Source organism: Bufo gargarizans, unplaced genomic scaffold, assembly GCF_014858855.1.
Source record: "Bufo gargarizans isolate SCDJY-AF-19 unplaced genomic scaffold, ASM1485885v1 original_scaffold_1514_pilon, whole genome shotgun sequence".
NCBI lineage: Eukaryota > Metazoa > Chordata > Amphibia > Anura > Bufonidae > Bufo > Bufo gargarizans.
This window is the reverse complement of record NW_025334393.1, coordinates 49,792-121,880: the sequence shown is the minus strand read 5'-3', so window position 1 is coordinate 121,880 and position 72,089 is coordinate 49,792. Positions and strand designations below refer to the sequence as shown.

General features: G+C 45.7%; 1 protein-coding gene across 8 annotated transcripts; it reads left to right on the top strand.

Annotated features, from left to right (window-relative positions):
• Positions 1–36,587: 36,587 nt before the first annotated feature.
• VEGFA (vascular endothelial growth factor A) lies at positions 36,588–55,298 on the top strand. 8 transcript variants are annotated; one of them, XM_044274153.1, is made up of 9 exons: positions 36,588–37,175; positions 40,905–40,953; positions 44,167–44,363; positions 44,866–44,942; positions 45,036–45,068; positions 47,288–47,335; positions 49,500–49,637; positions 50,208–50,303; positions 51,046–55,298. In XM_044274153.1, exons 1-8 carry the CDS (start codon positions 37,116–37,118, stop codon positions 50,272–50,274), a joined length of 669 nt encoding a protein of 222 aa, XP_044130088.1. In that variant the 5' UTR covers positions 36,588–37,115; the 3' UTR covers positions 50,275–50,303; positions 51,046–55,298. The 8 variants fall into 8 exon arrangements, with proteins under 8 accessions (XP_044130088.1, XP_044130087.1, XP_044130091.1 ...); XM_044274152.1 differs by having other exon boundaries at positions 47,288–47,353; XM_044274158.1 differs by lacking the exon at positions 36,588–37,175 and adding an exon at positions 37,877–37,974 and having other exon boundaries at positions 47,288–47,353.
• Positions 55,299–72,089: the final 16,791 nt, after the last annotated feature.

Sequence of the window (72,089 nt, the reverse complement as noted above, 5' to 3'; positions counted from 1 at the left end):
AATTTGCCTCCTTTTATAAAACAATGAGTGCCCTTTAACCCCTTAACGTCTAACCAATTTTGAGCCCGAAACTGTTTGCAGTTTTCCTAATGGCACCATTTTGGGGTACACATTATTGTTGTTATGTTTTCTGGGGGGATGCAAGAAAACCCAGCGGTTCCAGAAGTTTAGGGGATTAGTTTTTTTTGTATTTTTACCTTATTTGTTGTGCAGTATAAATATTACTTTTATTCTGGGGGGCAGGGTGATCCTGGTGATTCCGCATTTATGTTTTACTACGCACATTTCTTTTAAGTCTCCGTATTCTGAGAGCTAAGACTGGACTTTGTGAGGGCCGTTTTTGAGACATGAGTTGACGTTTTCTACCATTCCAGAGTACATACGGCTTTTTGATCTGTTCACCATGTGGGTTAAATAACATGATAACTTTATAGTTCAAGTCAGTACACAGTGATACTAGTGTCTTTTCTTTTTTATGTTTTTTTTACATTTTTTCACTTTCTTTTCATTTTCTTATCAATTCCATTTGGGGACTAGGGGACTTGATCACTTCCATAATATGCTGTGATACTACTACTTATGTCAGTGGTATATTGCCAAACAGCCTATTAAAAATATAACATGGTAGACCTGAGGGCCCCCTGGTCGCCATAGAAACTATCGTCATCCTACCCTGCAATCGCTTTGTAGGGGGACGCCAAATGCGTGACATGGAGAGCCCTGCTCCTCTGACTGATCTCTCAGGTTCACTCACAGCATCACCGACCTACTTGGGGTTACCTTTAACCCTTTCAGGCCCAGAGGTGTTTTTTTTTTTTGCGTTTTAGTTTTGCGCTCCCTGCCTTCCCAGAGCTATAACTTTTTTTTATTTGTCTGTTCACATAGCCATATGAGGGCTTGTTTTTTGCGGGACAAGTACTTTCCAACTCCACCATTTAATATTGCATATGATATAGTGGGAAGCAGGAAAAAAATTCCAAATGGGGTGAAATTGAAAAAAAAAAAGAGCAATTCCACCACAGTTTTACGTTTTTGTTTTTTATTTATTTACGGCGTTCGATGTGAGATAAAACTGACCGGCTACTTTTTTTTTTCTACAGGTCAGTACGAATCCAGCAATATTTTTCTTGCGTTTTGATAGTGATAAAAAAATAATTTAAAGTGGGGAAAAAAACTTTTTTGTAATTATGTTTAAGGAGCTGTATGGGGGCTCATTTTTTGCGGGGCAAACTGAACTTTTTATTGATTCCATTCTGGGGTATGTGTGACTTTTTGATCACTTTTTATTAAATTTTGTGTAGAAAATGAAGCAACCAAAAACTGTGAATCGGTCATTTGGACTCTTTTTTTCCGTTATGCTGTTTTCCGTATGGGGAATATACTTTTATACTATGGGCGTTTTCACACATTGCGACACCCATGATGTGTATTTTTTTTAGTTCTTTTATTTTTATTTGGGGAAAAGGAGTGATTAGAATTGTGATGTTTATTTATTTGTATTTATTTTTTTACACTTTTTTTTATAGTTCCCATAGGGAACTATAACAATCAACCATCTGATTGCTATTATCATAGACTCCAATGCACTTGCATTGGAATCTATGATGATTTCACTACTTTTCTATGGAGCCCTATTACAGGCAAAGGCTCCTTAGGAAATAGTATGCAGAAGCCTCCTGTCATTCACAAAGACAGGGGCTGCTGCATATAGTCAGGGACTGCAGATTGTAGGCACTGCTGCTGGAAGAAAGGAGCCGCAGCGTTTATTAGAGGGCAGCATCCCTTTGACTCACAAATTAGACGTTTTACACCACAAATGTACGTGATAGGAAACCCCTTTATGTTCTGTAAAATACAACAATTTGGCCATTCCTTGAAAAGCTACTGCCTTGGGAGCGATGAGTTAGGACCAGAAATATTTGGATATTGACACAAGTTTTGGCATATTAGCCGTTAACCAAAATATACTCAAAGATCCACCTGTACAGCCAGTATGGGCTAAAAGTGCAGACTCTCAGCTTTAGGGCCCTTGCACACGACCGTATGCCCTCCGAGAGACACGATCCGTGAGCGGGCCACATATCTCAGAGCAGCATTGATCGTGTGCAAGGGAGCACACAGCATTATAGGTTACAATGATGCTGTGTGCTCCCGTACGCACAATCAAGGGTATCACATCCTAATTGGGAGGAAAGGTTTAGGAATTTCAGCTCTTTAATATATAGCTGGCTTTTTCAAGTGTCCAAAGGTAATTGGACAATTATCTCAAAAGCTATTTAATGGGCTGCATGGGCTATTCCCTCGTTAATCCACCATCAGCTAAGCAGGTAAAAGGTCTGGAGCTGATTCCAGTTGTGGCATTTGAATTTGGAAGCTGAGTCCACAACATGTGGTCAAGGGAGCTCTCAATGGAGGTGAAACAGACCATCATTAGGCTGAAAGAAGAAGAAATACATCAGAGAGATAGCGGCAATGTTAGGAGCGCCCAAATCAAAGGTATATTCTGGTAAAAAAGAGCGCCCTGGTGAGTTCGGAAACTTAAAAGGGCCGGGATGTCCACAGAAGACAACAGAGGTGGATGATGGCAGAATCCTTTCCATGGTGAAGAAAAACCCCTTCACAACATCCACCCAAGTGAAGAAGACTCTCCAGGAAGTAGGTGCATCAGCATCTAAGTCTACCATAAAGAGAAGACTTCATGAGGGCAAATCCAGGGGGGTCATCACAAGGTGCAATCCATTAGCCTTAAAAGTGAAAAGGCTAAAAAACATCTAAGAAGTCGGCCCCGTTCTGGAACAGATGAAACTGAGATCAACCTGTACCAGAATGATGGGAGGAAAAAACTATGGAGAAGGCTTGGAATGGCTCATGATTTAAAGCCCACCACAGCCTCTGTAGAACATGGAGGAGACAGTGTGATGGCATGGGCATGCATGGCTTCCATTGATGTGACTGAAAAAGCAGCCGGATGAATTCTGGAGTCTACAGGGATAGCCTTTTTGCTCAGATTCAACCGAATGCAGCAAGTTGGACGGCGCTTCATAGGACAGATGGACAATGACCCAAAACATAGTGCGAATCCAAAGAAGTGGAATATTCTGCCATGGCTGAGTCAATCACCAGATCCCAACCCCATTGAGCATGCATATCGCTTGCTCGAGACGGGGTTGTGTCACTTTCAGCAAGTACAGGAAGTTAATACAAGGCACTTACTAATGTATTGTGATGATAGGAAAAATCACCAGCCTCTCTGGTGGCTGGGACTGTGGGATTGCACATAGGCTGGTGCTTTTTTGTATAGGGTGCAAGCACTGCCACCGCTGCTGGATCGTAGGGTGGCCGTAACCATGAAAACCAACAGTGTCTAGTGTGATGGGAAAATGAATCCAGCCAGCAAAAGAAGCAATGTGAAGTATCGCAATACATCAGTAAGAGCCTGGTATTAAAGGGGTTATCCCACCTTCTGTTTTGTGTGCTGTGGCTGCTCTCTCCTCTTGAAAAAGCTGCTCAGTCAGGGGGTGTTGACCTTCCTATTGAATGACAGCCGAAGCCGCACTCTGCTGACATAATCCCCCTGCCGCCTGTATGTGCGCGCTCCCGTCTGAGCTGGGAGTGACAGGCGCACGATACAGAGAGACTGCGCATGTGCCGACTTTACAGCTGAAGAAATGATAGGATGAACGGGTTTTACCACACATGCGCAGTCATACGAGAAGAATAAAAATATGAAGGGACTGGGAGACAAGAGATTGACAGCGCATATCCGCACATGTGCAATCTCAAGACAGAGGAGGACACCGCGCAAGTGCGGCCACCGCGGCAGTAGTACACACCATATGTCACTGGTATCCAGATGATAAATGGGTTAACTGTGTCCAGATGATAAATGGTATTTACTGAAGTGACACAACCCCTTTAAGGCAAAAAGACCCACAAACAAGCCACTGAAGACGGCTGTAGTGAAGGCCGGGCAAAGCATCACAACGGGGACCCCACGGGCTCCAGACTTCAGGCAGTCATTGTCTGCAAACGATTCTCTACAAAGGATTACAAATCAACATTTTATTTCTAGTAATGTGAATTTGTCCAGTTACTTTTGAGCCTCTGAAATGAGGAGGCTTTATGCAAAAATGGCTGCAATGCCTGAACGTTTCGCAGGAGGTTTTTGTTCAACCCCTTGAATTAAATCTGAAAGTCTTCACTTCAATTGCATCTCAGTTGTTTCATTTAAAATCCAATATGGTGGCAGCAGAGCCTGAACCATGGAGATAGTGTCACTCACAGATTTCTGGACCTAAGGCTACTTTCACACTGCCGTTTCAGGGTCCGGCTGTGAGATCCGTTTCAAGGCTCTCACAAACGGCCCCAAACGGAGTTTAGCCCCAATGCATTCTAAATGGATGCGGATCCCTTCAGAATGCATCAGTTTGGCTCCGTTCTGCCTCCATTCCGCTCTGGAGGCGAACACCAAAACGCTGCTTGCAGCGTTTTGGTGTCCGCCTGGCGGTGCAGAGCCAAGCGTATCCGTCCTGACTTACAATGTAAGTCAACGGGGACGGATCCGTCTACATTGACACAATATTGGTGCAATTGTAAACTGATCCGTCCCCCATTGACTTTCAATCTAAAGTCAAGACGGATCCGTTAGACTTAGACTTTTTTTTGACTAAGTGTATGCAGACTGATCATTTGCATTTATAGGTGCGGATCCGTCTGTGCAGATACAAGACGGATCTGTACCTAGCGCAGGTGTGAAAGTAGCCTAACTGTGTCTATGTGTGTGTGTGTGTATACACTCCTGGCCCGGGAACATGAGCGCTCCTCTCTCCATATTACCATTTCATTCAATTACATATTGCTAAACATAGCTACAATGAACAGTAATTAATAGCACACACACAAAGCAGAGTATTAATTAGGCTACTTTCACACTTGCGTTCGGGGCTCCGCTTGTGAGTTCCGTTTGAAGGCTCTCACAAGCGGCCCCGAACGGATCCGTCCAGCCCTAATGCATTCTGAGTGGATGCGGATCCGCTCAGAATGCATCAGTCTGGCTCCGTCTGTCCTCTGCTCCGCTCAGGAGGCAGACACCTGAACGCTGCTTGCAGCGTTCGGGTGTCCGCCTGGCCGCGCGGAGGCAAATGGATCCGTCCAGACTTACAATGTAAGTCAATGGGGACGGATCTGTTTGAAGTTGACACAGTATGGCTCAATTTTCAAACGGATCTGTCCCCCATTGACTTTTAATGTAAAATTTTTTATTTATTTTTTGTTCATGGTAATGCAAACGGATCCGTTCTGAACGGATCTAAGCGTTTGCATTATAAGTGCGGATCCGTCTGTGCAGACACCAGACGGATCCGCTCCGAACGCAAGTGTGAAAGTAGCATGCAAGACCGGACAAACCGCAGGTGCATGGCAGGCGGTACACCTACAGTTTGTTGCTGGAGCCTAAAGGTGCCCATACATGATAGATTCAGTTCAGCCAATTGTACTGATTTTGGCAGGTCACAGTCTCCCCCAACATGTGGATGTGGGTGGAAAAATTGATAGGTCGTGTTGGATTTCAGCATACCGGACCTTCCACTCCATTTACTAATGACCATATAGAGGGGCTGCACAGTAAAACGTCAAGTAGTTGACACAAAAGAGGACAGTATACTGTATATATACTATGGAGGACAGTATACTGTATTATATATATATACTACAGAGGACAGTATTATGTATAAATATATTAGTGGTCAGTACAGAGATCACTCCCATCATCTATTTATCCCCGTGACTGTGATGATGGGACCTCCTCAACGTCTAGAGGAAGGAAGGTTTGTACACAAACAGGGAAGAGGATTCTTTACTGTAAGAGCAGTGAGACTATGGACTCTTTACTGTAAGAGCAGTGAGACTATGGACTCTATACTGTAAGAGCGGTGAGACTATGGACTCTATACTGTAAGAGCAGTGAGACTATGGACTCTTTACTGTAAGAGCAGTGAGACTATGGACTCTTTACTGTAAGAGCAGTGAGACTATGGATTCTATACTGTAAGAGCAGTGAGGACTATGGGCTCTGTACTGTAAGAGCGAGGAGACTATGGACTCTTTACTGTAAGAGCAGTGAGACTATGGACTCTATACTGTAAGAGCAGTGAGACTATGGACTCTATTACTGTAAGAGCAGTGAGACTATGGACTCTATACTGTAAGAGCACTGAGGACTATGGACTCTATACTGTAAGAGCAGTGAGACTATGGACCTCTATACTGTAAGAGCAGTGAGACTATGGACTCTATACTGTAAGAGCAGTGAGACTATGACTCTATACTGTAAAGCAGTGAGACTATGGACTCTATACTGTAAGAGCAGTGAGGACTATGGACTCTATACTGTAAGAGCAGTGAGACTAGGGACGCTATACTGTAAGAGCAGTGAGACTATGGACTCTATACTGTAAGAGCAGTGAGACTATGGACTCTATACTGTAAGAGCAGTGAGACTATGGACTCTATACTGTAAGAGCAGTGAGACTATGGACGCTATACTGTAAGAGCAGTGAGACTGTGGACTCTTTACTGTAAGAGCAGTGAGACTATGGACTCTTTACTGTAAGAGCAGTGAGACTATGGACTCTATACTGTAAGAGCAGTGAGACTATGGACTCTATACTGTAAGAGCGGTGAGACTATGGACTCTGTACTGTAAGAGCAGTGATACTATGGACTCTATACTGTAAGAGCAGTGAGACTATGGACTCTATACTGTAAGAGCAGTGAGACTATGGACTCTTACTGTAAGAGCAGTGAGACTATGGACTCTTTACTGTAAGAGCAGTGAGACTATGGACTCTACTGTAAGAGCAGTGAGACTATGGACTCTATACTGTAAGAGCACTGAGACTATGGACTCTATACTGTAAGAGTAGTGAGACTATGGACTCTATACTGTAAGAGCGGTGAGACTATGGACTCTATACTGTAAGAGCAGTGAGACTATGGATTCTTTACTGTAAGAGCAGTGAGACTATGGACTCTATACTGTAAGAGCGGTGAGACTATGGACTCTATACTGTAAGAGCAGTGAGACTATGGACTCTTTACTGTAAGAGCGGTGAGACTATGGACTCTATACTGTAAGAGCAGTGAGACTATGGACTCTTTACTGTAAGAGCAGTGAGACTATGGACTCTATACTGTAAGAGCAGTGAGACTGTGGACTCTATACTGTAAGAGCAGTGAGACTGTGGACTCTATACTGTAAGAGCAGTGAGACTATGGACTCTATACTGTAAGAGCAGTGAGACTGTGGACTCTATTCTGTAAGAGCGGTGAGACTATGGACTCTTTACTGTAAGAGCGGTGAGACCAGGGCTGTGGAGTCGGAGTCGAGGAGTCGGAGTCAATTTTGGGTACCTGGAGTCGGAGTCGGCAAAAAATGAACCGACTCCGACTCCTACTAAATTTAAATTGGAATAAAAAAATAAAAAAGCAAGTTTAAATGTCCGAATTCATAAACAGTTATAATTAATGACTTCTCTACTGTAAGAATAAAGGCCAATGCACGCAGTGCCTCACGTAACCGCAAAACAAACGCGTTCAGTGATGTGAAGAAGCTTTTCATATGCTTCACTATATGGCACGCAATGCACAATTAGGAGTGGCAATACATATACTTTCCATTGTGTTGTGTTCTGATGTTACAGGGAACACAATGCCCATGGTTATCCTCGCCTCTCACTGATAAGGGATTAAGTAAATATGTGTTTTGCAGGACTAGAGACACTTGTATAAGTGAAGGGAATGGAGGGTCAATAGTTCAAGACTGAAGCTGTAAACCATGGATGTCAAACTCATGGCCCTCCAGATGTTGCAAAACTACAACTTCCATCATTCCCTGATAGCTGTAGTATGCCCAGGCATGATGGGAGTTGTAGTTTTGCAACAGCTGGAGGGCCACGAGTTTGACATCCCTGCTGTAAACCATTGGAAAAACTGCTGTCATTCAGCTAAGGCTATAAAACGTGTAAACTCAGAATGTTATCTTAAACTTTAAACATGACTATGGGATTCTTCTAGGGAAATCATGTTTTAAAATAAATGTCCCTTCTTGGATCCTCCCACTGCCCTGTCTTCAGCAGAAGATCAGCACATAAAGGAGAAGGCAGCAGCTTCTGCCCAACTACCTCTCTGTGCTAGAAGAGCTTAGAAGAACTTCTTTCTTTCCTTCAAGGAATGTATAAAATACATTCGCATATTAAATACAGAGGAGTCGGAAGTACAAAAAACTGAGGAGTCGGAGTCGGAGCATTTATCTACCGACTCCACAGCCCTGAGTGAGACTATGGACTCTATACTGTAAGAGCAGTGAGACTATGGACTCTATACTGTAAGAGCAGTGAGACTATAGACTCTATACTGTAAGAGCAGTGAGACTATGGACTCTGTACTGTAAGAGCAGTGAGACTATGGACTCTGTACTGTAAGAGCAGTGAGACTATGGACTCTGTACTGTAAGAGCAGTGAGACTATGGACTCTGTACTGTAAGAGCAGTGAGACTATGGACTCTTTACTGTAAGAGCAGTGAGACTATGGACTCTATACTGTAAGAGCAGTGAGACTATGGACTCTATACTGTAAGAGCAGTGAGACTATGGGCTCTTTACTGTAAGAGCAGTGAGACTATGGACTCTATACTGTAAGAGCAGTGAGACTATGGACTCTATACTGTAAGAGCAGTGAGACTATGGACTCTATACTGTAAGAGCAGTGAGACTATGGACTCTATACCGTAAGAGCAGTGAGACTATGGACTCTATAATGTAAGAGCAGTGAGACTATGGACTCTCTACCGTAAGAGCAGTGAGACTATGGACTCTCTACCGTAAGAGCAGTGAGACTATGGACTCTATACTGTAAGAGCAGTGAGACTATGGACTCTCTACCGTAAGAGCAGTGAGACTATGGACTCTCTACCGTAAGAGCAGTGAGACTATGGACTCTCTACCGTAAGAGCAGTGAGACTATGGACTCTATACTGTAAGAGCAGTGAGACTATGGACTCTATACTGTAAGAGCAGTGAGACTATGGACTCTATACTGTAAGAGCAGTGAGACTATGGACTCTATACTGTAAGAGCAGTGAGACTATGGACTCTATACTGTAAGAGCAGTGAGACTATGGACTCTATACTGTAAGAGCAGTGACACTATGGACTCTATACTGTAAGAGCAGTGAGACTATGGACTCTATACTGTAAGAGCAGTGAGACTATGGACTCTATACTGTAAGAGCAGTGAGACTATGGACTCTTTACTGTAAGAGCAGTGAGACTGTGGTCTCTTTACTGTAAGAGCACTGAGACTATGGACTCTATACTGTAAGAGCAGTGAGACTATGGACTCTTTACTGTAAGAGCAGTGATACTATGGACTCTATACTGTAAGAGCAGTGAGACTATGGACTATTTACTGTAAGAGCAGTGATACTATGGACTCTTTACTGTAAGAGCACTGATACTATGGACTCTATACTGTAGGAGCAGTGAGACTATGGACTCTTTTCTGTAAGAGCAGTGATACTATGGACTCTTTACTGTAAGAGCAGTGATACTATGGACTCTTTACTGTACGAGCAGTGTGACTATGGACTCTATACTGTAAGAGCAGTGATACTATGGACTCTTTACTGTAAGAGCAGTGATACTATGGACTCTTTACTGTAAGAGCACTGAGACTGAGTGTCTTAAAGGGATCCTGTCACCAGGATTTTGCGTATAGAGCAGAGCACGTGGGTTGCTAGATGGCCGCTAGCACATCCGCAGTACACAGTCCCTATAGCTCTGTGTGCTTTTATTGTGTAAATAAACCAATTTGATACTTATGCAAATTAACCTGAGATGAGTCAGAGACAGGACTCTTCTCAGGTCAATTTGCATAAGTTTTAAATATTTTTTTTTTAAACAATAAAAGCACACAGAGCTATGAGGACTGGGTATTGCGGATGTGCTAGCGGCCATCTAGCAACCCATGTTCTCAGCTCTATACACAAAATCCCGGTGTCAGGTTCCATTTAACTTTTGGGACTGATTTTTGGTGATGAATGTAAAAGTTCTGTAATGTTCAAAAAAGTCCAGTGGCTCCAGGAGTGATGTCTCCAGTGTTGCTATAATCACAGCGGGTAAGTACACCATTATACAGTAGATAACAGCTGCAGATTCCGGTGACTGCGATCAGTGGGTGCTACTAGATACACTCGGGTCAGTCACCCTTCTGCTTTGGGCCTGTTCAAGTGCCTCTGCAGGCGGGATGTGGGAATTACAAGCTTCTTATGCTCTCTGGCAGTCTCCAGAAGTGCCAGTACATCTCAGACAGAAAACGGATGCCAAATGTGCAGTACTGCGCATAACGGAGACTTAAAATACAGGATCTGTTTTTTCTTTATTTTTCTGCTCTTCATATGGATCAGAAGAAAGTGATGTGAAGCCGACCTTGGCCTGTACTGACACATTGTAATGAACCAACAGCTCTGAGAAGATTGTGGTTCTCATCACTTTGATGTTTCATTAAGTGACCAATAAGCAGAGATCTTTATATTGGATAAAATCCAACCCCTGTAGATGAAATGGATGGGAGGAGATCGCCTCCAGTAGCACCGAGCGGCAGCAGGTGGGGCAGGGTCTGTGCTCCTTTAAGATGAGAGATTTGTTTTCCACTGGCTGGATGTGTTTACTGGTGTGAAGGTGCGTAGTCCAGGGATCCTGGAGCTGTGGACCTCCCCTGTAAGGTGTGAAAGGTGTGTCCGCCCGCTCTGCCCTGTGGTTGGCCACATTACTGCTTTGCAGTAAGACAAGGTCACATGCCTGATACTAGTTAAAAGAGCGGCTAAGGACATTTGCCTGAAGTCACTGGCAAGTACAATGCAGGGTCATTGTTTAACTCCTCTACGTCTTTTAACATATGAAGACTGCCGCCCTAACATCAGATGATTGCGTTGTGCAGCTGTCCTCTGACTTGCTACTAAAGGGCCCTTTACACGGGCAGAGAATCCGGCAGATAATCGCTAGCTAGCATTCATAGGAGCGCTCGTGAGTAGGGTTGCACTGGGTATTGAATTATCGTTACCCAGACAATAATTTTGTTCTGGTATCGGTCCAATACCGGGATTTGCCTTTTACCGATACTAGGCTGCTACTACTACTGCAGTGCACCCCCCCAACCCCCAGTATTAAAAACGTGCACCCCCCCATATCTCCTGTATTATAGTCATTGGTGGCAGTTGCCCCAGGGTCCCCCCCGAATTGGTGGCAGTTCTGATCGGAGCACCAGCAGTGTAATCCTGGGGCTCCGATCAGTTACCATGGTAGCCAGGACCCTACTGAAGCCCTGGCTGCTATAGTCGGCTCCCTGCTGCTGTGTGTACTATACCCAGGGCAGCAGGGAGAGTGTGAGGTCCTATTTGCCCTGATAGAGCGCTTATGGCGCATAACAGGTAGTATTTAGTGTTAGGGCCTTGACCTTCGGCAGACGGGCTCAGATGGTTTTGTACAAAATGCATTGGCCAAGCAAGAGATAAAACCTAATTTTGCATATAAAATAAATAAACATATTACATATCGCCACCTCTGAAAAGTCCAACCTTTTAAAATATGCAGTGAGCGTCGTAACAGAAAAAAAAAAAAAACGTGCAATTCGCCTTTTTTTTTTTTTTTTTTTAATCTTGTCCCCCCCAAAAAAGTAGGATAGGACTGTTCGATTATGGTCCGGACGTTGCTTAAATTAAAGAATGCACACTGCTTTTTTGGTGTTTTTTTTTTTTTTTTTTTTTTGGCGTGGTATCGCGTATCGGAATACTTTTTTATGGCATCGAAACCGAATCAAAATTTTGGTATCATGACAACCCTACTCGTGATTCTGCAAAGAAAAGGGGGGTTAGTCAGCACATGACAATGCAGCAGCGCCCTGCACACCAGATAAAGTACAATGATGCCAAAGTCACAAAAAATATTATAGTGCTAATGCTCCACTTATTTATAAAGTGAGATGCTTGGCAAATGCATTTTGTACAAAACCATCTGAGCCCGTCTGCCGTACGTCAAGGCGATCTCTGTAAGACGGGTCCTAACACTAAATACTACCTGTTATGGCCATAATGGCCGCCATAAAGTTCAGGGAGTTTTGGGTCCACTCTGCCTTTAACTTTTTTTCTCTATGTTTTTAGCCATGGCAGCATTCACCTGCGCATTGGGAGGTGCTGACTAACCCCCTTTTCTTTGCAGATTTAGGCCCCTTTTACACGGGCGAGTTTTCCGCTTGAGTTGAACACATTGCACCCGCACTGAATCAGGGCCCATTCACTTCTATGGGGCTGTTCACATGAGCGGTGATTTTAACGCATCACTTGTGCGTTAAGTGAAAATCGCATCATGCTCTATTTTGTGCGTTTTTCACGCAACCCAGGACCCATATAAGTGCGGATGCGGTGCGATTTTTTCATGCACGGTTGATAGGTGACGATAGGGATGGGGACCCGATCTTAATTATTTATATATCATTATATTAGTCATCACATAATCCATCACCGTGGTAAAAGATCATGTGATGACCGGTGTGACGTCACCACAGGTCCTTTTCCTGTACACAGCAAAGAAGAGAAGCCGGGCTGCGCGAGCAAGTGGATTAAGATGAGTTAAATTATTTTTTTTTAACCCTTCCAGCTCTATTGTACTATGCAGTCTGTATTCAGAATACTATTATTTTCCCTTATAACCATGTTATAAGGGAAAATAATACAATCTACAGAACACCGATCCCAAGCCCGAACTTCTGTGAAGAAGTTCGGGTTTGGGTACCAAACATGCCGATTTTTCTCACGCGCCTGCAAAACGCATTACAATGTTTTGCACTCGCACTGAAAAATCGTGCATGTTCCCACATCGCACCTGCACCTTTTCCCGGAACGCCCGTGTGAAAGAGACCTTACAGCGCTGGAGGTGTGGCACTCCAGCGAGTCGTGCACTCCTGATTGGCCTGTCTGCCCCATAGGCAGATTTTAATTAGTCTCAGTATAAAGCTGCGGCTGCTCTCACTACATTCATTGAAAGCGGACTGGCACAAGGAAAGATATGGAGTGGGCTCGGCATGCATGTTGGTACCTGCATCCCATTTAAGTAATGGAGGCCATTTTGGCACCAAAAATGGTAAAAGGCAGAGTGGACCCAGCATGCATGTGGATCCAACACTTCCTGAACTTTATGGCGACCATTATGGCGCATAACAGGTAGTATTTAATGTTAGGACCCGTCTTACAGAGATCGCCTTGACCTTCGGCAGACGGACTCAGATGGTTTTGTACAAAATACATTGGCCAAGCATCTCACTTTATAAATAAGCGCAGCATTAGCACTATAATATTTTTTGTGACTATGGTATTATTGTTCAACCCTACTCGTGAGCCATTACCTGGTGGTGTAAAAGTGCCGCCGATCAACCGCGCAGACACAAAAATCATCATTCGTCGGCAGCAGATCGTGCTGTGTAAACAGGGAAGAGCGATCAGTGATCACTGCTCCTTATACTGTGGAGGAGATCTCTGCATGTAAATGTGTCTCCTCCACTGAATTGCTGCAGTGGGCTCCAGTTAACTGATTAGGACCGCACCGTTCAGTCAGTCTGCATTGTGAGGCCTCGTCCACACTTCAGTGTTTGGTCAGTGATTTGTGAGCCAAAACCAAAAGTGATGCCTGCATAAAGATCAGGTATAAGGGAAAGATCTGCTCCTGTTCTGTGTTTAGAGCCGCACCTGGTTTTGGCTCACAAATCACTGATATAAATCACTGACCAAACACTGAAGTGTGAATGAGGCCTTAGAGGTTGTGTCATATTGTGGGTTCCAACTAAGGGGACTTTCGCACTAGCGTTAGAAGAATCCATATGCAAATGGAGATGATTTGTTTCCGGATCAGGATCCGGATCCGTCTGACAAATGCATTGAAATAACGGACCCGTCTCTCCGGTGTCATCCGGAAAAACGAATCCGGATCCGCAGACTGGGATACGGCAATCGGGCAAGTGTTCTGGAATTTTGGCCGTAGAAAATACCACAGCAAAAGGGACGGAAAGGAAGACATCCTGATGCATACTGAACGGATTTCATTCCATTCTGAATGCATTAGGACAAAACTGAAGCGCTTTTCTTTTCTGGTATTGAGCCCCTAGGACGGAACTCAATACCGGAAAACTTTAACGCTAATTGGAGCCCACTGCAGTTTGGACAATAATGCGGTGCTCGACTGCACTGCAGCCACGTCACAGCCGTGCCATGTGGTCCTTTCACACAGGGCAGTTTGCCTGCAACTTGCCTCCACTGTTGAAATATTCATACTTGCCTCCTCCCCGCCACTCTGGTCCTGCTCCCAGGTTCTTGCTGTGTCCACCTCCAGGACCGCAGCTCTTTTATGCCCAGCACGGGCATAGTTACCTGCTCTGCTGCAGCCAACCATTGACTTCAGTAGTGATGTGTCATTTGTGGACACGTTACCAGTCCCACTGAAGCCAGTCATTGCTTTAAAATACTTGAATATCCTGTACCCCAAAATGCCACCAGTCAAAATCTTGTCCCACAAACAACTAGCCCTCACTGCGGGAATGAAATGCATGAAAAAATGAAAAAAAATAGCTTGGTCCAAAACATGCTATTAAAGGGGTTGTCTCACCTCCTTATTTCAGTCCTCAGTGCACGGCTCCTGGGGCACTTCCTGAGCTGTGACTGATGGAGCAGGCATGAGGTCCTGGGATATAATCCCACCCCCTGACTACACGTGCACGCACGTAAGCCTGCTAGACTATCTCAAACACTAGCAGTCCCAGTGCAGCAGACCCTGTACAGATCGTGACACCCTATGGTAAGTGGTTGCTGCGATTTGTATCTTACAGGAGAGAATGACAGTGAGGTGTAAGGGAACGGGAGCTGGTGCGCATGCGTGCTCACTCCATCAATTGCCGGCCACCAGAAAGGCCGGCTTTTTTTTCTAGCTGTGCGCAATCGCTGCTGCACTGCAGCGGTGGCCGTAGCCCCTACAGTCTTCAGGCAGAAACTGTCAAAACCGCACTGGGAAAAAGCACGTATAAGTGAATAATATAAATAAAAAAACACATGTTTTTGCTGCGGTTTTTATGGTTTTATAGTTGGAAGTAGGGATCGACTGATATTGATTTTTTTAGAGCAGATACCGATAACCTGTGAACTTTCAGACTGATAACTTATACCGATATTCCCTATTCACCTTAATAGAGCTCTATTAGGCTGGGTTCACACCTGAGCGTTTTACAGCGCGTTCAAACGCGCTGTAAAACGCTCAACACATGAAAACCAATGCTTCCCTATGGCCCTGGCTCACACTTGAGCGTTTTACAGCGCGTTTGAACGCGCTGAAAAACGCCCTACGCTCAAAAAAGTTCTTGAGCTTCTTTGGGGCGTTTTGTCGCGCGTTCCCGTACATAGACTATCGGGAACGCGCGACAATGAGCGTTCGCTTGTCTCTGTATGCGCGATTGTAAACGCTGGTACAATCGCGCATACAGAGCGCTCCTTTCAGAACGCTCAGGTGTGAACCCAGCGTTAGGGTGAATAGTATCTTACACTATGTCAGCCAGGGGTTCAGTAGCGTCCTGGCTGCCATGGTAACCGATCGGAGCCCCCAGGATTACACTGCTGGGGCTCCGATCAGAACTGCCACTGCCAACGATGGAATTACTTAGGTTGGGGGGACCCTGTGGCCACTGCCACCAATGACTTTAAGTGTCACTTTAAGTGCTGATAACTTCAAAAGCTTTGACTTATCCAGGCCATTCTAAGATAGTTTTTTCATCACATATTGTACTTCATGACACTGGTAAAATGAAGTAAAAAAAAAATGCATTTTTATTTATAAAAAAAATGCATTTTTATTTATAAAAAAAATGCAAAATTTACCAAGTTTCTATTTCTCAACTTCTAGAATACATAGTAATAGAGTTGTTGCGATACCAATTTTTTGATTCGGTTTCGATACCATGAAAAAGTATTGCGATACTCGATACCATTCGATACCACGCGGAAAAAAATAAACAAAAAAAGCCACATGCATTCCTCATTTTTAAAAATGGCGAATCGCGCAGTTTTTATTTTATTTTTTCTGTTCCGGCATTCACCACCTAGATTTTTTTAATATATTTTAATAGTTTGGACTTTTCTGACGTGGCGATGTAATATGTTTATTATTTATATATTTTATATGTGAAATTGGGAAAAGGGGGTGATTTATACTTCATATTTTAGTGTTTTTTGTTTGTTTTTTTTACACTTTTTATTTAATAACTATTTCCCCCTTAGGGGCTAGAACCTGGGATCTTTCATCCCTTTTCCTATTCAGCCTGATAGATCTCTATCAGGGTGAATAGGACTCCACACTGTCCCTGCTGCTCTGTGCTTTGTGCACACAGCATCAGGGATGTTACCATGGCAACCAGGGCTTCTGTAGCGTCCTGGCTGCCATGGTAACCGATCGGAACCCCAGGCTTACACAGCTGGGGCTCCGATCAGAAGCTGCCACTGCACCACCAATGAGGGGGAGGGGAGAGGTCCCTGTGGCCACTGCCACCAATGATTTTAATACTGGGGGGTTGAGAGGGGCCGGCGCACTGTGCCACCAATGATTTTAATGGGATGGGGGGGTTGAGGGGGGGGGGCACACTGCACCACCAATGATAACTACCCCTTTATACAGGAGGCGGGTACTGGCAGATCAGCGGCAGTTAACTGCCACTGATCGCAGCTCCCTGTCAGGGGCAGGGTGCCGGCAATGCGATTCTGCTGCCGGCACCCGCCTCCTGTATGTGTTAAAGACTGACTACTGTATATGAGTCCAGACTTTCACTATCAGGCCACACAGAGCGGCGCCCAGCAATGTCTCAGGCGAACGTAGCGGCGCCCGCCCCTCCTCCGCCCCTCTCTTCTCATTGCCGCCCCTCCTCCGCCCCTCTCTTCTCATTGCCGCCCCTCGCTTCTCATTGGTGGCAGCGGTAGCAGCACAGGGGGAGGGAGGACAGCTTCCTTCTCCCCGTGCTGCTGAGAGAGAACATGAGCGCGCCGATAGCAGCGCGCTCATGTTCAGAGATACTAGACTGCGCAGAAGCGCAGCCCAGTATCGAAAAAACGGAAATCCCGGTATATCGATACCGGGACAAAAGTATCGATTGGGTATCGAAATTTCGATACCCGCAACAACCCTACATAGTAATACCTCCAAAAATAGTTATTACGTTACATTCCCCATATGTCCACTTCATGTTTGGATCATTTTGGGAATGACATTTTATTTTTTGGGGGATGTTACAAGGCTTAGAAGTTTAGAAGCAAATCTTGAAATTTTTCAGAAATTTTCAAAAACCCAATTTTTAGGGACCAGTTCAGGTGTGAAGTCACTTTGCGAGGCTTACATAATAGAAACCACCCAAAAAATGACTCCGTTCTATAAACTACACCCCTCAAGGTATTCAAAACTGATTTTTAAAAACTTTGTTAACCCTTTAGGTGTTCCACAAGAATTTATGGAAAATAGAGATACAATTTAAAAATTTCACCTTTTTGGCAGATTTTCCATTTTAATATTTTTTTCCCGGTTACAAAGCAAGGGTTAACAGCCAAACCAAACTCAATATTTATGGCCCTGATTCTGTTGTTTACAGAAACACCCCATATGTGGTCATAAACCGCTGTACGGGCACACGGCAGGGCGCAGAAGGAAAGGAATGCCATACGGTTTTTGGATGGCAGGTTTTGCTGGACTGTTTTGTTTTACACCATGTTCCATTTGAAGCCCCCCTGATGCGCCCCTAGAGTAGAAACTCCATAAAAGTGACCCCATCTAAGAAACTACACCCCTCAAGGTATTTAAATATTATTTTACAAATGTTGTTAACACTTTAGGTGTTTCACAAGAGTTATTGGCAAATGGAGATGAAATTTCAGAATTAAATTTTTTGGGGCAAATTTGCCATTTTAATCCATTTTTCCCAGTAACAAAGTAAGGGTTAACAGCCAAACAAAACTCAATATTTATGGCCCTGATTCTGTAGTTTACAGAAACACCCCATATGTGGTCGTAAACCGCTGTACGGGCACACGGCAGGGCGCAGAAGGAAAGGAATGCCATACGGTTTATGTAAGGCAGATTTTGCTGGACTGTTTTTTTTTTTTTTTTACACCATGTCCTATTTGAAGCCCCCCTGATGCACCCCTAGAGTAGAAACTCCAAAAAGTGGCCCCATTTTAGAAACTACAGGATAGGGTGGCAGTATTGTTGGTACTAGTTTAGGGTACATATGATTTTTGGTTGCTCTTTATTACTTTTTGTGAGGCAAGATAACAATAAATAGCTGTTTTGGCACCGTTTTTATTTTTTGTTATTTACAACATTCATCTGACAGGTTAGATCATGTGATATTTTTATAGACCAGTTTGTCATGGATGCGGCGATACCTAATATGTATACTTATTTTTTATTTAAGTTTTACACAATGATTTAATTTTTGAAGCAAGAAAAAAATAATTTTTGTGTTTCCATAGTCTGAGAGTCATAATTTGATGTATGATTTTTGCGGGATGAGATGACAGTTTTATTGGCACTATTTTGGGGTGCGTGTGACTTTTTGATCGCTTGCTATTACACTTTTTGTGATGTAAGGTGACAAATATTGGTTTATTTAGCACAGTTTTTATTTGAAATTTTTTACAGTGTTCATCTGAGGGGTTAGGTCATGTGATATTTTTATAGAGCCGGTCGATACAAACGCGGTGATACCAAATATGTATACTTTTGTTTTTTATTTATGTAAGTTTTACACAATAACAGCTTTTTTAAAAAAAAAAATAAAAAATGATGTTCTAGTGTCTCCATATTCTGAGCCATAGTTTTTTTTTTTTTTTCTTTTTGGGCGGTTGTCTCAGGTAGGGTCTCATTTTTTGCGGGATGAGGTGACGGTTAGATTGGTACTATTTTGGTGGGCAAACGCCTTTTTGATCGCTTGCTGTTGTACTTTTTGTGATGTAAGGTGACAAAAAAAATGGTTTATTTAGCAGTTTTTATTAGAATTTTTTTACGGTGTTCATCTGAGGGGTTAGGTCATGTGATATTTTTATAGAGCCGGTCGATACGGACGCGGTGATACCTAATATGTATACTTTTTATTTATGTAAGTTTTACACAATAATATAATTTTTTAACAAAAAAAATAATCATGTTTTAGTGTCTCCATATTCTGAGAGCCATAGTTTTTATCAGATTTTTGGCGATAGGTAGGGTCTCATTTTTTGCAGGATGAAATGCCGGTTTGATTGGCACTATTTTGGGGTGCATATGACTTTTTGATCGCTTGCTATTATACTTTATGTGATGTAAGGTGACAAAAAATGGTTTATTTAGCACAGTTTTTTATTTTTTACGGTGTTCATCTGAGGGGTTATGTCATGTGATATTTTTTATAGAGCCGGTAGATGCGAACGCGGCGATACCAAATATGTATACTTTTTTTTTTTTTTATGTAAGTTTTACACAAAAAAAATGGTTTTAGTATCTCCATATTCTGAGCCATAGATTTTTTATTTTTTGGGTGATTTTCTCAGGTAGGGGGCTAGGGGCTCATTTTTTGCGGGATGAGGTGACAGATTGGTACTATTTTGGTGGGCAAACGCCTTTTTGATCGCTTGCTGTTGTACTTTTTGTGATGTAAGGTGACAAAAAAAAAGGTTTATTTAGCACAGTTTTTATTTTTTATGGTGTTCATCTGAGGGGTTAGGTCATGTGATATGTTTATAGACCCAATCGATACGGTTTTTGTTTATTTTTACTTGAAACTTTTAATTTTTTGGGGGGAAACTTTATTTTTTTCAACTTTTTTTCACTTTATTTTTTTCAACTTTTTTTCACTTTATTTTTTTCAACTTTTTTTTCACTTTATTTTTTGTCCCACTTTGGGACTTGAACTTTTGGGGGTATATTCCTTTACAATGCATTCCAATACTTCTGTATTGGAATGCATTTGCTGTATGAGTAATTCTGGGGCTGGATCTCACAGGCTTTTCACCGGAAAAGCCCATGCCATCAGGTCCCCCCCACAGCCCCATGGGGACCCGATGGCACTGCTGCCGCCGCCACCCGCACCATGAAAAATGATTTAAAAATGTGTGTATTTGTTTTGTTTAACCAAACCTCAGCCACTGTGTGTGAATATAACCCCTGTTCTCTGGGACACGTGGGCTGATTCTGCACTTACTTCCTTACAGATTCTCATGGGATCCATTAAAAGAACCTCTGACCCTCCAGAACCTTAGATCTGTGCCAGCTAGGAGCTGGAGCTGTGACGTTCAGTACGTTTCTAGTGTAAATTATAGTGAATCCGGCGGGCCACCGAGGCTACACTCCCTCCTGTTAAACCTCAGCCCTTTTATTGACCCCTTTTGAAAAGTGGTCAGAGAAGCTCAAAAAGTCTCAATTATGTGGCATAACATAGACACACGTGGACAAAATTGCTGGTACTCTTCTGTTAAAGAAAGAAAAACCCACAATCGCTGAAATAACCAGAAGCTGACAAAAGTAATAAATAAAAATTTACTGAAAATCAGCGAATGAAGATCAGACGTCGCTTCTGAATTGCGGTTTAGTGGAGTCATTTATAAAACAGACTGATGGCGCCGGCCTGGACACAGACGATTAACTGAATATTTTATATTACAACCTTCTGAGGCGATTCCTGTGACTCTCAGTGAGACTTCTGCCCCCGTCTACAGGTATTTTGGCCGCTCCTCGTGAGCAGACTACTCCAGATGTCTCAGGTGTGAAGGTGTCTTCTCCAGACTGCAGGTCTCGGATCCTTCCACAGATGTACAATATAACAAAACAATAGCAAAGACAGGTGCAGTCTCACTAAACCCTCAAACTGATTTTAAAATTGAGAGATTAGTCAACATGTCCTACGGTGTAGAACATGTCTAAGCCCGGGCACCACGTCAAGGTTTCTCAAGTAGCCCGGGACCTAACACTCTCCTACCTGAGCCGTATGGGCAATACCAGGAGCCAGTGGGCAATTTACAGGAGCATGAGGCCGACTCACAAACAGCTCACCAGTTACCTCCAGCATGTAACCATGCTTGCAATGGGAGGAGGGAGGAGTCTGCGAGTCCCACTCAAGACTCACTGATATGGCCCAGGCCTCACAGGTGCACCTAAATGTGGCCTGTAGATGGAAAACAGGCACATTTAAATTGGACTTCATTTGAGTTTATACACCTACAGGAATCTATATATACAAACTAAAAAGACAGTTTTAGTTTGTATATACAGATGTTCAATAGTATTCAGATCCAGGCTCCTAGGGGCCACTTCACATTAATCCAGTGCTTTGTTCTCAGCTGTTCTTGGGTGTTTTTAGCTGTATTTTGGGTCATTGTCCTGCTGGACAACCCTTGACCTGCGGCTGAGACCAAGCCTTCTGACACTAGGCAGCACATTTGGCTCCAGAATCCCTTGATAGTCTTGAGATTTTATTGTACCCTTCACAGATTAAAGACACCTTGTACCAGATGCAGCCCCAAAACATCCCTGAGCCTCCTCCATGTTTCTCAGTAGGTATAAACTTATTTTCTTTCTATGCTTCACTTTTTACGCCTGTGAACCTAGTTCTGACATGACTTGCCAAAAGCCCCAGTTTTGTCTCATCCATCAAGAGGACATTCTCCCAGAAGATTTGTGTCTTGTCAATTTGTATTTTGTCAAATTTGCTTTTTTTATTTGCTTTAAGCAGTGGCTTCCTCCTCGGTCGTCTTCCATTAAGTCCACTTTGGCTAAGACAACGACGGATTGTGTAATCTGACATTGATGTACCTTCACCTTGGGCTCCACCTCTAATCTCTCTGGAAGTTGTTCTGGGCTCTTTGGTTACCATTCGTATTATCCGTTTCTTCAGTTTGTCATCAGTTTTCCTCTTGCAGCCATGTCTAGTCGAGTGGATAGTCCATATATCTTAGACATCTGAATAATATGTGTAGGAACATCCAGCTGTTTGGAGATTATCTTGTGGCCTTTATCTTTAACATGTTGTCCATAATGTTCTTTCTGATCTCCTGAGACAACGCTCTCCTCAGCTTTCTTTATGTTCAGTGTGTTGCCCACCATGACACCAAACAGCACAGGGACTATTTTTCACCCTTTGAATAGGCAGACGGACTGATTACAAGTCTGAGGAACCTATGATGTAACAGGACATGACTTAATGTCTCTATAGTCACATTATCTTAAGTCTTTTCTAGGGGAACCCTCATCAGTGTCCAGGCCGGTGGCATCAGTCTGTTTTATAAATGATCAGCTGAACCACAATTCAGAAGCGACATCTGATCCTCATGAGTGGACTTTCTGTCCATTTGTATTTATTACTTTTGTCAGTTTCCAGTTATTTCAATGACTATTGGGGGCTTTTCCTTCTTTAATGGAAGGGACCAGCGATTTTCTCCACGTATCTACAAAGTTGTGTTATAGCAATGGAGCTGCTCGTTACAATGCAGGGAATGCATTGCCACTGCAAAAATATATCTACATTCTCAGGAAGGATTTTAGCCTTGACAGCAAGCATAGTTTTTGAAAGGATGTGGAATTGAATCAACATACAGTACAGACCAAAAGTTTGGACGCACCTTCTCATTCAAAGAGTTTTCTTTATTTTCATGACTATGAAAATTGTAGATTCACACTGAAGGAAAGAAAAGAAAAGCGAGTGGCCATCATTACTTTAAGAAATGAAGGTCAGTCAGTCCGAAAAATTGGGAAAACTTTGAAAGTGTCCCCAAGTGCAGTCACAAAAACCATCAAGCGCTACAAAGAAACTGGCTCACATGCGGACCGCCCCAGGAAAGGAAGACCAAGAGTCACCTCTGCTGCGGAGGAGAAGTTCATCCGAGTCACCAGCCTCAGAAATCGCAGGGTAACAGCAGCTCAGATTAGAGACCAGGTCAATGCCACCCAGAGTTCTAGCAGCAGACACATCTCTAGAACAACTGTTAAGAGGAGACTGTGTGAATCAGGCCTTCATGGTAGAATATCTGCTAGGAAACCACTGCTAAGGACAGGTAACAAGCAGAAGAGACTTGTTTGGGTTAAAGAACACAAGGAATGGACATTAGACCAGTGGAAATTTGTGCTTTGGTCTGATGAGTCAAAATTTGAGATCTTTGGTTCCAACCACCGTGTCTTTGTGCGACGCAGAAAAGGTAAACGGATGGACTCTACATGCCTGGTTCACACCGTGAAGCATGGAGGAGGAGGTGTGATGGTGTGGGGGGGCTTTGCTGGTGACACTGTTGGGGATTTATTCAAAATTGAAGGCATACTGAACCAGCATGGCTACCACAGCATCTTGCAGCGGCATGCTATTCCATCCGGTTTGCGTTTAGTTGGACCATTTATTTTTCAACAGGACAATGACCCCAAACACACCTCCAGGCTGTGTAAGGGCTATTTGACCATGAAGGAGAGTGATGGGGTGCTGCGCCAGATGACCTGGCCTCCACAGTCACCGGACCTGAACCCAATCGAGATGGTTTGGGGTGAGCTGGACCGCAGAGTGAAGGCAAAAGGGCCAACAAGTGCTAAGCATCTCTTGGAACTCCTTCAAGACTGTTGGAAGACCATTTCAGGTGACTACCTCTTGAAGCTCATCAAGAGAATGCCAAGAGTGTGCAAAGCAGTAATCAAAGCAAAAGGCGGCTACTTTGAAGAACCTAGAATATGACAGATTTTCAGTTGTTTCACACTTTTTTGTTATGTATATAATTCCACATGTGTTCATTCATAGTTTTGATGCCTTCAGTGTGAATCTACAATTTTCATAGTCATGAAAATAAAGAAAACTCTTTGAATGAGAAGGTGTGTCCAAACTTTTGGTCTGGTACATATGGCGGCCATACTAGTGGTTTATTGGATATTAAAACCTTGTGCTTCACTTGTACTTGCCAAACACCGAATTGCAAAACTGTGGTTATTCAGAGTAAACTGTCTGTCATGTCTGCGGCACTGCACGGGCCCTGGACTCTGGCTAGGCAGGTTACCATGAGATCTCCAAATCATCACTTAGACCCTAACACATGTAAAGGCACTTTACAACTATATTTACTTTCAGTGTAAGACTAGTGATTGCCTTATCTTGACGTGTACAATTCTACTCCCATAAAACGTAACCTTTATTTTACTTTTTGCTATTACACCCTATACTGACCATTAACCACTTAAGGACCACAGGTTTATACCCCCCTAGTGACTAGGCCCTTTTTTGCAAATCGACACTTCACAACTTTAACGGTTTATTGCTCGGTCAAGCAACTTGGCAGCCAAATGAATTTTACCTCCTTTTCTTCTCACAAATACAGCTTTCTTTTGGTGGTATTTCATTGCTGCTGCGATTTTTCGTTTTTCTGATATTAATCAAAATAGACTGCAATTTTCAAAAAAAAAGTGTATTTTTAACATTTTCTGGTAAAATTGTTTAAATATAATTACATTTCTATACAAGTTTGTCAGAATTTATTGTGCTACATGTCTTGGATAAAAAAAAATCCAATAAGTGTATATTTATTGGTTTGCGCAAAAGTTATAGCGTTTACAAAAATGTGAATTTCCGCATTTTGAAGCAGCTCCGACTTTCTGAGCACCTGTCATGTTTCTTGAGGTGCTAGAATGCCAGGATAGTATAAATACCCCACAAATGACCCCATTTTAGAAAGAAGACACCCCAAAGTATTCGCGGAGGGGCATTGTGAGTTCATGTATGATTTAATTTTTTTTCACAAGTTAGCGGCAAATGACACTTTCTGAGGAAAAAAAATAATAATAATAAAGTTTCCATTTCTGCTAACTTCTGGCAAAAAAAAATAATCTCCCGCAGACTCACTATGCCCCCCAGTGAATACCTTGGGGTGTCTACTTTCCGAAATAGGGTCATTTGTGGGGTGTGTTTACTGTTCTGGCATTTTGGGCGGGGCTAAATTGTGAGCAACCCTGTAAAGCCTAAAGGTACTCGTTGGACTTTTGGCCCCTTTACACACCTAGGCTGCAAAAAAGTGTCACACATGTGGTTTCGCCGTTGGGCAATGTGTTTTGGGGTGTATTTTTACATATACCCATGCTGGGTAAGAGAAATATCTCTGTAAATTGCCAACTTTGTATAATTTTTTTTTTTTTAAGTTGTCATTTGCAGAAATATTTCTCACACACAGCATGGGTATATTTAAAAGACACCCCAAAACACATTGCCCTACGCGAAACCACATGTGTGACACTTTTTTGCAGCCTAGGTATGTAAAGGGGCCCAAATTCCAATGAGTATTTGGATTCCAAACTACATCTCAATCTTTAGGGCCCCTAAAATGCCAGGGCAGTATAAATACCCCACAAGTGACCCCACTTTGGAAAGAAGACACCCCAAGGTATTCCGTGAGGGGCATGGCGAGTTCATAGAAGATTTTATTTTATTTTTTTGCACAAGTTAGCAGAATCTTTTTTTTTATTATTATTTTTTCATTATTTTTTTTTCTTACAAAGTCTCATATTCCATTAACTTGTGACAAGAAATATAATTTTACATGAACTCACCATACCCCTCTCGGAATACCTTGGGGTGTCGTCTTTCTAAAATGGGGTCACTTGTGGGGTATTTATACTGCCCTGGCATTTTAGGGGCCCTAAAGCGCGAGAAGTAATTTGGAATCCAAATGCGTAAAAATGCCCTGTGAAATCCTGAAAGTACTCATTGGAATTTGGGCCCCTTTGCACACCTAGGCTGCAAAAAAGTGTCACACATGTTGTATCGCCGTACTCAGGAGAAGTAGGGCAATGTGTTTTGGGGTGTATTTTTACATATACCCATGCTGTGTGAGAGAAATATCTCTGTAAATTACAACTTTTTCAATTTTTTTATACAAAGTTGTCAATTTACAAAGATATTTCTCTCACCCAGCATGGGTATATGTAAAAATACACCCCAAAACACATTGCCCTACTTCTCTTGAGTACGGCGATACCACATGTGTGACACTTTTTTGCAGCCAAGATGTGCAAAGGGGCCGAAAGTCCAATGAGTACCTTTTAGGAGGGCATTTTTAGGCATTTGGATTCCAGACTTCTTCTCACGCTTTAGGGCCCCTAGAATGCCAGGGCAGTATAAATACCCCACATGTGACCCCATTTTGGAAAGAAGACACCCAAGGTATTCAGTGAGGGGCATGGCGAGTTCATAGAAGATTTTCTTTTTTTTTGGCACAAGTTAGCGGAAATAGATTTTTTATTTTTTATTTTTCTTACAAAGTCTCTTTTTCCGCTAACTTGTGACAAAAAGTTCAATCTTTCATGGACTCAATATGCCCCTCAGCGAATACCTTGGGGTGTCTTCTTTTCAAAATGGGGTCATTTGTGGGGTGTTTGTACTGCCCTGGCATTTAAGGGTCTCCGCAATCATTACATGTATGGCCAGCATTAGGAGTTTCTGCTATTCTCCTTAGGCCTCATGCACACGACCGTTGTTTGGGTCCGCACTTCCGTTCCGCAAAATATAGAGCATGTCCTATTCTTGTCCGCAATTGCGGACAAGAAAAGGCATTTTCTATATACAGGTCCTTCAAAAAAAAATTAGCATATTGTGATAAAGTTCGTTATTTTCTGTAATGTGCTGATAAACATTAGACTTTCATATATTTTAGATTCATTACACACAACTGAAGTAGTTCAAGCCTTTTATTGTTTTAATATTGATGATTTTGGCCACAGCTCATGAAAACCCCAAATTCCTATCTAAAAAAATTAGCTTATCATGAAAAGGTTCTCTAAACGAGCTATTAACCTAATCATCTGAATCAACTAATTACCTCTAAACACCTGCAAAAGATTCCTGAGGCTTTTAAAAACTCCCAGCCTGGTTCATTACTCCAAACGGCAATCATGGGTAAGACTGCCGACCTGACTGCTGTCCAGAAGGCCATCATTGACACCCTCAAGCAAGAGGGTAAGACACAGAAAGACATGTCTGAAGAAATAGGCTGTTCCCAGAGCGCTGTATCAAGGCCCCTCAGTGGGAAGTCTGTGGGAAGGAAAAAGTGTGGCAGAAAACGCTGCACAACGAGAAGAGGTGACCGGACCCTGAGGAAGATTGTGGAGAAGGACCGATTCCAGACCTTGGGGGACCTGCGGAAGCAGTGGACTGAGTCTGGAGTAGAAACATCCAGAGCCCCCGTGTACAGGCGTGTGAAGGAAATGGGCTACAGGTGCCGCATTCCCCAGAAACAGCGGCAGAAGCGCCTGACCTGGGCTACAGAGAAGCAGCACTGGACTGTTGCAGGTCATTCGGAAATCAAGGTGCCAGAGTCTGGAGGAAGACTGGGGAGAGGGAAATGCCAAAATGCCTGAAGTCCAGTGTCAAGTCCCCACAGTCAGTGATGGTCTGGGCGCCATGTCAGCTGCTGGTGTTGGTCCACTGTGTTTTATCAAGGGCAGGGTCAATGCAGCCGCTATCAGGAGATTGTGGAGCACTTCATGCTTCCATCTGCTGAAAAGCTTTATGGAGATGAAGATGTCATTTTTCAGCACGACCTGGCACCTGCTCACAGTGCCAACACCACTGGTAACTGGTTTACTGACCATGGTATTACTGGGCTCAATTGGCCTGCCAACTCTCCTGACCTGAACCCCATAGAGAATCTGTGGGATATTGGGAAGAGAACGTTGAGAGACGCAAGACCCAACACTCTGGATGAGCTTAAGGCCGCTATCGAAGCCTCCTGGGCCTCCATAACACCTCAGCAGTGCCACAGGCTGATGGCCTCCATGCCACGCCGCATTGAAGCCTCCATAACACCTCAGCAGTGCCACAGGCTGATTGCCTCCATGCCACGCCGCATTGAAGCATCCTGGGCCTCCATAACACCTCAGCAGTGCCACAGGCTGATTGCCTCCATGCCACGCCGCATCGAAGCCTCCTGGGCCTCCATAACACCTCAGCAGTGCCACAGGCTGATTGCCTCCATGCCACGCCGCATTGAAGCAGTCATTTCTGCAAAAGGATTCCCGACCAAGTATTGAGGGCAGAACTGAACATCATTATTTGAAGTTTGACTTTTTTTGTATTAAAAACACTTTTCTTTTATTGGTCGGGTGAAATATGCTAATTTTTTTAGATAGGAATTTGGGGTTTTCATGAGCTGTGGCCAAAATCATCAATATTAAAACAATAAAAGGCTTGAACTACTTCAGTTGGTGTGTAATGAATCTAAAATATATGAAAGTCTAATGTTTATCAGCACATTACAGAAAATAATCAACTTTATCACAATATGCTAATTTTTTTAGAAGGACCTGTATATAAAATTGCTCCCAAGTGCCCAGCTGGATGGGCTTTCCTTTTCAAAGTGCTCAAGCCCGCTGCCCTTCCTGCTGTCTGCTCCTCATTTAACCTCAGAAAGGCTTCTTCCCCCTCTCCCCTGATGTCACAAGGCTTCTCCCCCCTCTCCCCTGATGTCACAAGGCTTCTTCGCCCTCTCCCCTGATGTCACAAGGCTTCTCCCCCCTCTCCCCTGATGTCACAAGGCTTCTCCCCCCTCTCCCCTGATGTCACAAGGCTTCTTCCCCCTCTCCCCTGATGTCACAAGGCTTCTTCCCCTCTCCCCTTATGTCACAAGGCTTCTCCCCCCTCTCCCCTGATGTCACAAAGCTTCTCCCCCCTCTCCCCTGATGTCACAAGGCTTCTCCCCCCTCTCCCCTGATGTCACAAGGCTTCTCTCCCCTCTCCCCTGATGTCACAAGGCTTCTCTCCCCTCTCCCCTGATGTCACAAGGCTTCTTCGCCCTCTCCCCTGATGTCACAAGGCTTCTTCGCCCTCTCCCCTGATGTCACAAGGCTTCTTCGCCCTCTCCCCTGATGTCACAAGGCTTCTTCCCCCTCTCCCCTGATGTCACAAGGCTTCTTCCCCCTCTCCCCTGATGTCACAAGGCTTCTTCCCCCTCTCCCCTGATGTCACAAGGCTTCTTCGCCCTCTCCCCTGATGTCACAAGGCTTCTTCGCCCTCTCCCCTGATGTCACAAGGCTTCTTCGCCCTCTCCCCTGATGTCACAAGGCTTCTTCGCCCTCTCCCCTGATGTCACAAGGCTTCTTCGCCCTCTCCCCTGATGTCACAAGGCTTCTTCCCCCTCTCCCCTGATGTCACAAGGCTTCTTCCCCCTCTCCCCTGATGTCACAAGGCTTCTTCCCCCTCTCCCCTGATGTCACAAGGCTTCTTCCCCCCCCCTCTCCCCTGATGTCACAAGGCTTCTTCCCCTCTCCCCCTGATGTCACAAGGCTTCTTCCCCCTCTCCCCTGATGTCACAAGGCTTCTTCCCCCTCTCCCCTGATGTCACAAGGCTTCTTCCCCCCCCTCTCCCCTGATGTCACAAGGCTTCTTCGCCCTCTCCCCTGATGTCACAAGGCTTCTTCCCCCTCTCCCCTGATGTCACAAGGCTCTTCCCCCTCTCCCCTGATGTCACAAGGCTTCTTCCCCCTCTCCCCTGATGTCACAAGGCTTCTTCCCCCTCTCCCCTGATGTCACAAGGCTTCTTCCCCCCCCCCCTCTCCCCTGATGTCACAAGGCTTCTTCCCCCTCTCCCCTGATGTCACAAGGCTTCTCCCCCCTCTCCCCTGATGTCACAGCGATGTAGCGGAAGAAGCCTTGGGGGGGGGGGGGGGGGGGTCATGGGCAGGAGCAGACAGCAGGAAGGGTGGCGAGCTCGAGCACAGAAAAGGAAAGCCCGTCCAACAGGACACTTAGGAGCTTTTTCACAGGATTAAAGGGGCTTTTCCTAGACATGGAATGAACACTCGGATGAGAGTGCGGGTATAATTCCTTTACAGCGTTCTGATGGCCATTGCTGGTAGTTTTACGTGGCAGACTCCCTTTAATAGAACGGAGGCTCCCAGGAGGCACAGAGCTCCCAGTGCCTCAGCTTCTCATTGCTCTAATCACTGTGGCAGTGATAACCATCATGAGGCTGACACACAACAAGCTGACCGTCAGAAACTCCAAGTAGACTGAAAACTACAAGGCAAGATAAGGCAATAGGCCTGGCATGGGTCTTATTAGTATCAGGGCTGAGAAGATAACGCTTCCTAAAAATAACCAATCACAAATGTTGTCAGGCCTTTCTACACCTCACATTCGAGGCTCCGTACTGTAGAGGTGAGGAGCAGGTTACGCCACTCCAGGGCCCAGTCTGACTGTCCAGAGTACAGACCAGCACGCACAGATGGCAGCCATGTGCTGTCCCTTTTTATTGTGCATCCATTGACTTCAATGGGCTAGTCTTTCATGGACCACAGTAGTGCATGCTTGGATTTTCTCTGCATGTGAATAGGCCCATTGACTGTAAAAGTTTCTCTTCACTTGGGGTTTAGGGTGCATTCACATGGTGGATTTGTTGCAGATATTTCTACGGCCCGTACTGTATCTGAATGAAGTTAGTCAGAATCACATTCACTTGCTGCAAAATTAAGTATGAGACGTGTTATTTCGGCCGCACACATTAGGGCATATCACGAGTCACAGTCATGCTACAGACGTGTGCATCTGATGGTGGACCGATGGTTGCTGGACTTGTGATGACAGCAGGTGGCATTCTGGAACATATGGGCTATATGTGGACCTCTCCACCGCTCGTGCCCCCGTGTCTCTGTATAGGTGTCGCAACGCTGTACGCTGGATGATAAATATGGCGAATCTTGCTACCTATTAGACATTTCCCGTTCTTCACTCCGCCCCTTGTCTTACTTTACACCAAGACTTTGCACAAAAATAACATGGCATTAAGGCCTCTTTCACACGGGTGTTACGGATTGGGGCCGGATAGGATGCGGGTGCGTGGCGGGGAATTTCAGTCAGTTTTGACCTCGATTGTGTTGTTCAGTTTTTTTCCGCGCGAGTGCAATGCGTTTTGCACACGCGTGAGAAAAAAACTGAATGTGGTACCCAGACCCGAACTTACTTATTGAAGTTCAGGTTTGGGTTCAAGGTTGTGTAGATTTAATTATTTGCACTTATAACATGGTTATAAGGGAAAATAATAGCGTTCTGAATACAGACTGCATAGTACAATAGCGCTGGAAGCGTTAAAAAATCAAATACAAATTTAACTCTCCTTATTCCACTTGTTCGCGCAGCCCGGCTTCTCTTCTTTCTTCATGACCTGGGTAAAGGACCTTTTGATGACATCACTGCACTCCTCACATGGTCCAACACATGAAAAATTACCATGGTGATGGATCATGTGACAGACCATGTGATGAGTGCAGGGACATCACCACAGGTCCTTTTTCTCAAAGAAGATGAGCTGGGCTGCACGAACAAGTGGGTGGGATGAGTTAAATGTTTTATTTTTTTAACCCCTCCATCACTATTGTACTATGCAGTCTGTATTAAGAATGCTATTATTTTCCCTTATAACCATGTTATAAGGGAAATAATAATGATCGGGTTCCCATGGCGCATCTTACAAAGCCTGTTAGGCACGGCCCTTCTGCCCACTTTGGCGCAGTGACTAGAGCTTGCAGCATGTACTGCTAGTATTACACTTTTTGGCTTAATCTGTGCTTGAATTCCGCCACATTTTTCTTAGTAAATCTCCTCCGGCCTTTACTCGTGTAACGGGGATTGATTAATACACTTATAGCAGTTTTATGGCATAGAAAAGATTTTTGTGGAAAGCCTCATTTGTGACGTTTTGCTTGTTTACACCAGGCTCACCGGGTCTCTAATAAGTGGATGGAGACGGCCGGGTCTATGCCAGAAAACTAAGAGCCTGCATGGCTCCTGCCGCATGGACCTCCTGCGATATAAGTTATTAAGAGCTTTTGGGGCATCCTATGGCCGTACATATCAAATGTGCAGCACCAGAAAAATGCTGTGATTTTGCCTGTTTTGTCGTGGGTGTTTTGTCGGGGTGAATAGGACTTCACACTCTCCCTGCTGCTCTGTGCATAGTAAACACAGCAGCAGGGAGGTTACCATGGCAGCCAGGGCTTCAGTAGCGTCCTGGCTGCCATGGTAACCGATCTGAGCCCCAGGATTACACTGCCGGGGCTCCGATCAGAACTTCCACTGCCACCAATGAGAGGAGGTGAGGGGACCCTGTGGCCACTGCCACCAACAATTTTAATACTGTGGAGGGGGAGGGGGGGGGGGGGGGGCGACGACCTGCACCACCAATGATAATTAACGTTTAATATACAAATACAGACAGCGGTAGAAACACATTGCCAGCATCCGACCTCTGACAGGACGCTGCGATCAGCGGCAGTTAACCCCTCAGGGGTTTGTTCTCGTCCTAACTCTGGTTTAGGACATGTTGGCTTTTTATTTTTGTTTGGTTGTTGCTCCTACTGCTTTTTTGACCAACTGGTTAGCTCCAGCATGTGCAGCGGGTATAGCCAGGATGGGTGCCACTAGTGTCGGCCTCCTAGTGGCAGCTGGGCATATACCCATGGTGCTGTGTCCCCCAATGCATCCTACGAGAAAAGGATTTTATGGTGAGTTTAGTTTTTTGCACTATGCCTCTAGAGACCTGCTGTGCGCACATACAGCAGGCTACAAGCAGATATGGGGTGTTTCCTGAATGGGGAGAAAATGGGGAACACAACCTGGGTTGCATTTTCTCCTTTAACCCATTGTGGTGAAAAAATTGGGGTCTGCTAGTAATTTTTAACGGAGTCTGCTAGTAATTTTTACTGCCTGTGCGATCCAATAGCTACTGAGGGCAACAGCGATAAGATGGCGTCACTGGGCTCGGCGCATGCCCAGTGACACTTTTGAGGCTGTTCCCCTAAGAAGCTATTAGATCGCATAGGCGGTACTGCGCCTGCGCGAGATTTCCGGCGGACGAAATGAAGATTCCAGGTGCGTAGCTTGAATGAATTAGTTGACGTAGCGGAGGGGGCGGCACCGGTAAACTAGGCTGTGGGATGATAGTTCATAACGAGGAGGCGTGCTTGGGCACTAAATTAAGGCAGGCTAGGCACTGCAAGGGGGCGTTACTGGGCTCAAAGGGTGATGAATAACGCCCCTCTGGGCACCTTCGGGGTTCATTTGAATAATACAAACTGCTTTTTTAACAAAATGAAACCATGTAGAGAAGAAAGAAGACCACTGCAGGAAAGAAGGTATTTTATTAAACATGGCAATGGTGACAGCTTAATATGGTCAAACCAGGTGACAGATTCCCTTTAAAGATAATACAACCGGATCTGTTCAGAATGGATGCAGGCGGTTGTATGATCATGACGGATCCAGCAAAAATATTGGTGTGAAAGTAGCCTTACTGGTGACTGTATTTGTGAGTTATCACCTCCCTACTGATCCTCAGCTCTGTCATGTGACCAAAACTCTGATCTCCAGCTGAGACAGGACAGGAGGTCCGTTACTTGCTTCTCTATTCATCCTTATGAGACTGACATTGAGACTTCCATAGGAATAGAAAACTGGCTTCATGTCCACACATAAGATGCTGTGTTAGTTAGAGTCTGATTGCTGGTCACATGACACAGCTGAGGATCAGAAGGGAGGTTATAACTTACATACAGTCACTGGTAAGAAAATGAATTACAGTTTACATCATGTACCTTTTCTAACATGTCAGAGAATAACATTTGTTGTGGAAGTGCCGGTTACATGAGGAGATGTGCTCCGACCAGCGGTGACGCCAGTGTACGATGAATCACCGTCCATCGTTTGGTTGCTGGACGTGTTCACATTGGGCACTGATTGGGAACGATACGCCTGGTTGCTGCAGGTTTTGGTAGCCAGTATAAGAGAAGTTCTTCAGTGGGACTTCTGCGCTCCGCTGTGGACTGCGCGTTCTATCCCCGGAGGTGCAGGCCGTGCCTTCTGCTGCTATTCTGTGATATTGAGGATTGCACTGACTACACTTTATACCACCCTCTTCTGTCTATTGTGTACCAGATCTGTCCCTCATACGGAATATGGGGTGATTGTAATAAAGGAGTTCTGCAGCTCCTCATCTCTTCTCCCCCCCCCCCCCCCCTTGCAGCTCCTCATCTCCCCCCCTTCCCCCTCCCGCGTGGCATCTCTTCTCTACATTCATCATCATTTCAGGGACTTGTTACCATATTAAACTAGGTAAAGAATTTGACTGATCACAGAGCGTCCAGTAGGTGGCCTCACAGAGCTGCTCACCGCTCCACAGCTCATTCACAATCTGCAGCCGCGGTCAGGAGCCGACATTGGAGACCGGGGCAAGCATGCTGGACAAAATTATGGAAACCAGGACAGAACCGGACTCTGTTATAGGAAGTGTGTCATCAGTGAACCTATCATTGTGTTATATGTGGTGTTACATAGGACTGCAGGTGACATCTACTACACTATCTGTACTCATGGACTTATCACTGTGTTATCTGTGGTGTTACATAGGACTGCAGGTGACATCTACTACATTATTCTGTACTCAGAGTTATCACTGTGTTATCTGTGGTGTTACATAGGACTGCAGGTGACATCTACTACATTATCTGTACTCAGAGTTATCACTGTGTTATCTGTGGTGTTACATAGGACTGCAGGTGACATCTACTACATTATTCTGTACTCAGAGTTATCACTGTGTTATCTGTGGTGTTACATAGGACTGCAGGTGACATCTACTACATTATCTGTACTCAGAGTTATCACTGTGTTATCTGTGGTGTTACATAGGACTGCAGGTGACATCTACTACATTATTCTGTACTCAGAGAGTTATCACTGTGTTATCTGTGGTGTTACATAGGACTGCAGGTGACATCTACTACATTATTCTGTACTCAGAGAGTTATCACTGTGTTATCTGTGGTGTTACATAGGACTGCAGGTGACATCTACTACATTATCTGTACTCATAGAGGTATCACTGTGTTATCTGTGGTGTTACATAGGACTGCAGGTGACATCTACTACATTATCTGGACTCGGAGAGTTATCACTGTGTTATCTGTGGTGTTACATAGGACTGCAGGTGACATCTACTACATTATTCTGTACTCATAGAGGTATCAATGTGTTATCTGTGATGTTACATAAGACTGCAGGTGACATCTACTACATTATCTGTACTCAGAGAGTTATCACTGTGTTATCTGTGGTGTTACATAGGACTGCAGGTGACATCTACTACATTATCTGTACTCATAGAGGTATCACTGTGTTATCTGTGGTGTTACATAGGACTGCAGGTGACATCTACTACATTATCTGGACTCAGAGTTATCACTGTGTTATCTGTTGTGTTACATAGGACTGCAGGTGACAGCTACTATATTATCTGTACTCAGAGGTATCACTGTGTTATCTGTGGTGTTACATAGGACTGCAGGTGACAGCTACTATATTATCTGTACTCAGAGGTATCACTGTGTTATCTGTGGTGTTACATAGGACTGCAGGCAACATCTACTACATTATCTGTACTCAGAGAGTTATCACTGTGTTATCTGTGGTGTTACATAGGACTGCAGGTGACATCACAGTTATATAATCTGATTGCGAGGCAGGGGGGCCCTCTAAGTGATTAGTGTTCTGTGATCAAGGTTCTCTCTGTGTAATGGATCTCTGTAATATGGGGGTCTTTCTTTTTGTGTAATCAGGGGGTCTCTCTGTGATCATGGATCTCTGCAATCAGGGGGTCTCTCTGTAATCATGGATCTCTGCAATCAGGGGGTCTCTCTGTGATCATGGATCTCTAATCAAGGGGTCTATCAGTGTAATCAGGGGGTCTCTCTAATTAGAGGGTCTGTCTGTATTCAGGGGGTCTCTATCTGTGATCATGGATCTCTGTAATCAGGAGGTATTTCTCTTTGTGTAATCAGGGGGTCTCTCTCAGTGATCATGGATTTCTAATCAGGGGGTCTCTCCAATTAAAGGGTCTGTCTAATCAGGGGGGTCTCTATCTGTGATCATGGATCTCTGTAATCAGGAGGTATTTCTCTTTGTGTAATCAGGGGGGTCTCTCTCTCTCTGATCGTGGATCGCTGTAATCAGGGGGTCTCTCTTTGTAATGAGGAGTCTCTGTGATGAGAGGGTCTGTCTAATCGGGGGGGGGGTGTCTCTATCTGTGATCATGGATCTCTGTAATCAGGAGGTCTCTCTCTGTGTGATCATGGATCTCTCTCTCTGTGATCGTGGATCTCTGTAATCAGGGGGTCTCTCTTTGTAATGAGGAGTCTCTGTGATGAGAGGGTCTGTCTAATCAGGGGGGGGTCTCTATCTGTGATCATGGATCTCGGTAATCAGGGGGTCTCTCTCGGTGTGATCGTGGATCTCTGTAATCAGGAGGTCTCTCTCTCTCTCTCTGTGATCATGGATCTCTCTCTCTGTGATCGTGGATCCCTGTAATCAGGGGGTCTCTCTTTGTAATCGGGAGAGATGTAGGAAGATTCCCCTTTTTGTGTCGGGCCGCCTGCTGTGTGCGCGGGTAAAGTCTATGAGGAGGTGACGGGCGCCCCCTGCTGGTCACACGCGGAGGGGCTGTCTACGAGCGGCCGGCTGCCTGCAGCATGGAGGAGAGATGCCCGGTGTGCCTGGACTGCTGCTGAGCCTAGATCGGCCGCCGCTGGGCTCTGAGCGCTCGGGTCCCCCTCTTATGCTGGCGTCGCCCCTCCCCTGGGCGGGGCCGCAGCCGCCTGTAGTCTATGGGTTGTTCTCGCTCTGGGTGACACAGATCTACGAGAAGCCGCCGGGGTAACGCTGGGTCCGGTGCTGACACGTCCGCCGGGATCGTCCTCTTGTCCGTCCACGTCCCCGCCGCCTGTGCCGCCCGCACTGGGATTACTGCAGACATGGATTGAAACTTACTGCTGGGCTTTAACTTTTTGTTGCGTCCTCGCTGGCTGGATCTGTTCCTCCGGAGAGCAGGGTCGTGGATCCATGGAATGACCCCGGCTCCCGGGCTCTGAAGGTCTACAGTCACACCTGGGAGTGGGGGGTCCTCGGCTACAGCACACTCTCCGGGGCTCCTCTGCGGATCTTACGGGGAACCATGTACTTTCTCTTTTCTTGGATATACTGGGGCTCACTGGTCTATATCTTCTCTGCCCAGGTAAGAAGGGGTGCTGCTGATGCCCTCAGTGGATGTGCCCCCCAGGGGGCATTGCAGGTGTCATCCTTTTCTTATGTCTGCTGTGGGGTGATGCCTCCAGTCAGCCCTGGATCTGGATTTCTTTCCCTCTTGGTGGGACTGTGCAGCTTCTTGTGTGAACTTTGGGGATCTGGCCAGTGCCATCATAGCCCCCCTAGCCCAGGATAAAGAGAAGCAGCAGGGAGGCTATACAGCGGCACGTGTCCAGCGGTGCCTTCATTCACACACAGCCGCAAGTTACATGAACTTCAGGCAGCAAGGTGCACATCCCTCAGGGCTCCGGGGGGACGCCCGCTGGATGTGGTGTCCCCGCTCATGTCTGCTGGGAATTATTGTAGATGTAAAGCGCTGACAAGTTCCTGATACAAGTGACCCACAGCTCGGCGGCGCGTTGTCACAGGGCTGTGTGTGACTGGACTGGTAATGGGGTCACTTTCCTCCTGACTGGCTCCCCTCTTCATTCTGACGACAGATCAGGAGGCGGCTCAGCCAGGCGGCTCATGCTGCACGTACACTTTTTTCCAAATGTAAACCAGCCTTGAGACTAAAGGCCTTTAAATCTCTTTCATGTGACTGGGCCAAGCTCTTTTTTTTTTTTTTTTTTTCCCCCCCCTTCCCCTTCATCTGCAAATGGCTAGGCCTCAGTCCACATTGTGAGCTAGCCATGTCCTTGAATGTGCAGGCTCCCGGCTCTGCTCCTGCCCCGCCGTCTCCTCGGGTTTAGAGAAGGGCCCTTGTGTGCTCACAGCAGTTTTTACAAGTAAGCCTAATTGTTTTTCCAAGCATTTACAGTTACAAAGCTCAACTAATGAGGAAGGAGAGATTGTGGCAGGCGGAGTGCCCCACGTTAACTGCTTCACTTCCTCAGCGAGCTGCAGAAGAGTGGTGAGGCCTGGGCGGCACCCTACCTTGTGTAGACATGTGGGACCCTAGCACCTTGTGTTTGCAGTCCTGTTCAGACATCCGCAGCCCGGATCACAGGGACCCCGCAGGACCTAAAACACGGCAGCTGGTGGTTTTATGTGCAGCTTCTATAGAGACGGCGGGGACGGATTAGTCAGTGACCTAGTGCAGGTATCTGCAAGGTCATGGGTGCGCGTCCCTCTCCGGAGAGGGACCTTCTTTCTGACAAGTTACGGAGGAGTTTGGGGAGACCTGGCTGTGCGCGCCGTCTGCATCCAGGAGAATCCAGCACTGGTTTTTCTCCAGGACTGTGCTATTGGCTGCTGGGGAAAGTCATTGTTCACAGAGAGAGCTGGAAAATCTGGGCAGGATCCAACCCAAATGTATGGCAGACGCGCGTGTTCAGATGTAGGGAGCTCGTCACCCTGCTAGTTCATACAGTGGAAAGTCGTGCACGCTGCAGGCATGTGGCGGTAAAGTTCACTCTGACACTGGATCCATATACTGTTCTCCGGCCACATTAGAAAGTCCTGCTGCAGAAGTGGAGGTAAAAGGGCAGCGCGCCAGAGAGCAGATCAGATTTCAGGGCCTCTTAACTCCTTATACCCCTGGGAACCAGTGTGTCCTCATCAAATCCCCAAAGTTATTTAAGAAATGCATGTCTGAGTGGGAAGCTGGGACTGTGACCCTGTGGTAGTGGACTGCACCTGGGCTCTGCTATACCTGACCACAGCTGTGTCCACACTGCTTCATTCACTTTCTTATTACCGCTCCAAGGTCACAGCGTAATCTTCCATCAAGCAGTAAAGGTCGGGTTGTCAGATTTACTCTGTATCCGTGTGGCACGGTTTCCTCTTTTAGTCCACCTTTGAACGCTTGAGATGCCTCCGTAGGTCGCTGGGCCGAGCGGCTCACACCCCTACTTGCTTTAAGTCACTTGTGTGTTCTTTTAGCCCTGGTTACAGTTGCCATCTCGCTGCGTGCCCAAGGATTTTTGACAGTGCCAGCATGTGGTCAGGTGCTGCGTGCATTGTTTGTGGGTGAGATGGCAGCCGCTCGGCCGGCCGGGAGCTTCTTCAGGTTTCAGCCCAGCTATGTCAGCAAGGGAAAAGGTCACTCCACATAGCAGGGGCCTGCGGTGGCCATCGCAGCCTCCTCATGAGGGGCGCGCTGTTCCTGCCATGACTGGCACAGACCGCAAGGACAGGCAGGACCCACATAAGTTTAATTCTGTCCTTGGAGACAGTCTTCCTCGCGCTAATCCCTGTGTGGCCCTCTGGACTGTAGACAGGTGCCGGTTCCTGGAATGACTGTGAGAGTTAATGTCACGGCTAGATAATTAGCTATTAGTTCACTGCTGTCAGTCAAGGTCCTTCCTGTGTGTGCTGCAAAGGTTAACGCCAAGGCCTTCTAGTGGCGCAGATCCCATCGGTCACTTGGGACGTTGTGTTGTCGTAACCAGATCTCCAGTTTAATAGTCATTTTTCTCCTGAATTAGAAATGTAGATGATATTTGGAATGAATACCCAGCGCCTGCGTCTTGTAACCGAGATGAGGGCCACCTCCCCAAAATACCTGCCCGTCCCCTGTGTCCTCATGTTTTGGGGTGCGGCTTGCCCACAGGCTGCAGTGACATAATGCCAGAGTAAGGGGCCATACATTACATACAGGCCAGCACTAGCGAGGAAGGACGTGTAACCGTATATAATAAGTACACCGCTCGCTCGCAAACCCTCGGTGAAGTTTGCTTGTGTTGCACAATGTTCCTGTCCGTGTGCGACTCCAGTTATTGGATCTAGACTTTGGACCCATCAGAGCCAAGCCTGAAACATGTCTGCAGCTCACAACACGCACAGTCGGCTCTGCTGCACTGTTTGTTTTGCCACTGACTGACCTTCAGATATGAGCAGCACAGGAAAGCAGGGGCGACTGTGCACACAGGGCCGGGTGAGCCTGGCTTTCTGGCACGCTCTTACACTTTGCTGATGGAGTTCTGCTGGAAGTCAATGGTGACTTGTCCTGAGCTTGTAGGACGATCGCCAGTCTCCAGAACCAGGTCCACGAGCTGGAGACTGACCGACCATAGAGCTGACACTGACAGACGAGGGACGCTATCAGGGAGCCGCAGGAAGCCTCTCGAGGAAGTCATTGACCATCCATTGCCCTGCTGATGGTTTCCTATTGTTCTAGCTTAATGGTTTCCTGTGCTCCTGATTACATCTCTACTAGTCAGACACACAGTGTACCTGAGACTGCAGCGCCAATGCCACCCTGTGTTTAATCAGAGATCTCCACCTGGCACCTGCGGAGATCACAGGGACGTAGGAAAACTAAGACAAACCCAAAATCAAATAAAACACCAGCTCTAAAAAGAACAGAAGACGGGGAGCAAACAGGATGCTGCGACACAAACGGCGGATAGGTAGAACCAGGCAGGGTCAGAATGCCCACAGCCGAAAAACCCTCTAGTTTGCCCAGCTGTGGTTACACCCTTCAATAACATTGCCATGTATGGGGAGGATCCTGCTCTCTATGTAAATAGTGGAAAGGCTGGCCACTTGGATGTATTCACTGCTTTACACAGCTTTTATGAGGATCAAGAAGAATATATAGATGGAGCGTGGCCCTGCCGCTCCAGGCCTCATGGGACACCATGGGTCAGATCATATTGTGATAGTCATTCAGTCAGTATCCCACTGTAACCCAATTCCTCAGATTGCCCCTTAGTTACTTGTGTTTTACCTAATATGCGTCCTCACAGGTTTCTTGTGTTTCTGTTCCCTGCAGTTTTCCCGGGCGGCCCCCACACAAGAAAAAGAGCAGAAACCCACAGAAGGTAAGGAGCGTTTCTGTGTAATTGCTTGTATCTGGTCTTGTGAACAGCTGCCCCCTTCTGGCCGGCCTGCGTCTTCTGCCCTGCACTCTCCGCCATACATCGGCTCTTACTGGGGGCCACCTTCTCACATGCATCGGCCTTGCTCTGCTTTTTGCCACTTATTGAGTTTCTAACTTCCCTTAAAACTAAGGTGGCTAAAGTCTCAGAAGATTTTCCCTAGAAGCATGTTTGTCTACATTTGCGACTGTGTTAGCGGGAAAACAGAGTGGGGGTCATTCACAAAGACCAGCGTTTTAAATGTCCCTGGAATAAAACTACTCCGGCCCCTGACTGTCGGGCCCGGCCCCCCCATGCCTCTGTCACTCCCTAGTGGCGAGCACGGCACAGAAACATCTGTACTGTTGCACAGGCAAGTCACAACATGGGGTCCTGCAACTGTAAATGAGCGCCAGGGAGGCTGGATTCAGATGTGGCCGCCATAACTGCAGCAACTTACTGCGTTTTTCAGAGTACCGCTTAATGGCCCATTCACACGACCGTATATTTGTGTCCGCATCTGTACTTCTGTTCTGTGGCCCCGCAAAAAGATAGAACATGTCCTATTCTTGTCTGCAATTGTGAACAAGAATAGGCATTTGTGGACCCCAAAAACGGATATGGTCGCCTGAATAAGCCCTTAAGGAGTTTACTACACGGCCATGAGCACTCTCTTTGAAAACGGCGCCAGCCTGTGTGCCAGCACAGTATCTCCCATATTGTGGTCTCATAGTCTGAACCCAGCGTGTAACCAAGCGCCATGTCCAGGTGCGCTACATATTGGGCCAGTAGTTGGCGGTAATCCGTCGTGCTGTACTGTGGGCTCCCGGGGCAGCGGCGGTCACACCGCCGGACCTGTGTCTCTTGCTCTCAGAGGGATGCATTAATGACGCTTCATGTCTGGAAGATGAAGGATGGCTGCCTCGGTATGCCTTATTGTGATTTCCTATTTGCATCGGACGGTGGGTGGTTGGAGATTAGTCAGCCCGTTTATTTTAAGCTCCTGATACGTGGAGATCGTGCAGCAGGGTGCAGGCCACGTTCCTGCACTGTTACGTAGTCACGACTTTCTTGTATGGCTGCAGCAGCCGAACACCCTTGAGTTTCATTATCATTTTTCTGACGGCGGCAGGCGGAGGTCAGGACTTCTTACCTTCTTATTGGTACAGCGGCTTTTATCGCTTCTTAATTGTTATGGCAAAATTAAACAGATCTTGCAGAGCACGTAGCGCATGAAGCTGCACATGTGATAAAGCCAGCTCTGAGCAGAGGACAAGTTTCCGTGATGGCAGCAGCTGTACTTATCAGCTAAGGTTATCAACCCTCCGAATAAGCTCAAACATGGTGCAACTGTGTGCTTCTCCCTCACACACGGGGCCCCGCTGACGGGCTCCGAGCCCATTAACCCAATAAGTCATGTCCCCTGGAAACAGGATTCTCCTAGTGAGCGGAGACATGAAGTTAACGGGAAAATTATAAGGAAGAATTGAGATGCTCATAATAGAACCTGGGTGGGGGTGGGGCTGTTCTACAGTTTGTCTCGCAAGAGGGGGGAAGGGCTGATTACCAGCAGCTGCTCTGGTGGTCTCTAGCATCGGACCGCTACTGGCAGAAGGGGGGGGGGGGTCTCTGGAGGTGAACTGAGGACCTCTGACAGATTCAGTAGTGAGACGGCTCCAGAGACCTGATCTGCTCCTATGTGTTCAGGTCCTTGTCCTTCAGTGCAGTGGTCGGGCGCAGAGACAAGATGGAAGCAGCTGAAAGGGTTGTCCCTTGTAATATTACAGCTTTGTGTGGCTGAGCCAAAGGGAGTAAATAACTTAGTTTTGACTTTGCAGTCTGTCTGGTAAAGGGGTAACAGCGTGTCGTAACGGGTGTGGCAGCTGGAAGTTCTCAGAACTGCTACCAGTCCCTGGCCGGGATGCCGGGGGGATTTTTAAGAGCTTTTCTTTCTAATCCTAGAGGCCAATGAAACAATCGTCCTGGGATGCAGTGACTGCAGGGGAATGTTTCCTGCTAATCTGGGCACCATGTGGCCCCTCTGCTGACTGGGAGTCTTTGTCCACTTGTTGAGATATGGCGTCTAATTAGCTCCCTCACACGTAGCAGGACCCGGCAAGAGGCAGCGGAGATGGGGATCAGCTTCTGTCTGGTGTACAAAATGTCCATTTAATCTGTGACCACTCTGAGACCCATTCAGACAAGACATCATTCCTCCCAACTCCACCATAAACTGCTGAACCTAGCCTGCCTGTTAAAGGGGTTCTCCCACGATTGATGTAAAAAAATGAAAATAAGACATCCTATAAAATCTAGAACCAGCGCTGTACCACACATGCAGCTAGTTTCTCCAGTTCTTCTGCTAGATTTATTTTAAGTTGGGTATGTTCTTTTTCTGAGGGGACGTCTCCTTTCTGCTGCAGCTGGTGGCAGTTGAAGGATGGAACTGGGCATGTGCTTCCATCTGAGGTGGACAGAGAAATTATAAAAAAGGAAAACGGCAGGTGGCGCTATACAGATAGATCTCAGTCAATAGCTCAGTTGCTTTACTAAATTTTTTGTTACATGATTTAATTCTCATTCTTCCTTTAACGTCTGCTGTCGGGAAAGAGTCGGGAGGCCCCACAGACTAGTAAGATAGCCGTACATCTTATGTACTTTCCATAGCCAGTAAGTGCAGATTTTGTGGACGAGGCCTCCAGTATCAGGATGCAGGTCAGACCCCAGGAAGAGGCCTCCAGTATCGGGACACAGGTCAGACCCCAGAACGAGTCCTCCAGTATCAGGGCGCAGGTCAGACCCCAGGAAAAGGCCTCCAGTATCGGGACACAGGTCAGACCCCAGAACGAGGCCTCCAGTATCGGGACACAGGTCAGACTCCAGAATGAGGCCTCCAGTATCGGGACACATGTCTGACCCCAGAATGAGGCCTCCAGTATCGGGACACAGGTCAGACCCCAGGGAGAGGCCTCCAGTATAGGGACACAGGTCAGACCCCAGGAAGAGGCCTCCAGTATCGGGGCGCAGTTCAGACCCCAGGAAGAGGCCTCCAGTAGGGAAGCAAATTAGACCCTAGGAAGCTTTGTGCCTTCAGGATTTGTACATTGGCTGTATATAGAGGTCTCTACTGTCATGTCGTGGTCTATATGGGCTGACGGCCGTGTCTCCTCTCTCTAGTGGTGCCGTTCATAAACGTCTACGAGCGCAGCATGTGCCAAGTACGGGAGACGTTAGTGGATATCTACCAGGAATATCCCGACGAGGTGGAGTTCATCTTCAAACCCTCTTGTGTAGCGCTCATGAGGTGTGCAGGGTGCTGCAGCGATGAGACTTTCGAGTGCGTACCCACGGAGTGGTACAATGTCACCATGCAGGTATGTGCCCGGCAGGTTCGTCGCCCTTTTCCCGGCATGTTTTACCGCACAGGGGCTGATGCACGTAATTCCCTTTTAGCTTCTTATAAACTTTTACTGAGACACACAGCTTAACATTCTTCAGTAACTAGGACATGGCTGCTACTTGTACGTGACCAGCAGCTGACGTGCAGTCTGCGTAGTATTACATCCAAGGCCACATCCAAACCACCATTGTCTCCAGCAGTCTTCATTTCTGTGGATTCCATGTTAGAAGGGTTGTCCAGGATTAGAAAAAACATGGCAGCTTTCTCCCAAAAACAAGGCCACCTCTGACCATGGGTTGTGTCTGACATCGCAGCTCGGCTCCATTGGAGTCAGTTGGGCAGAGCTGAAATGGCACACAATCTGTGGACAATCCCTTTAACATTTCTGGATGATTACGGTTCCAAACCTGTCACTGAGACTAATAGTAAATGGTGGATCTTCGCTGAATAGTCACGTATCCCCTTCTTCCCTCTAGATCTTGAGGATGAGACCTCACATGAGTCAGCTGTATGTGGAGAAGAGTTTCCAGCAGCACAGTCGCTGTGAATGCAGGTGAGAGTCTACAGAAGAAAAATAAAAACAGTCTACAGTCAACAAAATAAAAATGCCTTGAATATTAATTTATTTTTTATTTTTACTCTGCAGACAAAAGAAAGAAATTAAAGGCAAACAGGAAAAGTAAGTGGCTCTGTTTTTGTATGATTCTGCACATGTCCTACCCACCAGCGGGAATCACATAGACCTGCCATTAACCCTTCCTGCGGCTCTGAAAGGGTGGATATATCATTGATCTGACTATAACGTCCCCAGGAGTTACTGTCCGGTACATTGTCACTGATGCTCCTCAGTGGACAATGCATTCTATACGCAACATTATCCGCTCTGAATGACGCTCCCCTTTGTTCTCTGCTTCTCTAACCGCGCTGTTAATTAGAGGTAGGGGCTACGTGGGCGCTTAATACCTGGGTAACATTCGTGCTGGCTGTCGGGGTGATGGTTTATGGGTCCAGTACCTGTGAGTGAAGCATGACTCAGATTACACGCATGTCCTCGTGGCTCTGCCAAGCCGGAGGTCTGTGAAAGTGTGGACATCTCCCTGAGACAATATCTTTATTTTTTTATTGCTTTTGATTTCTGAAGCTCCGTACTGCTCTTCAGCCTGTCCATATAGACTTTTTATTGCCTGGAAGTTTTATCACCAAAATCTCGTGTGTCCAGTGGTATCACTGACCGTCCTCCAAACCCCAGGACTTGGACCTGCATTACTGTACTAAAATTGGGAGCCGTGGCCCATAGAAGCCTGAATGCCTCTTCATTCCAATCCATGTTTAGACCAGAGGAGGTGGTGGGTAGAGGAGGGGATGGGACAGGAGCCCAGGGGGATAAGGTGAGGCGTTTTCTTAGACTCTGTCAGGACCTGTCAGCTGGCACTGGTGCAGCTATAGTTTTTCTCCAGAAACCTGCACTTGCTGCTGCACGCTCCTTCTCCTGCTGGAGAAGCTGCATGGTCCTGGAGACGTTAACCTGTTCCTATCGGAAGACGATGCACAGCAGTCCGGATGGACATTCTCTGCACTCTATAATGTGTACTCGACATAGCGACGGTCACCGCTGCAGAGGAAACAAAGGCCCATCTTTAGAGATATTGGTGCTAATCCAGTCTCCCCAGATGCATTCTAAAGTGGGTTTATGAAGGTGCATTGACCACACAGACGCCATTCCTGGATTACCAGTAAAAGTCTGCCTGGCTTTCTGGTAGCTATTGATTTTTATTTTACGACTCGTCATGCACCATATATCCCAGCGGAGTGCACCTGCTGGGGGATACATTGCCAGTCATAGCCCAACCATTTATTAAATGTCACCGCTGCTGTCTTAACCCCAAACCCTTTAAATGTAGAAATCCTCATCATAGTGACTGAGAGAGTGAGCCCTTACCTGCTGCAAGGGGATGAGTACGGCTTGGGGAAAAAAATCACCGGAGGGTCTGTCCTATAATGCTCTGCTGTAGAAAGGCCTCTTGGAGAGAGATGTTTTTGCTATTAAGCTTACTATTAATATCCGGCCACGTGTGGGAAAGGTCACCTCTGCTGTCCATGCAGCTTCATAATGAGGCAGGAGAAGATAGCAGACCTGCCCCCCTCACCGCCAAGTCTTGCAAACTGATAAAGCTGTCCTGTGCTGTCTATGAACAGAAGCCAGCTAAAGGTTTGCTGCTTTTCACAGCCCGTAGCAGCACCTGTGTGGAGACTAGCGTAGATTAGCAGTGGTCACGCTGCCGCCATCTGCAACGTTCCTGTTTGTGTATGAGGGCCCAGTCATGGCAGAGTCTCACGCAAAGTTCCTCTGAAACCAGCCGACATTCCAGCGTAGTATGCAGGTACTCTCCTCTCCCCAGAGCACTGGAGATGTGGGTTTCATTAATTGTGGCACTAGATTCTTACTTTGAACTTATTACATTAGACGAGGCAGGGTCACGGATTACATCTCCAGATTACATAGAAAATTACATGAGCGAAATGCTCTGCAGGTGGCTCAGTCCTGAAGTGTGAGGATCCAGGCTGACTAGAGCAGTGTGGACCCCGCGACTAATCATAGTGCGCATGCCTGCATAAGTAAGTGACCCCTTATCTGCGTGCCGGCGGAGCTCAGTGGGTTTTATTCCCCCTGCTTCGTACAGAGAGGTATCTGACTTCACCATCTCAGATCTCCAGACTCCTCTTCTGGATGGTACAAGCTCAGGTTCTTGATTGGATTTGTAATGTTCTAGACGACCCCGTAGTCCAGCGACATTATTCTGCTCGTGTTGCCCCTGATTTTGCTCGAGTTTCTCTCGTTTTTTGCCCTCTCTCTCTCTCTCTCTCTCTCTCGCTCTTTGTTTATTTTTTTTCTTCCAGAAAAGCAAAACGAGGGAAGGGCCATAAACGAAAGCGCAAGAAAATCCGGTACAAATCGCACCGCTTGTACGTTTGTATCGTGTGCTCACTAAAATCCCCACCACAAATCAGATTCACCTCATTCCATTAATTAATTCCATTAATCTGCTCGTATGATGGCAATGAAAGCTGAGACAGGCCCACTTGTTTTAATTAGAGGCCTTGGTGGTGGCGGGGGTGATGATGATGAGGGTATTTTATTCTGTCTTAATGTCATCATGAGACTACACACCCGGTTCTGATCCTTGTTCCATTTCTACAGCAGACCCAACAGTCCTTTGGAGAAGTACTTTCTCAGTAGATACATCCTCGGACGACTGCGGTGTAGCGCCAGCGCTCTGTCTGCTGTGACCTCTGATCTCTCCGTTTTTGTGCAGGGGGGTCACTAGCAATGCTGTAGGGATTATTTATCTACCCAGATTGTCTTGCCAGATCTCATGATTACATTAGGTCAGCCTGGTATTTTGAGCATGACTGTGGTGGCTTGTGGCAGCATTGGTGGTGGGACACTCGTATCTTTGAGTACCATTCTCCAAACATTCCTCTTGCTCCAGTATAAAATCTGTCTACTTCTCAGGGATAAGGTCATGCCTTTCAGCCACTCTCCTAACACCGGACCCCTTGTTTCCGTTAAAATTTGGAATCGGGATGTGTATCCAGAACCAGTGATGCGGTCACAATGCCCCCTACTTACCTTAGTGGGTCATTATCAACAGGTCTTTGAATGCAGCAGTCTCTCTCTGAGCCAAAGTGAAAGTGTTGTCCATATCAGATAGACTACAGCTGGCTGTAGACCTTCCATATTTGTCGGTGGATCTCTTAGATTTTGATTTTTTTCATCCTGCCGACAGTCTGCTGGACTGACTGACAGTCCTAGCGAAGAATGGACAGTTGGGGTTTCCTATCTGGGGTTTTGTCTGTTGGACATGCATTTCGTCATCAGCTGAGTATGGTCCACCCTAGCACAGTCACTCCACCTCACCAGAACGTGTAGCTGGAGACTGACGCATTTAACTGTGGTGAGAAAAATCAATCTCGCCAGTTAGTTCCACAGTCCTGTCTACTAGAATACGTCACTCGACGGCGCACGCTTCACTTGGGTCCTCAGTGAGACTGCAGTAATAAACCTTTAGTGCAAACTCTTCAACATTTGGAGAACTGAAATGGCTGAGTTATTGCCCTATGGGAAAACTGTTTATCCAGCACAAAAAAAGTTCCTTGTTCCCAGGAATAGGGAAGATGGAGTCGTGACGTGAGCACGCGGCCATTAGCCTTCATCTCCTGGTGGTTTTACTCCGTCGCTGTATGACATCATTGCTAGAGTCCTCAGTGACTGCACGTAGACAGGCGGTGCGGAGCTACTTTCTGATGTGACTCTTGTCTCTCTGCTTCTCTTCATACTCTAACCCCAAAGGACTGCATTTGGAAGGCTTACTTAATGAGAAATACTTCTGGTTCTTTATCCCACTCTAAGGGTCCATTCACACGTCCGCAATTTCGTTCCGCATTTTGCAGAACGGAATTGCGGACCCATTCATTTCTATAGGTCCGCAATTCCGATCCCGCAAAAAATAGAACACGTCCTATTCTTATCCGCAATTGCGGACCAGAATAGGCATTTTCTATTGAGTGCCGGCGATGTGCGGTCCGTGTGAATGGACCCTAATCCTAAGAATTGTTCATGATCCCTGCTGTTTCAGCCCTTCATACTCCAGCACTAGTCCCACACGGACTGTGCAGCATTGCTTCCTTAAGGTGTTTTACTCCTTCCAAATGCAGCTTCTGGCTTCCTAATGCTATGCTGTCTGCTTCATCTTGCCTCTTCATAAAGGACGTAACACAACAGTGGCTGGTGAGGGGTGGGTGGACAGCGAGGTAGGGGACCAGCCAGTTGTCTATGTATTTCCCAGGGTGGCCATGGTAGCACCACTCTACAGTTTTACAAGTCGGGGTGACCACCTCCTTCTGAATGTGGAGAGGTCCTGCTTTTATATCCATTGCTTAGAACATGCACGGATGGGAGCTATAAGAGCAGGACGGGCAGGTGGTCACCCCGGAGTGTGGTGGGGATGGGGGGATTGCCTGTGATGTGTTCAGGAGTACTGCATGTTGACATTTCTCTTGCTGTTGCGCTGTAGCTTAGAACTCTTTTTTTTCCTTTTGCTTTTTGCAGTCATTGTGAGCCTTGCACAGACACAGAGAGGAGAAAACACTTGTTTGCCCAAGACCCCCAGACCTGTAAATGTTCCTGTAAAAACACAGACTCACGTTGCAAAACGAAGCAGCTTGAGTTAAACGAAAGGACTTGCAGGTTGGTTTTTCATACATGTGGGAAAAAAAATCCAATTCAAAGATAGAGCTGCTTCTTCCTGCTATTTGCTGCCTGGCGTTGTGTCTGCAGAGGACAGCGCCATGTTCAATGTTCTTTTACTCCTTCTGTATATCTGTACAATAATGGTGCACATCAGTCACCTCATGGCCGGCTTGTACACAAATCCTATGTATGTGACAGTGTTTTCTGTTAGCTGACATTAGAGGAAGGCTTTTAGCGCAGCAGTACATGCCATTCTGGAACAGGTTCCCCTTCTCGTATGGAGCGGCCTGAGTCTTTTCATGGCGTTTGACCTTCTAACCATGAATCCAGAAGTCTGTAGACCCACAACACAATGCAATACGGTTGTGATTGAGTCTTTGAACCCCCTGTTATATATTGTCTGTTACTTGAAGCGTGTTCCCCAGCTGTACCCTTTCTGTCGTAGATCTGTGTGTGGGGCATCAATTGGTTGTCAGGTCCTTCGATATCCAGCAAAGCTGCTAAGTCTTGACAGCGTTTGCCCAGAGAACCCAATTAGTTAGTTATCAGTTTGTTGTCTTTCATTAGGAGAGGGAAGAAGCCTAGAACAGACCAGTCATATGCGGCCCCCTATTCTGCTGACCTCGCTCACTAACATGCGCTCTGCCACCCCTGTGCAGCAAAGTAAGTTACCCCAAATAACACCTTTATGTACCCTGAATGCTTCTGTTTGTTGTCAATCCAGTTTTCAGAATAAAAGCAAGGTTGCATAATATACAGACTTCTCAGCTGTTATTTCTCCGTGTTTGTCTCCTGGCAGCTCATGTGGGGTGGTAATCCGGAATAGACTAAAACTGGCGCTTGTGAATGACACATAAGCAATGCCTGGGTGTGCTAGTGTAGAGAGGTTAGTGCCCTATTCATCCCGTCAGCATGGAAACCCAAGAGTCGCTGGGTCTAATGTTGACCCTACACTTTACATGTTGGCGAACAGCTCCTTCTTCTCCCTAAAACCAGTCATCAGGGCAGAGCCAAGACACCACCACGTACATTAGATGGACTGCTGATTCAGCTGAAATTGGTGGGTTTAGCCAGCAATCATCTGCTGTGTATAGTAATTTTAATTTTTGGAGCTTCTTCCCTCAGTAAATCTACCAGGCCGAGTCCTTTTCTTGTTTTAGGGGGTTACGTAGTTCCCTCGTCACCACGAGCAATCCTTCTGTCTGTAGTTCTGTGTTTCCGAAGTGATTTCTTCGTGGTCTCACATAGTCTTCCACACTCAGAAGAGCAGCACAAGCCGTCTGGCCTTTGTACATTGTGGTGTAGCTGTTGCTTTCCATCCTCTCAGAAAGGAATTCTTAAAATTATGTCTGTGTTACATTGCTAAGAATTTAAATTCTATTTTGTTTCTCCCAACCATGTCCAGATGTGAAAAACCGCGGCGGTGAGACGAGGAGAGAGTCTCCGGAAAGAGACAAAATGGAGTGAAAATGAAGGATCGAAACTCGGCACAGCACTTTGGTTCTCATGCATTCCGTGTCCCTGAGGGGGGACAGAATAGCCGTATTATTCAGTAAACGCCATTTCTCCTTCTCCTTTTCAAAATTGATGCTGCTACACATCGAGAGCCAGAACAGTGGGGTCATAACTTTTTTTTGGATTCTTATAAATATATTATAATAATTAAATATAGATATATAAATATATATATATTTGTGTATATATATATATTGGATTTTTCTTAACAAAATAATAATTTGCTGGACTTTTGGTCACCAACCGAAACAATTTTTTTTTTTTAAACTGAAGTACGTGGGGGATAGCTGCTCAGCTGATGCTAACCTCTAATAACATTAATTATTCTGGATCATAATCTGTTGTCGCTAAGTTTCTGCTATACCAATACAAATCCAGAGTTCAGATCAAAGGTCAAAGAAGCCCTGCTGAGATGTTCTGGAGTCCTACAGCCGCAAAGCTCGATCCTTCACGAAGCGTACCTGTGCCCTCTGCAGATTGAAAGACTCATTGAGGAAATGGAGACTATTCGGTGCCATAGGTTGGCCAGAGACAACGTCATTGTATAACCTGCCCATCATGCACAGTTTCTACCCCAGAGGAGCTTTTTTTTTTTACCCCTGGCATCTAATGTCGGCTGGTGTATGTATGGATTTGAGTATGATCTCTATTCACAAAAAGGCTTTCGGGGAAAAAAAGTTGTTTGACTTTATATCCAATGGACATTTTTACTTTGTCGAGTTAAAAGAAAAATGCCCTTTGTAAACGATGTGACCTATTGGCTCCATTTTGTCAGGCATATGCTGAGCCAGTGCCAGTTGTATCTCTGTGGTCTTAATACAACACTAAAAATTCAAGATCTCGCAGAAGTAAGGACTGAGTCTGGACCAAAATCAAGGAGGTCACAAGAGAGGAATGGTTCCGGATTAGCGTGCAGACCTGGCGGTAATCACTAGAATCCATTGGGACTTGTATTCTCCCAGTGAGCAATCGGCAAATGACGTGAACTCTTGTACATTGAGTTAATTACTCACCCCAGTGAGGAAGACTCACTCATAATGAGTGGAAATGACTATATTAAGAGTACGAATCGCTCAATGAGTGCAGCTTGCTGTTTAATGAATGAGACTTGTTTATGTTGAGTGAGACTGCCTTCCAGTGGGTGAATGGCTTCCCCACCCAAATCATAGAACCAGGACTGGCTTAGCATGTCTGAGAATCTGAAGCAACCTGGTCCAAGCACCAAGTATGTCCACCCAACACCGTGAGTCCTGGAGTTGCAGCCGGTGGAATCACTAGAATGTAGAGAGCGTGTTCACTGTAGCCTTGCTCATGTATCTCATGTATACAGACACACACACACACCTGTTCTAAGGTTCCACGTGCCTTGCAGCCTAGAAACGAGTGAGGCTCACCCCGAGCTGTTTTCTGGTTAAAGGACTTTAGTGCCGATGAAAGATTAACTGATATTTAAAAAAAGACACAAATAAAGGGTTAATCCCTGCATGAGGGAGTTGGCTCCTTTGCTGCTAGACTGTGTTAGAATGAAATCCCTGTGTACACTGCAAAGTTGTCTGAGAAACCTTTTCACTGGGGGGGGGTCGTAAATTTACCTGTGTGGATGCATACGTGCAGTGGTCAGTGTTATCCCATTCAAGGCAGGGACGCTTGCAAATGATTGTGGTCATGAGAATATATTTGGTATGCATGCGAGCCCCCCATGAAGAGCCTGACCTCTAGTGCAGGGCACTTTCTCCAGTGCCAAATTCAGACATGGAGCGACGATGTAGTGAAACGTACAATAAGTGCCTTGGTAGGATCTAAGTCTACTGATGGCCCCCAATATGGAGAAGATGAGTGGGTACCGGGGGGGGGGGGATACCATCTGCAGCTCATGTCCATCTGTGGACAAGGATCAATACTTCTCGGAAGAACCTATAGTGTGTGTGTATGTGTATACATGGATGCAGAGCAGTTCGCCACACATATTTAATGTCCCTTTTTATTGAAAGCTGGTAAATTAAGAAGAGCGCGTGGGAGGGTACAGTATTTCTTTTGTTATATTTAAAATAATTTATACAATTACAAATACATTAACTGTCCAATGTTTTTATCCGTTCTCTTTGGTGGCTTTCTTATTTTTTATGTGGTCTGTTCTTCACAAGCCATTGCTACCTTCACAGGTACAGGAGGCTGGCTGGCGGTGGGCACGGAGGGGGCACATCACTTGCACTGATGAGGCCCCCCTTCTTTCTGTCACGCTTAGGCTCAGATTTTTGGTTAGGCAATCTGGGTGCTTGTTTTGCTCCTTTGCTGATTGGCTAACTGTATAAAGGGCACCTACTTATTAGGTAAGTAGAGGCTCTGAGAACTTTCCACACATCTTTCCTCTAGGGCAGAGCATGAGTAGCTTGAGACTCTGGCGGTTTTGTAGGAGCTTGCTGAACGACCAGAGCAGCTTAACATCCATCTCCCTGCAAAACTACAACTCCCAGCATGCCCGGACAGTCTACAGCAGGGCATGGTGGGAGTTGTAGTTTTACAACAGCTGGAGGGCCGCAGGTTGAGCATCCCTGCGCTAGACGAAGGATGACGTCTATCTGCACTAGAGGTTGTCGGCATCTCTGATCTGCAGGGGCCATGTCTCCGTCTCGGTTGGTGAGAGTCTTGCTTTGCCTTGGCTGCCTGGCCTGTGGAACCCATGATATCGAGCAATGTCTAATTAGGCCCTCACCTAGACCTGTCCCCATGACTGCAGAACCAGCTCTATGCAGCAGTGACATTGGAATGGCAGTATTTATTTTATTTATTTGATAAATTGCATACTGTTATGTCGTGCACACAGACTGCTAAGCATTTCAGTGCAGTCGCCCTCATGTTCGGTTCCCCATGCGGTACTGGCATCTTGGCCCGTCCAGTCCTAGGCTTAAGTATTTATTGAGAAGACTGTAAATTGGGGCAGCGTTGATCAGGGTTTTACAATTTTGCACATGTAAATCTACCATATTCATGGGTTTTGTTGACTCTCCTGTGCAGAAAGAAAGCCTTGCCTTCCCACGTTAATGACTGCAGAGGCGCTCAGTTCGGTGCGGAGTGTCTGCTTATATCACTCGTTAACTGTGTGAGAGTCGGGAGATAATGAGCTTTGTCACGATTCAATCTCCGATCCTGGTGAAGCCCAATAACCCCCCTCCGCCAGACGGCGCACGCTGCTCCGCACTGAAAGGTTCAGCTCTGCAGATGTAATAGTTAATGGTGACTTCTTACCCTTAGTCTTTCCACTGGAGGATGAACAGTAGTGCTTACTAAAAGGGCTCTCTTTAGTCCCTTGCTCCATGTTCTTCCATGTAGGTAATCACTTTCAACTCCAGAAGAACGGCACACTGCCCTGTATTTCTGTGGGCAAAAAATGTAAAATAATTGGTGGTGTGCAGAATAAAGCACACAGGCACTGGAATCCAGAGGGGGCTGGCAATGGAAATCTGGAGCTTTAAGTAGACTTGACACGTCTGGTCTCCTCTCGAGTGCGAATGTCCATGTCCCCAAGACCTGAGCTGCAGGAAGGCGGATGCCTCTGGTGGTCTCTTCCTTAATGGCCTGCATCCTGTGTTCGAGTGGCTGGTCCACTGTAAAAGTCACGTTTCAAATAGCAAAACTCCTGTACGACGGACTCGCCCATTCTGTAGCTTTCACCATAACCTCGGCACGCTACCGCCTGTAGTTAAGATTTGCCACAAGTCAATCAGATCAGCCTGTACTCTGGTCTATTGGAGCAGCGCTAAAGAGTATGGTGTGCTTCCTCCTCCAGCCGTGCCGCTGCATGTCGACCATTTAGCACTGTGTCGGTAATCCGTATAAGCCATTGCAATAGTGACAATGAAGTCTCTACCACAAGGCCTCTGCCAGCCAAGGGTTAATATATGTATATGGAGCATTCAGCATAAAACACTACACGTCTCCTTTTTTTGTAAATAAATTCAAAAACACAAAAAGTTAATTCTGCCTAACAAGGTTTTTTAATTGTAATATGTGTTTTATTTATTGGTGCTATCATTTGTTATTGTTGTGAGACGCCGTCATTAACACTTCTTTCTCTGCAGATTAAATATTATGTAGAAACATATTTATTTTTTAAAAGAAAGTATAAAGATAATGTTAAAAATACCTGTGTTTTCTTAGTTTTTATTAAACCTGTGCATTGACCCTCCAGGTGGGTAAATGGGACAGTAGGTTCTAGTCAGAGCTGGGGGATGATGACTGTGAAGGGGGTCCAGGGGCCAGTCTACCTCCCCCGCAGGTCGTGAGTGGACTCCATGTATATGAGCCATTAATAGATCATGAGTGCCAGCGTGAACAGGATCACCTTACACAATTGTATCGTCTGGAAAATCAGTGGCTCCTGTACATTGTAACAAATCCTCAGCTGTGTTAGCGGCACGAGGTCGGGATGTAAACAATTCACTGACCGCAAACCAGCCTGAGAACTGGAACATAAAGGGGGGGGGGGGGGTATTTTGGCATTAAAATGTTGCCAGTGATGCAGCATGAGGTAGGTTGTGCAAAATTGTGAGTTCAGTTTGTGCGGACTTTTCAGAATGCAAAATGGGTTGTTTTTCTGCTCACACAACTTTTAAGATATTAGGGTTGATTTGACTTTTAAAAAATTTACAAAACAGTCATGCAAGGGGTGGGTGGTGGCATAGAAAACCTGGAGTAGCATCTGTAGACAGCAGTGTTAGGTTTAAAGATGTGCCGGGTTTAACACCGTGCAGCGTTTAATAACTTTGGCGCAAAGTACTCCAACCCAGAGAGGGGCCTGAGTCCTCAGAAGAGACCATGTCTTCTCCAGATTTCATATGAAGCTGTGTGTATTTCAGGGCAGGAAACATCTGTGGTCTCATGAAATGGTTATGACGGGTTATAGAGAAGGCTGACAGTGGGCAGTTTCCCACGGTGAACAATGTGCACATGACGAGGACGCCGCAGCTACGGAGCTGGGTCATTTATATTACATGGATATATGAAGGATGCATTTTATGTATACAGAAGAGAGGAGCTCGGCTGGTGGCCCCTAACTAAACATTCCCACGAGGCTTCTGCATCAGCAGTGAATAAGCCCCGGCTCCATGCGGGATTTTGAACAATCTGGAGACCATTCTGTTGGAGAATGGGCTGACTGTATTCTGTGTATATGTTTGCGGTATCTGACCTATAGACACACTTGACCCGAGGGCTAGCCTCCAGTAAGTATTGAGCACTGTGGGATGCAGATATCCGTGTCATAAACCATAGGCCAATGGTTTACATTGTTTTTCATTACAGAGAAAGTACAAAGTAATTAGCTGCATGCATGCTCCCTGCGAATACAAGAAACTCCACATTCCTGATAAATGGACCCAGATGTCCTCGATGGGCCTGCGATAAGGGTAAACGCTCAGATGTCATCGACTATTCACACCCTTTCCTTTGTGTTGTGTAACAGTTGAATCACATTTTGGTTTAGTAAAAAAAAGTGATTTAAAGTAAATGTCTAAAAGTGATTTGTGTCGAGAAGTGACTGAAGCCGTAGCCATCCATAGAGGTTGCAGTGCAGTCTGTATGGAAAGGCTCTGGACCGCGGGCACTTTGAAATCTCTTCTGGCTCGGCCCACGGGGACTGATATTCTATTTCAGCAGCCAAGTCTAGACTCTGACTTGGCCACCGTGCTCTCTCTTTTCCATTGTAGTGCAGGTTGGTTAGGTTATCCTCTCCCAAGTCTCTGTTCTCCCGTGGACTGCTGCAGCAGGTTTTCCCTCACTCTGATCACATCTCTAAGCCCGTGTTCTGCTCCGTGTATGACATCAGTATTTGTAAGTGTGGGTCCTAAAATCAGGCGTTACATATCTCTCCATTCTACTTCCAGCTGTTCCATTTCTGGTTTTCGCTTACAAATACTTATTCAATATACAGATCAGAACACAGCTGTGGAAATAAGTCGTTAAAGGGATCATCCAATCCTAAAAATAAAGGTCCCCGCACCACCACTGCTGCTTCTCCCTGTACACAGATGAAAACATCCTGTGTCGGGGGGGCGCAGTCAGAGATGGGGACAAGCCTCCCTAGCATTGCAGGTGACACTAGGGAGGCTCGTCTCCGTCCCCGCCTGCCATTGGCTGCTCCACCATCGACACTGGATGTTTTCATCCACGTACGGGGAGAAACTCCAGCGGCGGTGCTGGGACCCGGGTAAGTATATTCAGCATGGGGGGGAGGTTTAGGATTGGATAACCCCTTTAAAGGGGTTTTCCAGGTTTAGTCACTCACCTCGTACATGTTCCCCGTGCTTTTCCTCTTTCAGTTTGGGCTCTCCTGACTGTTTCCTTCCCGGATGCAGCACTTCCTGTTGCTGTATCCAGCCATACCCATGATGCAATTCTGCTTTCTCAGCTCCAGCCCTGCCCCAACAGTGCCCAGCTAGTTTATAGCCCCTCACATATACACATAGGCACACCTTTATCACTGCCCCGCCCACGGAAATGACATCACAGGAAATAAAGCTCTGCATGGTCATGTGAACATAGCCCAGAACGGAAGATAGGAGACATTACAAAATCACAGCGCCTTTCATACGGGATTTTACAGGATGTGGATGCAACATTGAAAACCCCTTAAATGCCATATGAGGTATATTGAACCCTCAGTGGAAGTTCTACCTTATGTCATTTTAGAAGCTTCTAAGCGTCACCTTTCTCCTCTCACTATTTGCACAGTAACAAGATTGTGCTTTTTTTGTTTTAATTTCTTTGTGACGTGGATGTCTCCTTGTGTTGACCCCTCATTGCTGCTCTTCAATACCCTCAGAGATGTCCTTGGTATGTGATAGACGTGATCAGGCTTCATTCATGAGGGAGAGCAGCATGGCGCTGGAGGTAGGTTTCCCAAGCAGATCGAAAGTGTTTGAGGGTGTTTGGTTTCTGAAGGTCTGCGATATGAGGTCACTGCATGGAGTGGACAAAGCAAGCCCAGAGTGAGCAGATGGAAAGTGTTTGAGGGTGCTTGGTTTCTGAAGGTCTGCGATATGAGGTCACTGCATGGAGTGGACAGAGCAAGCCCAGAGTGAGCAGATGGAAAGTGTTTGAGGGTGCTTGGTTTCTGAAGGTCTGCGATATGAGGTCACTGCATGGAGTGGACAGAGCAAGCCCAGAGTGAGCAGATGGAAAGTGTTTGCGGGTGCTTGGTTTCTGAAGGTCTGCGATAGGACTGTTGGTGGATGAATGATTCTGCTCCTTCTACTGTAGGTTGCAGCGATTTGTTGGTCATAATCTAGAACACTTTGGAAGAGACGGGTCTTTTACAGACTATCCTTCAGTTGTCCATGTAGAGGGCAATAAATAATCCTCCCTGCTTCAGGACAACAGCTGCAAAGACTTAAGGCCTTCATAAAGGCTTTGGAGATGAGAAAATTCCCAGTGCCAGGAGGTAAAGCTGATGATCGTGAAAAGTTTTGCATATTAACCTCTACACTCTGAAAGGATTGCTCACCGTTTTCTTATCTTTTCAAGTCACTTTAACCCCTTAACGACCCAGGACGAGAATGCTCGTCCTCAATTGCCGGCACTTAGCGCTAGAGGACGAGCGTCCTGCAGTCGTTCCTCCCCCCGCGTGCGGTCCCCCAATCAGCAGCAGAGATCCGGCGGTTACTGACAGCCGGATCCCTGCTGCATCGGCGATAATGCCGGTGGATTTAACCGCTCATATGCCGTGAAAAAAAATATCACATGACCTAACCCCTCAGATGAACACCATAAAAACTATGCTAAATAAACAATTTTTTTGTCACCTTATATCACAAAAAGTACAACAGCAAGCGATCAAAAAGGCGTACGCCCACCAAAATAGCAAATTTTACCGTCCGCTCATCCCGCAAAAAATGAGCCCCTACCTGAGACAATCGCCCAAAAAAATAAAATAAAATAGGGCTCAGAATATGGAGACACTAAAACATCATTTTTTGTTTTTGTTTTAAAAAAGCTGTCATTGTGTAAAACTTAAATAAAAAAGTATACATATTAGGTATCGCTGCGTCCGTATCGACCGTCTCTATAAAAATATCACATGACCTAACTCCTCAGGTGAACACCGTAAAAAATAAAAACTGTGCTAAATAAACAATTTTTTGTCACCTTACATCACAAAAAGTGTAATGGCAAGCGATCAAAAAGTCATACGCACCCCAAAATAGTGCCAATCAAACCGTTATCTCATCCTGCAAAAAATGAGACCCTACCTAAGATAATCGCCCAAAAAATTAAAAAACTATGGCTCTCAGACTATGGAGACACTAAAACATGATTTTTTGTTTTGTTTCAAAAATGAAATCATTGTGTAAAACTTACATAAATAAAAAAAGAATTGGATACATATTAGGTATCACCGCGTCCGTGACAACCTGCTCTATAAAAATACTACATGATCTAACCTGTCAGATGAATGTTGTAAATAGCAAAAAAAAAAACGGTGCCAAAAAAGCTATTTCTTGTTACCTTGCCTCACAAAAAGTGTAATATAGAGCAACCAAAAATCATATGTACCCTAAACAAGTACCAACAAAACTTCCACCCTATCCCGTGGTTTCTAAAATGGGGCCACTTTTTTGGAGTTTCTACTCTAGGGGTGCATCAGGGGGGCTTCAAATGGGACATGGTGTCAAAAAAAACAGTAGCAAAATCTGCCTTCCAAAAACCGTATGGCATTCCTTTCCTTCTGAGCCCTGCTGTTTGGTCATACAGCGGTTTACGACCACGTATGGGGTGTTTCTGTAAACTACAGAATCAGGGCCATAAATAATGAGTTTTGTTTGGCTGTTAACCCTTGCTTTGTAACTGGAAAAAAAATATTAAAATGGAAAATCTGCCAAAAAAGTGAAATTTTGAAATTGTATCTCTATTTTCCATTAATTCTTGTGGAACACCTAAAGGGTTAACAATGTTTGTAAAATCAGTTTTGAATACCTTGAGGGGTGTAGTTTCTAGAATGGGGTCATTTTGGGGTGGTTTCTATCATGTAAGCTTCACAAAGTGACTTCAGACCTGAACTGGTCCCTTAAAATTGGGTTTTTGAAAATTTCAGAGAAATTTCAAGATTTACTTCTAAACTTCTAAGCCTTGTAACGTCCCCAAAAAATTAAATGTAGTTCCCAAATTGATCCTAACATGAAGAAGACATATGGGAAATGTAAAGAAATAACTATTTTTGTAGGTATTAATATGTATTATACACGTAGAGAAATTGAAACTTGGAAATTTGAAAAGTTTGGTATTTTTATTATAAATAAAAATGAATTTTTTTGACTCCATTTTACCAGTGTCATGAAGTACAATATGGGACGAAAAAACTATCTCAGAATGGCCTGGATAAGTCAAAGCGTTTTAAAGTTCTCGCCACATAAAGTGACACTGGTCAGATATGCAAAAAACGGCCTGGTCCTGTAGGTGAAAATGAGCCCGGTCCTTAAGGGGTTAAGGAGTTGTTGACTTTATATTTTTAGATCTACAATGTTCATACAGGGAGTGCAAGGAACTCGACTGAGCGCTGCCCTGATGAACTTGAATTCTCAGTAGCTCCTGGCTGATATTTAAGCCTCATTCACACGTCAGTGTTCGGTCAGTGATTTCCATCAGTGATTGTGGGCCAAAATCTGGATTGGAGCCTCCACAGACAGGGTATAAGGGCAAGATCGGCTCCTGTTCTCTGTTTGGAGCTGCACCTGGTTTTGGCTCACAATCACTGACGTGTGAATGAGGCATTAGGGATGAGAAGACATCATCAGACAGGTTGAGGATGTGATTACTAGGCTGTTAGCGCTCACCACTTGCTGATAATTGCCAGGCTGTACCTGGATTTTGCAGCTTGTTACCGTGACAAGTCCAGGTTCAGCTGGAAATTATCGGCCACCGATAACGTGCCTGTATAATTGCGTCCTTACTGACATCAGTAATAATTTAATCATCTACCCATAGCTTGGCAGGATGCAGCACACCTTACAGGCCTTCTGCCCGAGATAATGGCTGACGATGTTGGTAACCTTACAGAGGCTTTTGGGGGATTTTCCAGATTTAGCTGTTGAGCTGCAGTTGCGAGGAATACTGAGCTGCATGTTCCCCAGTACATGACGGCAGCTGGCACTCAGTTCAGATTGTAAAGGCATGATAAAACAGGTCTGTCTGTACCCCTAAGCTTACGTTATAGGCTAAGGGTACTGCATTATTGTCTCTGCACGTCTGGGTTTTGACCAGCAGGGAGATGATCTTCTGACATCTTTCCATCTGCAGACTTCAGGTCCTTCTACATGGACTGATAATCAGACAGATTATCAGGGATGAGCGTTTGTATAATCTGCCTGTGTAAAAGGTGGTGGCGATCAACCTATGAATGAGCAAATGCTTTTTCATCAGGTGATCCTGTCGTTCTGCTGGCACCAAAATTCATCATTCCTGATCAGATGATTGTGCTGTCTAACCAGCGATCTGCTGCCCTGCAATAGTGATCTTCTATACGGATAAGTGATCGCTGTAATGGGCACTTCTCCCCATCCAGCAGAGGATGCAGTCCCCATTTCCAGGCAATTATCAGAAATGTTTAGTTCATTCCTGATAATTTCCTGATATATTGATCCGTGTTAGAGGAAGGAGGGTTCCTCCGGCTGATCGGATCTCTATACTGTCATAAAAATGCTTGCTGGCCAGTAGCACATTGCACCATGTGAACAGGGTGCGGACAGTACGTAAACAAGGAGGATGCATCAAATACTGTGATGGTCCTTTAAACTTGTATCTTTGATCACCGCACATTCAGGGCCAGGCCCCGGCCAAGGAAACTCGATCTGTAACCACTAGACAGAAGATCCAAAAAGTAAACCTTTCCTTGTTCCCTCCAGTCCTGACTGACACAAAGCCCAGCATATCCAGTCCATAAAGAAGCAGGGTCTCCCACCCCAGATCCTGCAGGCTAATTGTGGTAGAACTTGTAATCAGCATAACTGCCCTACCAGAGAAGACTCTGCCATAAGCCGACTACCAATTAACCCGTACGATGCAGAAGAGGAGGCTTCGAAGACGGTGTGGAAAACAGCCAGAAAGAGGTCATGTGGACTGGGGGTCCCCACAACACTGGTGCATCGTGGGTGGAATGGTCGATAAAGGGTTAATACTCCATTTACGTCTGTTTACCAATACACCAAACAATACAGGCAGCAAATCACACCCAGCCACTGCCTCCCTGCCGCAGCCAATCCAATCCCAGAATCCCGCAACAGCCAGCTGACTGGTTTCCTGTGCTCAGGGTATGCCGATGTGGGCTGAGGTTCTGATTGGTTGGCTGGGCCAGAAGAATTGTCTTGGAATGTATATAACATTGTTCTGACTTCCACTCCTACCAGGGAATAGTCACCGAATGAGGAGTCTGTGTGGCTCTGCCAGCTTCTCAGGAGATGTTCAGATCTCTTGGGAGGCTGATGGGTCTCTTCAATGTCCTGAGAAGATTGACCTGCAGATGTTCTGCTCCTGTGACATCCAGCTCTTTGCAAACCTCCAGTAGAAGGCTTCCCTGTCTTAACTCTCTGTCTGCTGGCCGTATGTCTTCTGTGTCCCTCTACTAGATAAATGTTCTCCAGGCTGCAGCTGTCAGAACATTTTGGGAGTTGTAGCTTGAAGTTGGAAACCACGCACTAGATTGTCCACAAAGATCCTTTCCAGGGTCATGAGTTGGCTTCTTGCAAGCAGTAAATTGGCTGAGAACTGTCACAAAGTCTGCTCTGTGGTGAAGCTTTATGTAGAGACAGCAGGGATGGGGATCTGGTATAGTAACGAGCAGTATCAGCCTGTTCAGGTTACAGTGATTACAGTTCAGGTGCTTGGCTAAACACGAGGAGCACCTGATTGTTTGGGAGGAAATCTCACTCCATTGTTATGTTTCCTGCCTTAGTTCTACCCTCAATTAATTTGCTCCAACTTCAATACCTCTAAATTATAACCTCTTTATAAGGACCAAATAAAACAGTAGTGACCAACTAATACTGCCACAGCATACACAAGTAGCCACTGAATAAAGGTGCTCCAAGACCCCTAAATTGCTAATGTGGAGGCATCCCAACACCTATACAGGGACTGAATCACATAACTAATACAGTATCTGAATAATACCTCCATACAGTGACTGAATAATGCCTCCATACAGAAACTGACTAAAACCTTTATACAGCAAATAATACCTTCATACAATATCTAAATAATACCTTCATACAGTGCTTGAATAATACACACTGTAATGCCATGGGCTCCTATGACCAGTTTTGAAGAAAGGCAGGGACACAACAAAGTCTATTCAACACGGTTTATTGCTTATTCCAGCAAACTTGCAGTTCCATTGCAGCCGGAACGCAGCTGGGTCAGGTAATCAGTCCACAGGTCAGGGTTTCCTTCACACGTGCCCTGCAGTGTGTGATCTGAATCCTCTCACTCAACAGACACACCCTGCATCATGCTGCTGACTTTTAAACACAATCGTGGACATGAGCGACGTACAAAAGCCGGAGTGGACCGTGGGAAATAAGCACCCACCCAGCTCTTGGTTTACTCCCAGTAAAAGCCAGGCCCAGATTAGCCAAGCTAATTAACAAGAGCGTCCACTATCTATTCTAGTGGACGCACAAGCTAGTGGCTTTTACTCCACCATAAAAGAACACCGTTCTCAGAGATGCATACCATCCTTCATATATGAGGCCTGTCACTGCCTCACATACATCCACCCACCCCCTTCAGGCATTAGCCTGCAACTTTCCCGCTCAATGTTCCACCGAGAAATTACAATTCTGCAAGTAGAGAAACCACCTGATGACCCGAGCATTTCTCTCCTTGGAACACCTCATCCAGACCAATGGTGAATGGTCCGTCATCAGGTGAAAACGTTGCCCCAGCAGGTAGTACTGTAAGGACTCCAAGGCCCACTTGATGGCTAGGCACGCCTTCTCCACTACGCTGTCGTTTTTTCTGCTGGGGTAAGCTTTCTACTTCAGAAGCGTCGATTTGGACAATGAATTCATCCTTAAAGGGAGTCTTTCACCTAATCTGAGCGTTTTAGACCGCTCAGATCAGGTTATAGACTCTTTAACCCTCATTACGATCATACCCGTCTCTTATGTGTCCCTCGCCCAGATAATGAAAATAATACTTTTTAAACTTATGCAAATTACCTTCTGAAGGTGCCCAGGGGCGGCATTACTGGGCGATGTGCCCAGAAAAACACACCTCCAGCCGGCGGACGTCACGAGCGGCACCAGAGGACGGCGGGCTGGGAACTGGCCCGCACCTGCGCACTGCTCTGCCCATTATGGGCAGATGAACAGCTTTTCATATTGCGCATGCGCCGGCCAACTAAAGACAGCCGGCCGGCGCTTGCGCAATATAAAAGGATGTTCCTCTGCCCATAATGGGCAGAGCAGTGCGCAGGTGCGGGCCAGTTCCCAGCCCGCCGTCCTCTGGTGCCGCTCGTGACGTCCGCCGGCTGGAGGTGTGTTTTTCTGGGCACATCGCCCAGTAATGCCGCCCCTGGGCACCTTCAGAAGGTAATTTGCATAAGTTTAAAAAGTATTATTTTCATTATCTGGGCGAGGGACACATAAGAGACGGGTATGATCGTAATGAGGGTTAAAGAGTCTATAACCTGATCTGAGCGGTCTAAAACGCTCAGATTAGGTGAAAGACTCCCTTTAAAGTTGGCGTTGGACAGAACGGGCTGTTCACATAGAGGCAATTTCAGGGCCTTAAATGATTCTTCTGCCTGAGGATTCCACCTAATCCTCACCGATTTCTTTCCTTTCAGCAGATCGGTCAGGGTGCAGCCCTCCCAGCGAAATTTGGTACAAACCGCCTATAATACCCAATGATGGCGAGAAACGTTTTGACTTGCTTCGTCGTGAGAGGTCGGGGCCAATTTTGAATGGCCTCAACTTTGTTTATTTGAAGTTTGATGATCCTACGGCCAATCACATACCCCAAATAACGAGCCTCCTCTAGCCCTATTGTACACTTTGGAGGATTTGCAGTCAAGCCCGCATCTCGGAGTGAGTCGATGACTGCCTGCACATGGGACAAATGAGACTGCCAGTCGCTACTATGAATAATATCATCCAAGTAGGCAGATGCGTACTACCGATGAGGTTTTAAGACTATGTCCATCAGCCTCTGGAACGTGGCGGGGGCCCCATGTAACCCAAAAGGCAAAACGACATAGTGATAAAGTCCTTCCGGTGTGACAAAGGCGTTTTTTTCCTTTGCTGACTCTGTCAGAAGTACCTGCCAGTAACCCTTGGTTAATGTTGTGAAGTACTGGGCCTGGCCCAGTCTTTCAATCAGCTTGTCAACCCAGGACATTGGATAAAGGTCAAACTTCGACACTTCATTCAATTTCTGGAAATTGTTACAAAATCGTAACGATCCGGACAACTTTGGAATCAACACAATGGGGACTGACCCACTCGCTCTTGGATTCCTCGATAACTCCTAGCCTAAGCATCTTCTGTAATGGCTTGTGTTCGGGCCTCTGGCACACGGTACGGTTTCACTCGTACCCTTACCCACAGCTCGGTGACAAAGTCATGCTGGACCACCGACTGGTAAAAGACATCGGTATTCTGCTGCACTAACTTCCTGACCTCCCGTTTTTTTTTGTTGTTTTGACAGGGTTTCTGCTATTTTTACTCTGCCTTCTGTAGAGACTGACGTTGGAGGGTCTACACTAGTCCCAACCAGGGCCTCAGTGGCCCACAGAGATTCTCTGTCCTCCCAATCCCTTAGCAAGTTTGTGATATAGTTGTTCTGGTTTTCTCCGCCCAGGCTGATATATTTTATAGTTAACTTCGCCCACTTTTTCCCAAACTTCATAGGGCCCTTGCCACTTGGCCAGAAACTTACTCTCAACAGTGGGTACGAGCACTCTATCTCCTGGGGAAAAGATCCTGACTGTGGCCTTTCAAGTTTACCCACGGCTCTGAGCTGTGTGTACCTCTACTAGATGTTCACAATGGGAATTACTGATGTAATCCGGTCCTGCATATCTGCAATGTGCTCTGTTACACTGTTATGGGGAGTAGGCTCCTGTTCCCATGTCACTTTGGCAATGTCTAGCAGTCCTCTGGGATGTCTGCCATATAACAGTTCAAACGGGGTATCTCTCGGATGGCGAACATCAAATATGGCAACAACATATGCCAGTACTTTCCATCTTGGGATACCACCCATTTCAACATACTGTTTAGGGTTTTATTAAACCTTTCCACCAGCCCATCTGTTTGGGGGTGGTGCACTGATGTGCGTAACTGCTTGATTCGAAGCAGCTTGCACAACTCCTTTGTCACTTTGGACATAAAAGGAGTACCTTTATCTGTAAGGATCTCTTTGGGCAACGCAATGCGGCAAAACATGACAAATGGTTTGCTAGCAATAAGTTTGGCTGGAGTATGTCGGAGAGTAATGGTGTCCGGATACCGAGTTGCATAGCCCAATACCACTAATATGTGTTGGTGGCCCTGGGCCAAGTTTACCACGGGCCCAACAAGATCCATAGCAATCCGCTCAAAAGGTAACTCTATAATGGGAAGAGGTACCAGTGGACTATGGAAATTCGCTGTGAGAGTAGTAATCTGACACTCTGGACTCAACTCGCAAAATCTTAACCTCTTCATAGACACTAAGCCAAAAGAACTGCTGGAGTATGCGCTCTAGTGTCTTTTGATACCAAGGTGACCTCCCATTACATGTGTGTGAGCCAAATCTAATACTGCCCTGTGGTACTACTAACTGCTCCACTACCTCCTGTCGGACCTTGTCAACGCGGAAAAATGAGTCCTGGGAAAGTGCCATGTGGGGAAAAACCACTTCTGTGCACAGTTGTTGGGCTACTCCATTGATTACAGTCACTCTCTCATGCCCGTACCAGAGTGGGGTCCTGGAGTTGGGAGGTCCCCAAAATATCACGGGACACCTCCATCTCTGGGATAGATGTGGCCTCACCGGCCAATACCTCTAGTGGAAACCTAGTGGGGTTACACTCTTGCCCTATGATGGGGACCCCTACAGCTGGTACCCCGGAATCGGGGTCCTCGGGTTCAGGACCTGGAGAGTCTTTCTCCACAAGAGGTTGCACTCCATAAGGACCAGAACAGGGGTAAGTCTCTTCCCAAAATAGCCCCGTACGGAAGATTCTTTGCCACTCCCACTACATGCTGTACCTCCCTGCCCAGTGTAGCCATGACAACCATCACCGTCGGATACTCTCGGACATCGCCATGGATACAGATAACGAAGACTTTTTGTTCAGAGGGATTTTTCTGAGAAACCAGTGACCTGTGCACTAGGGCCACTAGACTCCCAGAGTCTAACAGCACGTTAATCCGGTACCTGTTAATAGACACCTGGCACATGGGAGATTCACCAGCGCTCAGCAGGGTGTCTGCGGTACAGACAGGCCTGGCGTAGAATGAGGACCTGCGAGCAACCTCGTAGTCCATGAGTTCAGTGGTCAAGGGGCAGTTAGTGGCCCTTTGTCCAGGCCCCTGGCACAGCCAGATTCGAATAAATGTGTCTTCATGAGCGGGAGACGGTTAATGGGCCTTTGGGTTGCATTTTCCCCTGCTTGAGATCGGGATCTTTTTCCAGTGTCTATAAGGGAGGTTGGGGTGTCACCCGTTTTTGAGAAGTGTCCCGCACCAAGTTCTGGGTGGCCATGTACTACCCGACCAGGCTGACCAACTGGTCGAGGTAAACCGGGTCCCCCTGACCCACCCAACGCTGAATGGCCACTGGCAGAGTACGCACAAACCAATCCACCACCACCTGCTCTATCATCTGCTCTGGGCCCAAAGTTTTAGGCTGGAGCCATTTCTTCACGTGGTGCAACAGATCATAAGCCTGCGGCCTGGCAGGCCGAGATTCTACAAACGCCCACTGGTACACTCGCTGGGCCCGCAAATATGTATTGACCCCCATGCGGGTTAGGACTTCACCTTTAAGCTTCCCATAGTTCTGGATGTGCTCACGGCTGAGATCAAAGTAGACCTTCTGTGCATCCCCCACCAGAAACGGAGCCACCACTTCAGCCCACTGGTCGGACGGCAGATTCTCCCGCTCTGCTGTTCTTTCCAAAACTGTCAGAAAGGCCTCCACTTCGTCTTCCGGAGTCATTTTCCTCATTGCTGACCGGACTTTCCCGGGACGCTGGCTGGAGCGGGATCGCCGCTGGTGGTGTCTCCCTCAGGGCCGCAATCTGCTGTAGCAACAGGATGTTGGTCTCTTGCTGTTGCTGAATATTGGCCTGCTGTTGCTGAATATTGGCCTGCTGTTGCTGCACATTGGCCAGCACCAGCTGCTTCAGTTTTTCCTCCAACTCGGCTGCTGGCCAATATTGGAGCTTTGCTGGTTTAATCCAAGACATGCAAAAACTGTGTTTGCCTTACTGGTTTGCCTGCATCCTCCACCATATGTAATGCCGTGGGCTCCTATGACCAGTTTTGAAGAAAGGTGGCACATCTCAGGTGCACCACAGCAAACCTCGATATGCATCTCCTTAATGGGTTTCTTGCCTCATTTTCAGAGATACATACAGTCCTTCATATATGAAGCCTGTCACTACCTCACACCACATACAGTGCCTGAATAATACCTCCATACAGTGTCTGAATAATACCTCCACATGGTATCTGAATAATGGCTCCATACAGTGCCCGAATAATACCTCCATACGGTATCTGAATAATGGCTCCATACAGTGCCTGAATAATACCTCCATACAATATCTGAATAATACCTCCACACAGTGCCTGAATGATACCTTCGTAGAGTGCCTGAAAAATACCTCCATATGGTATCTGAATAATACCTCCACACAGTGCCTGAATAATACCTTCGTAGAGTGCCTGAAAAATACCTCCATATGGTATCTGAATAATAGCTCCATACAGCAACTGAGTAGTACACCCAAACAGTACGTGCATTATACCTCCATGCAATATTGGAATAATAGCTCCATACAGTGAATAATACCTCCACACAGTGCCTGAATAATACCTCCATACAGTGCCTGAATAATACCTCCATACAGTGCCTGAATAATACCTCCATACAACAACTAAATAATACCCCAATACAGTGCCTGAATAATATCTCCATACAGCAACAGATGAATACTTCCATGCAGTGCCTGAATAATACCTTCATACATTATCTTAACAATACTTGAGATGAGCGAATTTCATATTTTGAAATGTGTTCACACTTCGTTTCTTTTATGCAGGGGTGTCCTCTCCTGATCCTGAGTCCTTCCCTGCATAATGGAAACAGGACGGATCCGTTATGCAGCCCATAGACTTCTATTATGACGGAATGAATAACGGAATGCCTCTAAAGGCATCCCGTCAGAGAATTGCGTTATGGTCCGTGGTAACGGAATCCATAATGCAATTCACCTTTAACCAACCAACAAAGTGTGAACGAATTTCAAAATATGAAATTCGCTCATCTCTAAATAATACCATAGTACAATGTCTGAATATTACCTCCATACTTTGATTGAATAATACCACCATACAGCGACAGAATAATATGAATATACAGTAGCTGGATATAAAGAATAATACCAAAACTATCTTGTTCCCATATACCTCGTAGTAGCACTTCAATATATACCGCTTTGGATCTATGGACATTGAGGGACTAATGGGTGCTAATAAAATAACTAGTCCACACCTGACAACAGGAGACCTGCCGGAAAAGAAGACCTGACCTGATGGTCACCTCTTTGCTGGTTTCATATGCCCCTAATACTTCTTCCTAGGTCTGGTTCCAAAGACAGTTCGGTGCTGCAGCCTTTCCCACAGACTATAGTGGTGAAGATGGAGTTGGTACTTTTTGCCCACACCGTTTGTGGAAAGGTTGTGGACGGTGGCATTCCACGTGTGTGATTTGGAACGACACAAACACTGAATTGGTGTCCACAAGTAGACATTTGCGTTTTGGAAAGCAATCCGTTTCCTTCCTCCACTTCCTATCTGTGCTTATGCAGATGTCCATATGTATAGAGGAAAAAGGGGGCAGCCATATTTGCTAAGACCAACTGAAAAGCCAGGCTTCTTCTCTAGCAGTCCTCCCTTTTGGTTGTTCTGCGCTAAAATGGAGACTTACATGAATAGAAGGGGGTCCCCCATTCTCTAAAAGCTGTCACAGGCTGGTGGATTCTGGCAGTGTTACGAGCAGCAGGGATCTCCTGTTGTCTCAGGCTCGCCTATTTACTAGCATTGCTGGGGTAGTTGTGCTAGCTTAGGTTATCGCCTAGTTTGGTCTAGTTACTTTAGGGTGGAGATGTTGATTGCTTAGCCTTTACATGCCCGCGCTTTTTGCTGGTCACTGGGGATGGTGTTTGCTCTGTGCATTTCTTTCAAGATTCACTACCTTCTTCTTATCTGTTGTGGTCAGTGTATCCTGAGACTTGTGGTCCTCTGGTCTTTCATTGTCGTCAGTATTGCTGTCTGTTGGGTTTTGTTTTTTTGTGGCCATCTTGCTGATGTGTTGATATGTGCTTCATATACAGTGCCTTGAAAAAGTATTCATACCCCTTGGACTTTTCCACATTTTTTTTCACGTTTACAAACTTAAATGTCGGAGTTGGACGGCATTTGGTGTGACCGTCTGCCATTGTATGTATCTAGCTCTGAACATACCTTCTCTGTCTCTAGTGTTTGGGCACTTAATGTCTTTATATTAGAATTCGTGTTTACTGAATAACTGAAAGATGCTACTGTGTACTGACTGAGTAATACGAATATACAGTAAAAGAGTAATACCACCATATAGTGACTGAATAATACCGGCATTCAGTTACTGAGTAATACCACCATATAGCGTCTGAATAATACTGATATAGAGACTGAATACTACTACCATATAGTGTCTGAATAATACTGATATAGAGACTGAATACTACTACCATATAGTGTCTGAATAATACTGATATAGAGACTGAATACTACTACCATATAGTGTCTGAATAATACTGATATAGAGACTGAATACTACTACCATATAGTGTCTGAATAATACTGATATAGAGACTGAATACTACCACCATATAGCGTCTGAATAATACTGATATAGAGACTGAATACTACTACCATATAGTGTCTGAATAATACTGATATAGAGACTGAATACTACTACCATATAGTGTCTGAATAATACTGCCCTGCAGTTACTGCATAATACCACCATATAGCGTCTGAATAATACTGATATAGAGACTGAATACTACTACCATATAGTGTCTGAATAATACTGATATAGAGACTGAATACTACTACCATATAGTGTCTGAATAATACTGATATAGAGACTGAATACTACTACCATATAGTGTCTGAATAATACTGATATAGAGACTGAATACTACTACCATATAGTGTCTGAATAATACTGCCCTGCAGTTACTGCATAATACCACCATATGTAGACTGTAAGCCTCGCGGGCAGGGCCCTCTCTCCTCCTGTACCAGTCTGTAACGCGTCTTGTTCATGCTTATTGTAACTGTCTGTATTATGTATGTGACCGCTTATCATATGTACAGCGCTATGGAGGGAATGGTACTTTAATAGTAATAGTCACTGAATAATACAAATATACAGTGATGGAATAACACTAGCGTATAGTGTCTGCAAAATACTGCCATACAGTGACTAATACAAATGTACAATAACTGGGTACTGCCGCAGTACACTACTGAGTAAAACAGACATATAACAGATGTAGCATTTAGCGCTAATGACCCAAAAGATCGTTGTCCATACGGCAGGGCAGATTCTCATGGGTAGTGGCCGAGTATTTACCATGGGCATAAAATCAGTCAGATTGTAATGGTAATTGTTCCGTGGCCT

Bases quoted from the DNA above. Each gene is read 5' to 3' on its own strand.
- VEGFA (XM_044274152.1), top strand. From the start codon at position 37,116: ATGTACTTTCTCTTTTCTTGGATATACTGGGGCTCACTGGTCTATATC. The intron at 40,954-44,166 runs GTAAGGAGCGTT...TCCTCTCTCTAG, and splicing joins AGAGCAGAAACCCACAGAAG to TGGTGCCGTTCATAAACGTC. The intron at 44,943-45,035 runs GTGAGAGTCTAC...TTTACTCTGCAG, and splicing joins CACAGTCGCTGTGAATGCAG to ACAAAAGAAAGAAATTAAAG.